This window comes from Ambystoma mexicanum, chromosome 7q (assembly GCF_040938575.1).
Source record: "Ambystoma mexicanum isolate Mex_15411 chromosome 7q, UKY_AmexF1_1, whole genome shotgun sequence".
Taxonomy (NCBI): Eukaryota; Metazoa; Chordata; class Amphibia; order Caudata; family Ambystomatidae; genus Ambystoma; species Ambystoma mexicanum.
Genome location: NC_090941.1, coordinates 881,882,457 through 881,954,545, shown reverse-complemented (window position 1 = coordinate 881,954,545; position 72,089 = coordinate 881,882,457).

The following is a 72,089-nucleotide window of genomic DNA, read 5'->3' as shown; positions in this document are numbered from 1 at the left end:
CCCCCGGAGAAGACACGCTTAGGAGGGGCCTTGAGGGGGGGTACTGTCATGATCACTGCTTCCAAGGAGCCAGGACCAGCCCAACGTCCTTGGAAGCAGGCCCCTAACCCTAATCCTAGGCACCAGCCGGTCCCCACTGGGACCTTTTGGACCTTGTCCTGGCGCCGGTGGCACCAGGCTCATCAAAACCATTGGTCCCGGCACTGGAAGCGCCGGGCTCATAATAGGTGTGAAGATGCTTGGGTGGACTTACCTGCAGCAGACCATGCTGCTTACTTACCAGCCACTTAGAAGCCATCTGAGAACAGGAACTACTTTCTTACCTGGGTGGGGCAGCTCCACTCCCTGGATACAGCACTGGAACTCTTCTGGAAACTGGAACTCTTTTCTTACCTAGGCGGGGCCGTGGAAGAAGATGCCTCATCACTCCAAGGCTATTTAAACCACACCCGATAGATGAAGCGTGCTTCGCGTTATTCTGCATCTGCAGCAGAACGCTCACCGAGTCTGCTCCGGCCTTTCTTCTTCCGATCCTGAACCTGCAAGAATCCTACTTACCATTTCTGTATCCAGACAACATCAGCACCTGCAAAGAACAGAAACAACAGGTTAGCAAGACGAACTTTACACGCAGTGCTTACTTACCTGATCCATCGGCTGCGGCCGTTTCTTCACGCCGCATCTCCACCTGCAAAGACAAAAGCATTGCCATACTTACCGGCACGCTGTGAATTCCGGATTTCTTCGTTCTGCATCGCCGCCTGTGAAGACAAAGTATCGTTAAAAAACTTACTGGCATTCCGCGGACTCCGGCGCTGCAAACCAGCATCTGAAAGACAAAAGAAAAGACATTAAGCAGGTATTTACTTACGTCCATCACGCTCGTCGCAATAAAACGCCTGCGAATACTCCGGCGTCTCTTTAACACGAACTAAGCTGCAAGGAAAGAGACAGTTAGAGCGCTTACCATACTTACGAACTTCCAGGCGCTTCACTTCATCTTCCATCTCAAGAGCCCTGCAATACATAAGGGAAAAGCATTATACAGAGTCTTCAATATTAACGTGCCACGCATTTAAAGACTATAAAGACAAAAGGTGTCCAGAAACTCACCGCTCGTGCAGATAACGACGGTAACCATCCTCTGAATTCAAGAGGCCTATGTTTCACCAGTGAAGGAACTGGCAACGGCACCCTGCACCAGACGCAGATGGAGAGCCCAGCATTCACCTATATAAGGTGAGCACGTTGACCTGGGGGCTCTACGAAAAAGCTGGGAAGAGAGAGAGAGAGAGAGGGACATTCAACAACCCAGACCATTAACCCCCATATTCTTTCACCTGCAGAAACCTCACTCTTCGAGTCCGACACACAGTGCAAAGAGGTTCGACCCCAGAAGCCAATCGAGTCCTGCACATCACTTTTCGAGTCACAGACAGCTTCCTGCCAAGACCCGCGCCTCCGTGGGAATCAGGTGAGCGTTACACAAATGCAACAGCAAGTCGTCTTCTTCCAGCTGGGCGTCGAGGATCAGCAGTTCCAGTTACTCTTCAAGTGTAGACACAGCTTCTTAACAATTTCCAGTGGTGAGAGGTCCCCAGATATACTATTCTGTCTCTCATCCACACCGCTGGCTCACTCTCAGCAGCCAATCATACAGAAGGGCATTCATGCAGTCAATCAGGCATACAGTGCATTCAGGCCATCCTCCTCCATCTCAGACACTCACAACAAGGAATGTGGATTGGGACAAGTACCTAGCCATTCAACACTACACACTGCATTCAGGCCAGTTTTGGGCAGGGCTGTCTCAGTCTTTGTCTCTCATACCAGAAACCAGACAGCCACAACAAGAAGTGCATATTGGTCACACACTCCATTCATCCAGGTCCCACCCACAGGGTGTACCCACAACATACAGTCACTGGGAAGGCTCCAGCCAGTCTGGACTGGACTTCACAACAACGCCATATATGGAACTTCCACCCAACAGCCAGTCAGGGGGAAGGGACAGAGTCAGGGCTTCCCAGGACTTTGGGAAAACAAGGTAACAAGCAATAGAAAGCAAGAGGCCACAGGGGCCATCTTGTTTTCCATCAGGAATCAACTGATTCCAATGGCAGGGCCTGGGTATCCCAAAATGGAGGATACTCAGAGCACCTGTCAATTCAGCATGGAGCTGCCACCAGCCCATACCCTGCTCTGCGGGCCACCCACAGGTGCCTAAAAATATACAATAGGGGCACAGGGTTGTACCCCCACCCATGAGTGCCATAAGGGTATCCCATGGGTCTGTACACCAAACCAAAAACAGGAAGAGCTGCGCTGCCAGGAGTCCCACATGAACTCCTGGGCAGAAAACAATACAGAACACAATGAAAAAGGACTACAGGACAAAGACAGGGAGGCACTGTCCCTCCAATGCATTTCCAGCATCACAACCGTACATGCTAGAAACGAAATTTAAATGTCAGATTGATTGAAGCTAACATCTTCAGCTTTCAAACGAATCCAAAACCGCATTGCAATTCCTCATAGTTTTCCCGCAATCGCGTTTCTCGCACGCTGAAATGTTTGCTGAGAATCTGCATTTGGCTCAATTTCAACACATGTAAAACAGCTATTCTTCGTATCTAACCTCAGAATTCAGTTTCCAATCTGCTAGTTATTCAATCATCATTGCTAGTGTTTACCCAAAACTATCCAAAGCGGCTCCCAATAGTTTTGAATCCAATTTAGAGAATTAAATCCATTTTCAGTGCTTTTCCCATTCATTACAAGCAACATTTAAAAGCATTCGACCTGTTTTGAAATCATTCCTGTTTCTCTCTATGCTTGCTGGGGGGAACTGGGATTGAAACTGTATTGGTTGAGATTGTGTATTCCTGAAACCTGCTTTCTCTCCTTCAATCTCCATATTGCATATTAGGGGGGATTGAGTACTATCAGGGGGAAAGAGTGATTACATTGCATTTGATTGAACACACAAAAGTATTATGTCTGTGCTGCATTAATTTCCTATCATTGCATTTGACTGAACCCACACAAAGTTTTATTCTATGCTACATTATTCTTCTCATCCATACTCCTACTGATTAAAGAGATTGTTGATTGTAATATCACCCATTGGTGATCATTGTATAAATATTAATAGTGTGATATCTAGATATTGTTCAAATTCATAAAAGTGTGATATATATCTTCTTCAAATCCATAAACAAATCTTTTAACTTTGCAAAACAACCTTCTTCTTGGTTCAGTGAGACCGGGGGGATTCAAAGAGAGGCGTGATATAAGGGTACATCATTCAGAAATAAAATAATTTATAGACACAAATATATAATTAAGGGTTCCAGTTGTGCATCACACGCTAGCCATTGACTTAGGTGGATTGCTGGGTTGAAATCACTTACATTAACATCTTCTTTGTGGGAACAATAGAGGGATCTATGGTCTACAAAGAGGTTAGCAGAAGAAAGAATGGCCAACGTGTGTGGGGGTATGATGTGTTTCCCAGGGCTGTATCCTAGATGTTCATCTCTATCCCCAGAGGGGGAGTCCCTCCCCCTGAGATCCTCCTGCTGTGCACCACCCCGAGGGGGACTATTAGGTAGCGGCCTGACCTCCCTGGCCTACGGGAAAGGACTCCCCTCTTCGGAGAAGTGATGACATCTAGGGATTCGTCACACCTGATAAAGCAAAATTCTACAGCAGATTGGTCCAATGGAAAGTCTGTTGTCAGGGGTCCAATCCAGGCTGTTGAAACAAGTGCCTTGTGTCTTCTAATGTCATACTGTTGTCTAATGTCAGGCCCTCTGCCTTGTCTGTAGGAAGTCGGTATGATCAGGAAGTTTTAGGGAGCCCTAGCAAAATACCAGATGGTGGAATCCAGTTCTTGAGCTGAATCTATCCTCATTGTACTCCACACCTTTCGCACAACTGTCTACTTCAAACTGACTCCAGTGATCAGCACCCAGGTATGAAAGTTATGTCAGGACTGTCTTTGAAGCACCCTTTCCCTGGGGATCTCTCGGGCACTGAAGGAGTTGCCTTCCTCATGGGGATCAAAAGACAAGCTGCCTCGGGAAGAGTACCACATGATTGTTGTGCAGACAACCAGACAGACAGCTAGTATACAGTAGCGCTATCAGTGAGTAAGGGGCATTTTTTGCTTTATGGGGTTACATCGACAGCAGCCATGAAAGATGGTTAGAACGATGTATACGGCTAGGACTAGAGGAATTGTAAAACATGGTGCTGCTATCTGCGGCTACATGAACCAGAAGGCTACTCAATATGAAGAAAATGCCTTTTTGAAAAAGCTGTTGCCTTACCATTGTCTGCCTTGGAGTTAGCTGCCCACAATGAGTTGGGCTTGAGTTATATCGTGGATGAGAAAGCAAGAGAAGCAATCTCATTGTGGCTCAGGGTCTGGCCATATCCTAATATTTTGCTATCTCAGCATTTAATAAGAAACATTGTAAGGCATAATGGTGCGAAACACATTAAATGGCTCTTTTATATAAAACAAACGTTACAGAATCTATATCTGGAGGGGCATCTTGATGAGCCATGGCGATGAGCCAAGAAATGGAAAAGAGATTGACAGCTTGGATTTATGACAAAAGGGAAACTTTAGAGATAGCAAAAACTTTGAATAGACGTTTCATGCTACTATCAATAAATGAAATCAAAGACTATTTGGTTTGGTCTCATAAGAAATCCCAAAGAAGTCACATTACTAGAGCCTGTTTCAATTGCTTACCATTGGGGGAAGTAATAGCAAATAGAACGGGAATGAATTCATATAATTCATATAATTCAAATAAAATGGGAATTCATGCTGATTGTCCTGTATGTAGTGCAGGTTTGGAGGGTCTGGCACATTTCCTGTTGTTTTACCTCCGATACTGCGTTAAGGATGTGGTTGTAGTTCCTGTTGTCAGAGAAAAATACTTTACCAAGTACGGCCGAGCTCTTCTCTTCCAGCTGAAGGCAGAAGCTCCTTTGACATCTTAGGCCTTGTTGACTTTTATAAGTAGGGCATTGAAAATGCGTCAGAAGATTAGACAGGAAAAAGATGCCTTTTAGTAGTGAACTTAAGTACCGTTTCTCACTAAGTACGTGGTTAGAGTACGGGGTCTCATGTTATTGTTCTACCTGAAGGGGTTGGTCGAGCTTTAAATGTGTTGATTTCATACAATTGTGTTTAATATTTTGTGATTGTTACTTTTATGGATATCTTAATCCGAATAACGTTTTATTAACTGACTAGCACTATCATGACTAGAGCACTGCTCACCAAGGTAACACTAAGATGGCATTCATGTCCTCAGAACATATTTAATGGCAGAAGAAGACAAGACGAGGACCACGAGAACTGGAACCCCCTCTTGACCTACTAAGTTCTGTCCTCTCCCCCCTACCACCTCTCTCCCCCCTCCTCCCCTTCACTCACCCCTAAAGCTGTATAAGTGAATGTATTTTACACCAATGAAATGCAATGATAATGTACTGTTTTGAGTAAAACATGAGCTTCCTATAATTTTATATGCCAGTATTAAATGAAGTTTTTTTTTAAAAAAGATGGCATTCATGTACTATCAGCTAAGGCACTATTGGTGACTCTGCTCTACCGCAGGTTAGCACTGTTTGGCTGCCCTCCCAATCCATTACGGAGGATTCAGGATTCATACAGGATTGTGAAATGGGTTGCACAAGCATTTGATGCACAGATGATCAAAACCTTTAGTTCCAATTAACAAATTTGCAAATTCTTAAAACAGTTCCCGTTTAGATTCAAATAACTCACCCTTGTTCTTGCAGCAGCATAGGTTGTAAAGTTTCACTATCCTGTGTCCTTAATAATTTCCCTTACTAGTGACAACTGACATGTTCTCCAACGTAATCACGGCCCCATCAGCAACAAAGCTATACACATTAAGTCAATAATAGGATTGCTCCAGGGCATTTTTTATTTATTTATTTGATTTTTAAAGCGCACAGAAAGGCCCTGGGGCATCGTGGTGCTGTTACAGAATACTTGCTTGGTACATTCTTACATGGAAAAATAATACAGAGCATAGTCGTGTTCCTACACTCAATTTTTGCCAGAGATTTTTTAAGGTGGCATTCCCACCAATGCATTATTTTGTTCCCTTTGCTGCTACAACCAGTGTGAGTTAACAACCACAAATCCACAACATTTGCTGCCAATCCCACACGCCAGGCCTACATCGAAAGGCCGTTTTCTCTAGACCAATTGTGCATTTTAAATAACCATTTATGAGCATAACTGAATTAATTGTAAGTGAAAACATACATGCTGCGAATGTTGAATTCCAGGATGCCTCTCTGCCTGCATCAAAATAATGATGCTGGTGGCAGCACGCTTCTGCGTCCTTGCACAAAGCGGCGGAACGTGAACCACGCAGAGCAGAGATCTTGCCATACAGGGCACATGATCCAAAAGGGTCCAGATGTTTCCCGGCGTTTTCATGCATCCACACTATTTTACGCCTTAAGGACCATGATGTTGTAAGTGCTCCAGCAGATACTACAAGCATGCATTGCCTTTAAGACCAGCTGTGTCCAATTACATTTCCATAGCACATATTGACAAAGTAACGGTGTCAAAGCTCTGAGAGAAATCATATCCGGTGTCCGCCATGCTTTAAATGTTAGGAAAGATTTCAAAGGTCTTCAAAAATCATAGGAGGCTCCATTCCACACACTGCTTCTGGAAGCCTTGCTTCTGATGCTTGCACTTGAAAAGAGCGGTCAAACATTGGTTCTTTTTGCAAAAGGGTCTGAAAGGAAAATATGTCCTGCTAGACCGTAGCAGACTCCTGGGTTGTGTCTTCTTATGAAACTTGTCAGAGTGTGAATGTGATGAGACTTTGGATTGGCAGCCAGGCAGTCTATGCAGAACTGGCAGCATATCGAGCACTATGAGTAATGGGCGACAACTCTTGCAATCGTATTTTATAGGGCATGGAGTCTAGAGATGTTGCCCTTCTTGGCCAAAAAAAACAGGACATTGCAAGAATATAGTTCAGCGCCAATAATGCCAGTGCAAATGGCATCATTTACAAAGCAGTCACTGCGCATGTTCTCGCCGCCCTAGCCTGCACGCTCACCATCTGCGGCGTTCAGTGCTCCCCAATAAGCCACGCCCTGGCCAGATTAGAGCTGCAAAAAAGAACCATCCAGGAAACAGGCATTCTCGATATGCGCCTCATTTGGATTTGCACCAACTCCCATGCACTTCAGAAAGGAGATCTAAACGCTCTTCAATGAGCTGATTCTCCATGCACCTTAGACACCCCTCGCCCCACTGCTCCTGCTGCTTAATTGTAACTGCCCTGTTGTCACTCGTGCCGCCTTACATGTATTTGTAGTAAAAAAAAAAATGAAAATTGTTCTGCTGTTTCTTGAAGTTATTGAACACTTAAGAAGTACCCCAATAACATTCAAATAAACTAAATATTCCTGAAAGAGCATTGTCAGAAAGCAAAATCTCTCTATAAAGAACTGAATATAGTGGCAAGGTGTATGCGACTCTGGTTTGGATAAACAGCTTCGTTTTAGCTCTATCTGACTGAAAACATTGGACCTTTTCCTATTCGACCACATTTTTTTGGTCGAAAATTACTGGGGGGGACACCGCCCGCACCAGAGGCGTTGCGAGGGGAGGCTGAGGTGTCTATAGCCCTGGGTCTTTTGGTTGTAGCCCTGGATAGAAGCTCACAGACTACAACCAAAAGGCTGTAGCTAGCCCCGAATCGCGCCAGTCCCGACATTAGCTTAGCCCCTGATCTTTTCCAGGCCTAGCAACACCCCTGGCACGCACCCCCCACCACACTTCCCCCGACCTTAACCTACTCCCTTACTCCACCCCATATATATTTCTTTTATTTTGACCGAATTTCAACCAAAAAACGATCAAAATAATGCGATCAAATAGAAAAGGTCAATTTGACTTTCGATCAAGTATGCTAATACCCCAGCTTCTACACTCCATAATGCTGTGGTGATTTATCAAATATTTGTTTTTTTTATTAAAACACATATTGATTGTTTTATAAACTTGTTGAGAAATAGCGATTCATTTTCACAAAAAAAGGCCATATTTACACCTCAATCACGCAATTATCTGCGCCATCCACTCAACCTAACCGAGTCATTCCTCCTCCTAACAATCATGCACGTTCATTGCGTAGCCTGAGGGAAGCAAAGCACAATGTCAAAAGCTGAATTTGGGCCACAGCGCAATGCCAACTTTAACTTTGTTTCTCACTGTTAGCAGATCGATCTTCACGGGTGTTTCTCTTCACTCCCCCAAATTGGGCATTGTATGAGGCTTATAGAAGGATCAAATGACTGTTGGTGTAGCTTTTGGATGTAACAAATGTAAGATAATTAAAGTGTACTCCGTTTTTAGTTTGGGCTTGCGACACGTTTAAGCCAAAACTATTGCACTTGTGTACGGATAGGAAGGAACCAGGATGGATTGGAAACCAAAATAGGCCCTGCGCAGAATGACATATGAGGAGAGACACATAGTAAGCAGATGTTGTTTGGTAATGTGCCCACCCGTTGGCTGTGCATGGCCATGCTAATCCCTATGGGCATTCCCACCCATTCCTGCCTCTGCCCGCCCAAAACACCTCTTCATGGGAACTCTTTGAGCTCGCTTTAATCAAGCCCTTACATCACACTTTACATTAACAGTGCCTGCCAATGTTTGTTCAAAACAATCTTCTGAGAGTTAATGACTTAATTGTAGTTGTAAACATGCTGTCTTACCAGGCCTGCCTTTGGCCACTTGATTTATAAGCACTCTGCCTGTCCTTCACTAAAATCCTGTTAAAAACAAGCATTAGCAAAGCCACAGAAGGCCTGTTTAAAACAAGCATTGTACATACGCTTTTGTCAGTCACTACCATATACCATGCAGGAAACTGGCAGCACGTCATAAATGTAGTGTAAAAAGGCATAATGGTTTATGTTTAAGCAAAGCTATTTAGCACAACTTTCACATCTGCTACTTGGCAGTAGCTTCTTAAGGAGACAATAGAGGGTGTTTATTAACTTATGGGGCGTGTACTAGTAGCTTTGGATGCGCTGCAGCAACATGCAGGTCAATGTTAAACTATCACTTTGAACAGTGGGATTTTATGATATGTTACTGGGGCTTGCTATGGTGCAGCGTTTGACATTTACATGGCATCTTTGGTGGAAAATGTAGGGCACAGATTTCTATTTTAAAGAGATGAGCCTCCCTAGGACCAAAGGCTGGAGTGAGAACCTGTGGAGCTGAGCACCCCAATGTACACTCCTGCTGGGTTGCACTTGCTTGGTTATATCTGGCTCATGTTTGTTTTGCGCTGAAATTGTCATCTGCACATATGCACAACAAAGGCAAACCCCACACTGCCCACAACCAGCTTTTCAATATTTGCCTGATCTCAAGAAAACAAAAACTAAGTCAAATAGGTGAACGGTTCAAAGAGGTATATTTCATTTGTATGACAACTTTTTGTTTGACTGCTGTGGAAATGCAGATTTAGTCTAATCAGGAATAACAGTAAGGTGCGTCCTAAGGATTAAGAATGATTAAAAACAGGGGCTACCCTGCAGGCCTGTTTTCAGTACCTTTACTTCTTTTAGGTAGTAACCAGTTTGTGGAGATCTGAAGTTGCTTTTTTTCATGTTTAAGGTGTTCAGCCAGCTTTGTTTATAAAGTTTGCAACACTTTGCATTATGGTACTTATACTCCTATAAAAGAAAACTAACACCACAAGTAGATTATTACTTCATAACAGAATAGAAACATGTTCTACTGCAAATCAAGTAAGTTCATCGCTACAGCTGAGTACACACCTATGTCCTAAAAGAGACTGGTATTATGATGCTGTGTGGTTGTGTCCTCCCATGTAACTTCCAGTGTAATTATACAGTACTTATACGAATTATTTGCCCCACTTATTTGTGAGCAGTGATGATTGGAACACAATTGACCGAGTGTTAATTAACACACAAAAAACCCCACCAAAAATGAATGGGATTCCAGTGCCGTGGATTGCATATGCCGACAATATCATATTATTTGATCAGATGCCCATAGGGCAATTTGAGTGAGGGGGCAGTCTATGTGATGGAAGTCTGTGGTCCATCAAGGCTCAAATGTACCCAGGTGTAATGAATGTGGTGTGTGTAATGCACAGGCACCCCAAAAAAATAATAGATGTGTACCCAAGACCAGGATAGCTTCTGGAAAATGAAAAAAGTGGTATGCGATACGCAGTGGCACCCAGCAACACAGAAAATGTGTACGCGAACCCCGGGAAAGCTACCCGAAAGGAAAGAATAGAGGTACGTGATACAGAGGGGCACCCAGAGTTGACAAAATGCATATGCAACTCACTGTTAGCCTTGCAAAAATCAAAAGTAGATGCGCGTATGCGCAGAGGCAAATCCCCCACCAAAATAAGAAGTTTGTACGGTCCCTGAAGTGAACGGATTGCGTGGAACCCCAAAATATGCAGTACTCCACTTGTCTGTCTCCTCCCCATTGCACTGATGTTGAAAGTTGCATCTACACGTACTAATGTATCCCCAAATATGGTGTGCTGAATGCCTGCGGCAGCGTGTGTCACATAAGTGACACACTGATGGCCTTTTCTCAGATTTCATGTGTCCACGCGTTCTGCATTTTTTACATGCAGAGTCATTCTATTCACGTCTGCTAGCATTGATATACACAGAAGACCCACACTTCTGCCTCCGTGCCATTTTACATGCCTCCACCTGCCCTGTGCTACCTCCAACCTTTCCATCTGCTGCTGTCTGTCTAGTGTATGTACCTCCTGCCCACCTGCACTGCATTTGGAGTGCCTGCTGTCCAGCCATTACCTATGCTTCTGTCTTTGGCCCTGGGACCACCTCAGCTGCTACATTGGACTCCCACCATCCCATTACACCACTCCACAGCCCAGCTCCAGGTCACCCTTGCCCACCCACACCTGCCCCGAGGGTTGCCGTGTCTGCACCATCATCATCAGACCAGAGCTGCAACCCCTTAGCAGCGAGGCAGAGGGCTGTCAGCTCCAACGCCAGGGAAGTTCACATCCTGGTGGCGAAGGCCCTGGAGCCTTAAAATGCCCTCTGCGACCCTGCGACCCTGTGATGCAATGCGGCAAGGAAGGAAGACAGCAGATCGGGCCCGGGATCAGGGATGCCATCAACGTGGAGGGGATTGCAGTCCGCTCCTTCAAGACCGTGCACAAGCGCTGGGAGGATCTTAAATGCAGGACACACAGTAAGGCACTGCGATTCACCCAGGCCGCTGCTACCGCAGAGGTGCACCGTGTGCGCAGGTGCCGGATGTCGGGGAACAACATGCAGGCCCTGGAGAGGATTTACCTGGCACTGCACACCTAGGTCTGTGAATTACGGGGACGTCTGGAGTCGACTGTTGAGTAGCCATGGGTGCACTGCTGTATGGTGCATGTGTGTTGTGCATATGCCAGTATGTTAGCAGTGACCCCCTTAGGCTTGCAGCAAGTGTGCTTGTGAGACAGATGTCTACATGCATGCCGCTCTCCATGTGCGCATTGAGACATGTCTTGAATTCAAATGTGCTCTTACTTGCGTTGTGTGTTGTAGTGCTGTCTTGCAAGCCATGCACATGCAATGTTACTTGTGTCTGCAACTTTCCAGGATGGCAAGTGTGCCAGTTGAGGTAATATTGCCCATGTCATATGCATGCATGATGCTCATGTATATGTGCAATTGATGCATGTGTGTGTGGCATACGCAATCAATTGGTTGTGACAGTGGCATGTAGTTTGATGTGATTGTGTGGAGTGATGGCCAGGCAGGTGTCTGCATGGATGTGGATTGGATGTCCTTGTGTATGGGTGTGGAGGTTTATGGTTGTTCCCTTGACAAGTCATGTTCCTGTGAATGTTGATGATGCCACGCTGGCTTTGGTGCAGTACACTGATGTTGCTGTTCTGTGTCTCCTTTTCCACAGTTACATATGATGAAGAGGGTGGAAGCATGCAGTGGAGCAGGGATGCATGGATGCCTCTACCAGGCAGAGGCGCATACCACAGCCACGCACTGTGACAGCTCATCTTTGGTGACATTGGGCATGGCTGCTGGGATTAACTCAAAGAAGGTGAAGGTGGGAGTGGACTCTTCAGCAGAGGTGGGGCCAGGTGATGCCACACAGGGGCCATCCATGGCTGAAGACGCCCCAGAGTCATCCAGGTTGGTGGAGGGGGAGGTGGAGGAGGTGGCCGTTGAACCACAGCCCATGGGGTCAGGTGGCGGTGTTGATATGGGTGTGCGTACTGCAGTCCTGGCCCATGGGAATGAGGCTGTCCAAGCCACTGTGAAGGTGCCTGTGCAAAAGCCGGTCCCTGGGCCATTGACTGCAGCAGTGTGCGTGTGCCAGGATGCCTCCACCCAGACCCATCACCCGTGTTCTTCTGGTGTGCCCACCCAGTAACACCCCATTACCATGTGATGTGTACATCCGGGATTATGTGCTACCCCTGCTGGCCGGATTGATGAGGTGGACCGGTGTCATTCGTGATGATCTGCAGGCTACCCGTAGTCTACTTGCACATCATTACAGTGAGCTAGACTGCCTCGTGTCATGGCTCGCAACATGCCTGCTCTGTGGTGTACTCCGTGGGATGTTCCCTGATGCGACCACCTCCTCAACTTCCTCCTTGCGCACCAGTCATCCTCCAAGGTGCCTTCCAGCCCAGGGACCAGCAGGACCCCCTGTACACCAGTCCTACCCCCACCACCCCACCTGGTGGAGATCACATCCCTGCCCAGGTTGGGAGTCGAAGGCACAGCAGCTAAGGTGGCCACCATGGCTACCGAGGCACCGACAACGGAACAGGCAAAGAGGGATAGCAGGCACCCATGAGCAGTGCAGGTGCAGTACGCCATTGTGTGTCGTCATCAGCTCAGTGGACATACCTACATAGCAGGCACCGGACAATAGAGCAGCAGCAGGAAATAAGGAGGAGGTGATTTTGCACAGGGCAGACCACCAAAAGGAGGCAGATGGCAAGAATGAGGTAGTGGGAACGCCTCAGGCACAGATTGTATTCTGTGTTCAGACGTTATGACAGGCAGATCGTGACAGATAGGCAGTGGGAACAGGATGCAGGAGTGGTGATGGCCAGGGCTGGGTTTGCATTTCGTCTTGCAAGGAGGCGGGCTGCCATCCTGGAGGCAACTTGCAAGCCAGTGGAGGTGATAGAGACACGGATGCTGGATGACCTGCAAGCCCCCCTGGCAAGAACGGAGACCCGCCTGAGGGGGGAGGGGGTTTTCGTGGCATAGGACCCAGCCCTGAGGGAAAGGATTATTAAGTTCTGGAAGGAGGACTAGCCCCCTGCCTTTGTAAATAGTTATTTAGATGTAGGTTTCCCGGACTTGCCAGACTTTCCGTCCCAGTTTCTCATGTATATAGTTAGTTAGATGTAGGGTTATTGCTTATTTTCCTTTTTTCCCCTGGACTGCTTTCAACTTCCTTCCCCATTTTTATTGTATATATTTCCATGCAATACATATTTGATTTGGTTACATTCCACGCTTCATACAGTTCATTTGTGTGTGTGCAACTTTGATACTTCCCTTTTCAGCCAGTGCATCTTGCCATAACAAGTCATGTGTCTTGTGACATGCGTGCATGCATGTGTGTTGTTGTTGCTGTGATGGTTGCGGCTGAAAGGATGCATGTGTGCCTGACATGTGGGAGTGGGTCCATCAGACAGCTGTGTCTGCACTGTATGTTTTTATTTGATTTTAGCTGTGCAGCATCACTGTGTGTTTGCCATCAGTGTGTTTGGGGTGCAGGTAGGTGGGCTCACTGGGGAGGTGTTCCATGGTCCCGTTAATGGCACGTTTGTTTGCCATTGCTGGGTTAAACCCATGTCATGCAGACATGCCCACCAGCATGTGCAGTCAAACACTGCCTTCTCTCATGTGATGTTCCACCTTGGACACTGGAATGCAGTAGTGAGCCCATGTTTGCTCTTTCGTAGTGGCATCATGATTATCCGGTCTCTGTGACTCATGCACTCTCTAACTGCCCTCCCATCACCCATGCATGCACCTGTCATTTTATTGTTCCCTGTCTGGTAATTCGATGCACCTTCCACCCAGGTCACAGATACGCAGGCAATGATGCACATCGACATTGTTTTTGTATTTTTCATTTCTATTAGTATGTTTACTTCTGTCGTGGGCACACATTCAGTTAGTGTGCTTTGATGCCTTGGCAATGTGCCATGGCCAACATGCACATGCCACTTTCCATTGCATTCACTTGTCACATGTGTATGGGGTGGGCTGGTTGAAGTCTGGAGGGTTGTTTCAGCAGATGGTCCAGACCTGTATGGATCTCTGGTGCTTCCAGTTGATCATGTTTGCAGCTGACATATTGATGTTACACTTCATGTAGCTGGCATACCACAGAGGTTCAGGTAAGCAGCAGACATGCATTGTACTGGTATTGTGAAAGACTCTCAGGGGGCTGCCTGGGAGGTGTCCAGTCTGGAGGGGGCTGCTTGGGGGATGTCCAGTCTGGAGTGGGATGCCTGGAGGGGGTGTCCATTCTGGAAGGGGTGTCCAGTCTGAAGTGGGATGCCTGAGGGGGTGTCCAGTTTGGAGTGGGAGGCCTAGGGGGGTGCCCAGTCTGGAGGGGGATGCCTGGGGGTCCAGTCTGGAGGGGGCTGCGTAGGGGGATGTCCAGTCTGTAGGCAGTGACCAGTCTTGAGTGGAATGTCTGGGGGGGTCCAGTCTGGCGTGGGATGCCTGGGGCAGTGTCCAGTCTGGAGGGGGTGTCCAGTCTGGAGTGGAATGCCTGGAGGGTATCAGGTCTGGAGAGGGCTGCCTGGAGGGGTGTCCAGTCTGGAGGGGGCTGCCTGTGGGGGTATTCCAGTCTGGTGGGAAGTGTCCAGTCTGGAGTGGTAATCCTGGGGGATGTCCAGTTTGGAGGGGGTGTCCAGTCTTTAGTGGGATGCCTGGGGGCTGGTCTATTCTGGAGTGGGATTCCTGGGGGGTGTCCAGTTTGGAGGGGGTGACTGGGGGGTGTCCAGTCTGGAGGGGACTGCCTAGGGGGATTCCAGTCTGGATGGGGTGTCTGGTCTAAACTGGGATGCCTGGGCAGTGTCCAGTCTAGAGGGGATGTCTGGGGGGTGCAGTCTGGAGGGGGCTGCCTGGGCGGTGTCCAGTCTGCAGTGGGATGCCTGGGGGATGTCTAGTCTGGAGGGATCTGCCTGGGGGGTGTCCAGTCTGGAGTGGGATGCCAGGGGGGGTCCAATCTGATGGAAGTGGCCCGTTTTGAATGGGATGCCTGGGGGTCTCCAATCTGGAGTGGGCTGCCTGGGGGATGTCCAGTCTAGAGGGGGTGGCCAGTCTTGAGTGGGATCCCTCGGGGGTCATCCAGTCTGCAGGGGGCTGCCTGGGGGGGGGGTGTCCAGTCTGGAGTGGGATGCCGGGGGGAGTGTCCACTCTGGAGGGAGTGTCCAGTTTTGAGTGGGATGCCTGATGGGGGGTCCAATCTGGAGGGGGCTGCCTGGGGGATGTCCAGTCTAGAGGGGGTGGCCAGTCTTGAGTGTGATCCCTCGGGGGTCATCCAGTCTGCAGGGGGCTGCCTGGGGGGGTGTCCAGTCTGGAGTGGGATGCCGGGGGGAGTGTCCACTCTGGAGGGAGTGTCCAGTTTTGAGTGGGATGCCTGATGGGGGGTCCAATCTGGAGGGGGCTGCCTGGGGGGTGTCCAGTCTAGAGGGGGTGACCAGTCTTGAGTGGGATGCCTGGGGGGTCATCCAGTCTGGAGTGGGATGCCTGAGGGGGTGTCCAGTCTGGAGGGGGCTGCCTGGCCTTGCGAGGGAGGCCCATGTTTTTCTCTGGGATTTGGCCTGGGCTTGCGAGTGGAGGCATGCAATTTCACTGGGGTGCAGCCTGGCCTTGCGAGGGAGGGCACGTGTTTTCTCTGGGGTGCAACCTGGCATTGCGAGGGAGGGCATGTGTTTTCTTTCTTGCAAGGTGAGACGCGTATTCTCACAGAGGCACTGGATGGTGGGCCAGGGGTGGCACGGATGCTTGTGCCTGTTAGTCCTTTTGCTTGCTTTTTGCTGTGCTTGGAGGCGTGTTGTGCGTGTTATTCGCGTAGCATGTTATTCCTTTCACAACAAGCAGTAATCCGTGCAATATTGTTTCTGTGCCACGGCTCATGCAGGGTCCTTCTCAGCACATGGACCTTGCACCATTTCTGCTTCCCATTCCAAGAATCGGGCCATAGTGAATTTTCATACCAGGGTTTCATTGTTAGCCAACCACTTAGCTGTTTTACAAAGCTCTGTACCCCGGAACTCAAACACTTCATATTGCAGCTGAGTTTAAGCATGTTTCCTACAATGGCGTTCTTGGCCAGATGGAAAAAAAATCAAGAATCAGATTGCTATTGCCGACTTTGTCACTTAGAGGTTGAGACCAGGCGACAAATATTGAGGTATTATATAACTGTTTTTAAAAACACTACAATATCAGTTAAGTATTTTATAAAGGAAAGGTACAGGTTTACCTTTTTATTATTTTCATGTATGTGTGGTTTTATATTGTGTGTATTTTGTATTTTGATGTGCTGAAAGTTTGTAATTAACTATTGCACAATAAATAAAAATGTTTTTAAAAAGATTGGAACACGTGTCTGGGGAAGCTGATGGTACTCTTGTTCAGAGGAGAATTGCCTAGCTTTTAGGTGCTGGACTGCCCTTGTGGTGGGACAAAGACTGATATGCAAATGGCTATTTCTCCTCTGTGAAGGGTGCAGTGAGCAAAATCGTGGTTGTAGACCCTCTTGAGTGGAAGAAATTGCATAGAACAGGGTATTTGACCCATGTTTGTTCTTAGTTGTTCTCAGTAGAGCAGGTCTCACACTCCTTTTCAGCAGTGAGGATTGGACCCCTTACAGAAGTCTAGACGGGAACTAATCCTATGTAGAAGATTGCATTTTAAGTGGGTGAGACCACCTCCCCTTTTGAATATCTTTGGACATCTGAACTAGGATTACATCTGTAACTTTCTTGGGAATACATTCTGCTCTAAAGTTCTCTTCAAAAACAGCAAAGATAGAGCCCTACAAAAACAGGGAAAGTATTTTCCCACCACCATCCCAGAACACAAGGCGTACAGTAGCTGTGGCCACTGGTACCCAGGAACCAGCTCACTCGAGGTGACGGGACCCTTTAAGTGCTCTATCCAAACCTTCCTGGCTGCGAAGAGCATAACAAATAATTTACTTTCCTTCCCTCTTGATCCCCTCGACAGGGTTGTCCAGCACCCAGAAGTTAAGCAACAGCTCTGAAGTTATTTTCTGGCTTCTATCAATTTTTGAATGGTTGTTGGCTTCAAAACACTTTTTGGTCCACTATCAAACCGGACAGCGACTGTCTATACAGCATCTTCGAGCCAATTGCTATTGAAGAACCGCATTGCACTGTTGAACTTCTTTGAGCTGACTTGATGTTCGAACACCCACAATCCAGTGGGACCAACTGACTCAAAACATCTCAACATTGACTCAACCAATTTGAAGTGCCTAGGAACCAGGCCTGATGCTATTGTGCCCGAAACCAAGCCTTAAAAGCTATTTGAAGTTGTCCTGCCCCCTGAACTGTGTTGAAGGACTCTACAGACTAGTAAGATCACATTTGCTATCTTTATGAAAGACATCTTCAGTAAATGATAATTCTGCTGAAATGATTACCTGTGCACCCCTGTGTTCAGACCCAGAGTGTCTATTTTATTTACAAAGTCTGCATAATCTGTGTATTCTTTTACAGGCGTGAGCTAGAGTGTTTTTGGATTAGTGTGTTTGTACTTTTAGTTCAATTAAAGAATACATTTTGTATAGGACTTTGGTTAGGCATTCTTTTATTATGTATACTTTTTCTGCCTACTTCTGTATGTTTTTCACTTTTCTCCATAGGTTCCCTTCATCATTGTTCTGTTACTTAGCCCTCGCTCTGCCTGGTTGTTCCCGTTTGTGTTCCTTCTTCTGTTTTCACTCTTCTCCTTAAGTTCCCTTGATCATTGTTCTGTTACTTATCCCTGGCTCTGCCTGGTTGTTCCCGGTTGTGTTCCTTCGTATGTGTTTCACTCTTCTCCGTAGCTTCCCTTGATCATTGTTCTGTTACTTAGCCCTTGCTCTGCCTGGTTGCTCCCTGTTGCATTTCTTTTTCTTTTAGGTTTCCTCGTTCTTACTCTGTTAACTGGTTTGTTCACATCTACTTGACTGCTCTTATTTGTCTCAATCAAGTCCATTGTGTTTTTTATGAATTTGTTCTTGTCTCGTTCTTGTCTGGTCTACTTGCACCCCTCCTCTTGTCTCTCCTCCCCCCTTTGCTTTGTTCCCCCTCCCGCTCTTTTCTCCCCTCTCCCTGCCATCTGCATCCTCTATGGTGATCTCTGTATCTCCTATCTTCTCTAAATGCTTCTCTATTGACTATCCTGTCCTTCTTACTAGGTCTGATAGGAAGAATTTCAAAAGGGATATCCTGGTCTCCAACCCAGGCCTCCCTATCGCTGATCCTACACCAGCGCTGCCTCCAGACAGACCCTTACCCAAAATCTTCCTTGTTGTTCCTTCTCCAGACCTCCACATATTAGCCCTCATTACGGTGTCCAGCGGTAACTGTGCCAGTAAAACTGGCAGGTAGCCGCAAGACCCATAGGGGGTAATTCATAGAATTAAGCGCACAAGTGGCGCACGCGGCTGGCGCACAATGTGCGCGTGCGAATCCCTGCGCCAGCCGCGTGCGCCAAAACCCATTTCCGCGCACAGCGTATTCATGGATTCCAGCCACCAAAACCAGCCGTGGCGCACAGTGGCGCAGCGACCTTCCAGCAGCGCCAGTTACGCCCCCAAGAACGCCTTCCGCGCAGGGAAAAGCCATCAAAATCCCCAATCCAGCGCAAAGGGCTGCGCTAACCCTGTACCAGCACGGCAAGCGGGCTACGTGTATTTCAGGGGTTCACGTGAAGTTCCTCACGCGATCGGGCCTGGGGGAGCGTGCTACGTGTATTTCAGGGGTGCGCGTGAAGTTTTACACGCGAATAGCCTGGGCGCGTGTATTTCAGGGGTGCGCGTGAAGTTTTACACGCAAATAGCCTGGGCGCGTGTATTTCAGGGGTGCGCGTGAAGTTTTACACGCGAATAGCCCGATCGCGTGTAAAACATCCCGCGCACCCCTGAAAGACACGCGCCCAGGCTATTCGCGTGTAAAACTTCACGCGCACCCCTGAAATACACGCGCCCAGGCTATTCGCGTGTGGAACTTCCCGCGCACCCCTGAAATACACGCGCCCAGGCTATTCGCGTGTGGAACTTCCCGCGCACCCCTGAAATACACGCGCCCAGGCTATTCGCGTGTGGAACTTCCCGCGCACCCCTGAAATACACGTAGCACGCTCCCCCAGGCCCGATCGCGTGAATAAGTTCACGCGAACCCCCGAAATACACGTGCCCCGCTCGCACAATTGCTGTATGTTGCCACTTTTGTAATGCGCAGGGACTCTACCGCCTGCCTTCGTGTGGCGGACGTGTATCGGCTTGTGCGTGTCTTTCGCTGTGCGTGGCTTTGCCCTATTCGGTTCCATGAATACGTGTGGTTCGGGTGCGTGTGGGCGTTCCCTCTGCTTCCCTGCAGTACATCCCCAGTTACGCCCTTGTTTTCGCAAGTTGTTCCCCATTCCGCGCGTTACGCCCCGTGTTCCGCCCACTTTCTAGTGTATGCGCAGAGGTTGTGCGCTTTCACTGTGCGCGCCGCGCACGTCTTTCGGGATGTTGCAGTGACGTGTGCGCCATGCACGGGTTTGGCGCACATCCCGAGGAAGACACGCGCAGGGACTTCCATGAATCGCACGCGTGCGCCTCTTTTTTTCCGCTTGCGCCTGCTTGCGCCGGCTTGCGCGAAGATTTTCGGCGCACGTTTGTTCCATGAATCGGCCCCATAATGATTTCCCGGTGCCTGACTTGCCGGAAACACCGGCACATTACAACCCCGGCGATCCGGTAAGTCAGGCGCTGATAAAATGTTGATCCCCATTCCCATAGAGTCCCAGTGGACTCTATGGGAGTGGGGACCACAGAAGCACCAGCACTGTTAATAACAGTGACATTTCTTCTGTGAAAGTCTGTGGGCGGGTCCCGTTCCGCCCGCCAGGTCCGACCTTGGCGGGCGGAACGGCACCCGCCTGCAGACTCGTAGTTTGCCGGTCTAGGAACAAAGCTTATCGGCACCATTGTTTCCGGACCGGCAAACTTGTGATGAGGGCCATAGTCTCTGTGCTCTCTCCTTTTTCCTCCTCTCCCATTAATAGTGGCATCCGATGGTAGACCCTCATAGCCCCTGCCACTCCTATAAGACCATCATTAATGTTTATCTAAATGGCACCGTCTTGGTCCAAGGCCCTCCGGCCAACCTCCTTGATCGATGCTTCCCGCACCTCATCAACTTCATTTCTTCTCCTGATGTTCCTTCTTTTCCTTCTCTGGCTCTCTTGCCTCCCTCCTCTGCCACTTCTCTGGTGCTTTCATCCTCCTCCTTGGCTACCTTGCCCTATCATTCTTCCTCTTCAGCCCACCCTCGGTCTCCTTCTACACTTCCGCAGGGTGTACCTCTGACCTGTACTACTCCACGGAGGTCTTTCAAGGGTGGCAACCTTCTCCACATTGCCACTCTCAACTCCCGCTCAACTGGCAAATACTGCTCTGACATGGCGTCTCCTGGAAGAACTCAACCTTGATGTTCTTGGTCTTACCGAGACATGGTTCCAGGACAGAACTGTCACAGGTTTGGACACTCTCCTCCCTGATGGCTACAAGATCCTCTCCATGCCCAGAGCCAACCGTCCCGGTGGGGGTGTAGCCTTGATCTTTCCAGAGTGGATACCTGCCTCTATCATTCCTATGCAGGTCTACTCCTCCTTTGAATGCCTGGTCTGCAGGCTCTCTCACTCTCTCTCCTGGTTGCTCTCTCACTGTGGCTACTATCTACCGGCCACCTGGTCAAGTAAGCTCCTTCCTCTCCAAGTGGGCGGACCTCTCCTCCTCCCTCCTGGCCTTGACCACTCAACTCCTCCTCCTCGGAGACCTCAACATCCACTTGGATGCTTCCTGTCCCTCCTCTGGACTCTTTTGCAACCTCTGCGATTCTCTTTCTCACTCTATTCTTTCCTCTGGCCCGACTCACTTAGCAGAGCACTTCTTGAATGTTCTGATCTCCTCAGACCTCCCCCTCTCTAACCCTCTCACCACTCCTCTCTCCTAGAGTGACCACTTTCTCCTCTCCTCTCATCTCATTCTCTCTCTACCCCTTAGTCTGAGCCAACCCCTGCACTGCCACCCACCTTCTCATTCATCTGACCCATGAAGCGTGTGTAAGGCTTTCACTGCCACTTTGTCTCCCCCTCCTGCACCTCTGGCTGACTCACATCCTGACACAGTCCTTTCTAACCTCCATTCTTATATCTCTGACACTCTTAAAGTACTTGCCCCTGTCATGAGGATCCGCTTGAAGCCCAAAGCCAAGTGCAACTCTTGGTACGACTCAGACCTCGGCACCCTTAAACACTAGTGTAGGGTGGCTGAGAGGAATTGGTGGGAATCTTGTGCACCCTCTGACAAACTCACCTGCCTTCTTCCAAGGCAGTACCCACTATCTGTCCACACAAAGAAGAGAGCTCACATCCAAGCCTGCATCTCTGCGGCATCTACGAACTCGGCCGAACTCTTTAAAATCTGCAAGGAGCTGGCCAACACTGCTGCAGTATCTACCTCTCCTGGCTTCACATTTTATCTCAAAAACGCAGGCCATCCCGTGCAGTCTCTCATCCCCCCTCCTTCTTCCCCTACGTTTTCCTCTACCTCTGGCCTTCCTGTGGCCACCTCACATCCTCCCTTCTCTTCCTTTACTTTGTTCACTCCTGACAGGTTTTCTAGACAAGTCTGATCTATAAAGGTCTCGTCAAAACAGGTACTTCCCTGTTCATCCAAAACCATCAAAGACCACATTGAAACCCCCACTCCAGCCTTGGCTGACTTTTGCGACCACTCGTTCGCCACTGGAACCTTCCCTTCCCCGCTGAAGCACTCTCTTGTGCACCCTCTTCTTAAGAAACCCTCTGCCGACCCCTCCTGTCCGGCTAACTTTCACCTAATCTCCACTACTCCTTTTCTGGGAAAACTCTTGGAAAAGCTGGCCATCTCCCAGCTTAACCTTCACACTGAATCTGTTGGTTGTCTCCACAACAAAGAGTCTGGCTTCAGAGTGGCCAGAAGCACAGAAACTGCTCTCCTGAACATCCGTGAAGACCTGCTCTCAAACCTGTACACTAACCCCTTCAGTCCTCATCCTACTCGATCTCTCTTCTGCTTTTATTACTGTCAACAATGGCATCCTGCTCAAACGGCTCTGTGATAACCTGGGTATCACTGATCAGGCGCTGGCCTGGCTGACCTCCTTTCTCTCTGGCCGACCCTACCAGGTCCAACTCGGGTCCTTCTTCTCCTCTATCTCTCTCCCTGGTTGTTCAACCAATACCTGGCACCTCTTGCACTCTGAATAGCTGCTCTCTGCTCCAACTTTCGGTGCTATGCGGATGACACTCAGCTCACTTTCAGGCTCCCCTCAACTGCCTCTTCTCCCTCTCTCATCCCTGATTGTCTGTCTGCAATCCAGGAGTGGTGTGCCCCCAATTATCTCTGCCTTAATGGGGGGGCGTGGCTTACTGGCTATGGTATAGGACGTGCTGCGCGAGGAGCTCCTGATGATCCGACTCTATTTTTGCCAAAGTTACCTGTTGAAACTGCAACGAGCGCCTAGAACTTTGGGGATCAGGCGTCGGAAGCCGCACACCAAGTGAAGTTCGCTGGAGAAGTTCATAGTCCCCGGGAATCGTGAGATATACATTTTTTTTTGGTGCGACTGTGTGGCCGCTTCGGCACCAAGATGGCGGCTAACAAAGGAGAGGCCTCCGAGAAGAAACGAAACTGATTCCCTGGAACTGCGGGACATGGCTGCGGTAAATTGCCTGGAGGAATAGTACAATAGGGAGATATGGCGGAGGGTTCGAACTAGCACCATGAGAGCGCCCGGCCTGGCATACGCTAATGGAGCCTCGGCGATCTGACCGCAGGAGGAGATAACATTGGATGCTTGGGCGACGAGGCCTACCGAAGTTGAATGGGGAGTGCGAGGCCATAGCCCATCCGTAAGACAATTCGAAGTGCCATCTCGAATGCGAATCAGAAGACCTGGGAGCCAGACCATTGTCGGACCGAGGACAGCGCAACAGCTGCACTAAGGCGGAGGCGTACAGGAGTGTAGGGAGAGCCATATCGGCGAAAGGGTTGAGAGCCAAGACTAAGCAACCCACAATGGAGACTTTCACGAAAATGCAACGGACCCCCTCAACATCGGTGCAGAGCATGGTCCTGACCCCTGCGGAAGACGTCCCCCAGGGGACAAGCACCAGATCCTGGAGGCTATAACGGGACTGAGTGCTAAATGGGACTTGGCAATGGCGGACCTACGCACAGCTCTAGAGAATAAGATGGATGCTGTAGGTACGGAACTCACCCTGCTACGTCAAGATGTTAGGGCACTTGCAGAAAGGACCAGCGGTCTTGAAAGTGAGGTGAAGATTAATACCGATGTTAGCACGAGCAATGCGAAGGAGATTCATGTCTTAAAACAACAGGTCACCAACCTGGAAAATCGTGTGGAAGAGGCGGAATGAAGGGCGAGGAGGAACAACATTCGTGTGGTTGGCCTTCCAGAGGGGGAAGAAGGCCAAGACCCCACAAACTATGTTGAAAACATGATCCTACAAGGGATCGGAGCTGGGAATCTTTTGCAGGGATTTACGGTGGAGAGGGCGCACCGCGCCCTAATGAGGAAACCCCGGCCGGGGGCCCCGCCAAGACTGATCATCGGGAGGATCCTGAATTACAGGGACAGAGAAAACATCCTCGAATATTTTCGCAAGGGCGGCACGATGGAGAGAGCATCCACCAACATCATAGCATACCCAGACTACACGATACTGGTGCAAAGGCAGAGGTATAGTTACGCCGCCGTCAAAAAGAAGGCTGAGGGCGGCGGGAGTCAAATATATGCTGCTGTATCCGGCACGATTGAAAGTGCTACATAAGAACAAAGCGCTATTTTTTGACACCCCTGAGGATGTTGTCACATGGCTGGACTTGCAGGGCTGCCCGGAACAAGAAGCGGATCGTGACCGGCAGGATCAAACCGAATGAAGACTTTGTGAGGAGGAGGACCCTGATGGTATAAAGAAACTGTAACTAACTGAACTTTGTACACAATCTGAGCCTGGTGCTCGATTTGGAATGGAGTATAGTGAGTGTAACTGTAATTGGTAACGGTTTGGCAACTGTAATGTTTTTTTTAAAGGAGCAACAGAACGTGGACGACCTACCCCAATAGATTATTAGTTTCAGCGGCCATTAGGGCGGCTTTACCCTACTGAGCCCTGAGCAGAAGCTTGTGCTAGGCAGGGCTAGATGTGGGGGTGCCTGAGATCCAGGAATGGAGCTGGGCAACGGTTGGGGAGGGTATTGTTGGGGAGGGGTGGGTAGGAAGAAGGTGGGGGGATGGGAAGTTGAGTGTGTGTGTGGTTATGGGGAGTTTAAGTTTTGTTTTGAGCCTATTTGGAGGAATCAGCATGTTGTACTTGCGGTGCATGAAGGGGCGTAATCGGCGGAGGATCGGGCGGGTGTTTATTAACCACCTATGGGGGACCTCAGGATAATAACGTGGAACGTCAGGGGCCTTAACAGCTATCTGAAAAGAAATAAAATCATGATGTATCTGAAAAGGCAGAAAATAGATATCGCATTACTACAGGAGACGTACTTGACGCGAGAGAAGTTGGACCTGGTTAAGAGAAAGTGGAGAGGGACCGTAGTGGGCTCGCCATGCTCCGCATATGCCCGGGGGGTGTTAATCTGGGTGGCACCGCATGTCCCGTTCAAATCGATACAAGAGGTAGTTGAAACTGATGGAAGGATGGCTATATTGCGAGGGCTTGTGGAGAGCAGGGAGGTATGCATAGTAAACACGTATGCCCCCAACCAAAACACAGCAGCATATTTCAGAGCCCTGTGTACCAATCTTAGTACGTGTATAGGGAGTGCGGTGATCTGGGGTGGGGACTTTAATTGTGTGTTGGATCCTGTGGTGGACAGATCTGATGGCAGGGTGGGTAAGCCTAGCCCAGCGGCGAGAGCGTTGCAGGCGCTGCTAACTGATTTTGGCTTTACAGATGCGTGGAGGATGAAACACCCCGCGGAGAGGCAATACTCGCACTATTCAGCCCCGCACCATCTGCATACAAGGCTCGATTACGTCTTCGCTACAGCAGATGTGATATCTGAGATTACTCAAATTGAATATAAGGCCAGGGTCCTCTCGGATCATTCGCCCCTGATCCTCGGATGGCAATATTGCCCCCCAAGGGCGAAGATCCCTACATGGCGCCTCCGAGCGGAGGCGCTCAAAGATCCAGTCTTTAGAGAAGATATAAGGGAAGACATTACTAACTTCTTTGAAGAGAATACTGGGGGTGTTGATTCTGCTGGCACATTATGTGAAGCTTTTATGGTGGTGATGCGGGCGGCGGCCATTGCTAAGTCAAGAGGGTTACAGGGTGGGGTCTTGGCTGACCTGCAGAGGGCGGAAACTGAGCTAGAAACAGTATTGAAGAGCGGTGACGTAGACACGGAGCTGGTGCTTCAACTACAGCAACAATGTGCAGGGCATTGGGAAAGACTTTGCAACCTCAATTATAGGAAATATGTTGAGAGGCAGCACGCGGGGGGAGACAAGACAGGCCACCTTTTGGCCTGGCTATACAAAAACGAGACCCCTAGGCCTCCGATTAGGACCATTATCAGGGAGGACGGAGATGAGGTGGCCACGCAAGAGGGGGTTAACAAAGAATTTGTGGAATATTACACAATCTGAGCCTGAGTGCTGTACGGAGATGATGAGAGGGGTGACCAGCGCAAGATAATCGAAACGTTAGAAGACATAGGGCTGCCCAAGATAAGTGAAGAAGAGAGGGAGGAGTTAGATGAGCCAATCACGTTGGAGGAGTTAGAAGAGGTCACGAAGCAGTTGCCTACCTGTAAGACCCCAGTAGCAGATGGGTTCCCCAGCGAATTCTATAAAGTATACAGAGAGGAAATCCTCCCCCCAATGCTGGACATGCTTAATGAAGCGTTTGAGATAGGACGGTTGCCTGAGTCACTCAGAGAGGCGATCATAATACCGCTGCCCAAGCCCAATAAACCGGAGCATAGATATGGTTCCTACAGGCCTCTGTCGGTGCTAAATCAGGACAGCAAGATTCTCACGGCTGTCCTAGCAAATCGATTACAGAAAGTGATTGGTAGACTCATACATCCTAATCAAACGGGTTATGTCCCGAGCAGAAACATAACACATAACCATAGGCGACTTCACCGGGTGGTCGAATGGGGTAGCAAGAATGAGGGTGAGATGGCGATAGTGTCTCTAGATGCAGTTAAATCTTTTGAAACGGTCAAGTGGTCATGGCTATTGGCTGCTTTGGAAGGGTATGGAATGGGGCCGGGCTATATCAGGTGGGCCAAGATGTTGTATAGTGAGCCGCTTGCCAGGTGTCAGGGATGGCACTCTATTCAGAGTGGCACAGGACACCCAGAAAGGGTTTGGGTGGTTGTGCCAAATAAAGTGGACAGATAAGAACACACACAGCGGAAAGGAAAGAGAACGAAGAGTAGGCAAGAGTAGCAAGGGAAAAGATACAGAATGAATACCCTCTTGGGGTGTATGCAGATATAGGAAAAGAGTATTCCACGAACCTTGGAAATACTCTAGCCTTCTGCACAGTTTGCTATAACAGAGGCCCACGCTGTTTGCTCATGACTTGGAACAGCAGCTATGGGTGTCTGTAATGTAGAAACGAGACAAGGGAAGGGGCAGAGGTTGACTGATGGGAACCAACAGACAAGCTCTGTACAAAAGGGTCTACAAACAGTACAAGAGGAGATACTATAGACAAATCCAGGAAAGGAGGTGATAGCAAACTAGCAGAAGGAAATGAAGGGAAAGTCGTGTAACAGGATAGGATAGCAGAGGACAGTAAGGAACAAGGTTGAGAGCTCAGAGGAGCAGGAAAGCAATGAGTAAGCCCACAGGAGTAGGACTGTAAGGTAGAAAGCCCAGAGGAAAAGGGCTTAGGGCAGCAGAGTAAAGCAGACTGCACGGCAAGGATCCCATAAGGGCCGGGCAATAAGGAGTGAACCCTGAGGGACAGGGCCGCTGAACGTAGAAGGTAGCAGAGGACTGTAGAGGGCTGCTAGGCCGAGAACCCAGCGGAAAAGGTAGATAGTAGGCAGCGGAGCGTGATAAGCTGCAAAGTAGGAAGGCCCAGAGGACAAGGGCTGTAGGTAGCCAGAGTGAGGTAGGCTGCAGAGCAGGGAGTCCAGAAGACAAGGGCTGAAGGCAGCCGGAGTGAGGCAGGCTGCAGAGCAGGGAGCCCAGAGGACAAGGGCTGAGGCTGGAAAGCAGCAGAGCGTGATCGGCTGCACTGTGGAGAGCCCGGCAGGGCAAGGGCGGAGGCTGGAAGGCAGCAGAGCGTGATCGGCTGCAATGTGGAGAGCCCGGCAGGGCAAGGGCGGAGGCTGGAAGGCAGCAGAGCGTGATCGGCTGCAATGTGGAGAGCCCGGCAGGGCAAGGGCGGAGGCTGGAAGGCAGCAGAGCGTGATCGGCTGCAATGTGGAGAGCCCGGCAGGGCAAGGGCGGAGGCTGGAAGGCAGCAGAGCGTGATCAGCTGCAGTGTGGAGAGCCCGGCAGGGCAAGGGCGGAGGCTGGAAGGCAGCAGAGCGTGATCAGCTGCAGTGTGGAGAGCCCAGAGGAGCAGGGCTGTGAGGCAGGGAGCCTGGAAGGCTATGGCTGGAGGCAGCAGGGTGGAGCAAGCAACAAGGCAGGGTCCAAGCAGGAGTGAAGGTAAACAGCATACAAGATCCGTAGGAAGACGCGAAAAGGTGGAGGAAGGACTCTCAGATGCAAGAGGCTGAGCCACTGCAGGCAGCAGCCTCTTATACTGCCTAGCCCAGCACAGAGGCAGGCTAATTGGTTGCACCTGGCTAAGCACACCTGCAGGCAATCGGCCACCTCCCTTTCTGTTCCTGGGCTGGTGGAAGCAGAGCAAATCCCTAGGCCTTCTGGGGGGGTGTAGTTCCTTTGATGACCAATAGGAACAGCCAGGAATCGATGCTTGTAGCCAAGTGCATTGTGGTATGCGTAGTTTGTTGGAAAAAATAATAAAGCACCAAAGTCTCGCAAATGGGAAATAAAGTCCCCAAAGTAAATATAGATTGATCCAAGAGTCTGTTGTAAATAAATGATAAACAAATAGTCCATATTGAGCGCAAATGGATGCGCCCATGGCGCAGGCATGACAGTATGCCCCTCTCCAGGCCCCTCTCCAGGCTCCCTGAAGACCGACCTACAAGAAGAATGTCTGTCACACCGTACAAGAGTCTTAATCCAAAAAGGCACATCATGAAGCACCAGAAACGGGTTGCAAGGTGAGAGTCTTGAATGACGGAGATAGTACCAATATTCTGAACCTTTGATGTAGAAATCAGAATAGACGAAGTCTTTGGAACACAGACCCCAACTGTGTGTGCATGAAGAGAGGAACTGCGAAAAACTGCTGCAGGCTCCATGATAGATTTTGCTTTGACGGGCAACAGTATGGTGCTGGAAAGTGGAGCCATAGGTACAACAGAGTTGGTAGCTTTGGGAAGGTTTTCCAAGACATCCGGAGCAGCAATGACAACGTTAGGGTTAGCCTCAGAGAGTTCAGGAGTCACAGCGGCGGTTTTCCCATGATTAGTAGACAGTTCAAAGGTTACAGCAGCAGTGAGATCTTGAATGGCTGTAGAGAGTATCAAGGCTGTAGCAACTGGGTGTGTGGGTGTCATGAGAGAACCAGCGAGCTGGAACGCACCTGAGACTGGTAGAGTAGAGTCTGGCAGTCTTAGTGCTATAGATACACCAGCAGGAACAACTGGAGCAGTAGTCTTAACAGGGAAACCCTTCGCTGACTTTGCAACAGTTAGCATGGCGGATGTAGGATCAGGAAGAGAAGGTGCTGAGGGATCAGGTTGTGTAGCAGAGGATTCTGCTGCAGCGAGCACAGCTGCGAAGGAAGTAGAAATCTGGGCATCGGGAGCATCAGAATTAGCAGTAGCTTCAGGAATCACAGTAGCTATAGCAACTTCAAGATTTGCAGCAGGGACTTGAGGAGTCTCAAATGTGGCAGGGAGTTTAGGAACCACAGCAGCAGGAAGATCATGAATTACAGTTGGAAGGTCGGGTGCTGTAGCAGCTACAGACAGTTCAGGTGTTGCAACTACTGGTAGATCGGGTACCACAACCACTGGCGATTCAGGGGGTATCGAAGAAACTGAAGATGTTGATTGCTCAAGAGTGTTGTCTGATAGCACAGCCACACTTTGGCAAGCCCCGCTTGCCAACTCAGCATGCTCGCTGTGAATGGCGCCAGTCTCTTCAGCTGCCGTTGTCATTTCAGAAGAGGTTGTAAGTGTGAGTACTGGACAATAGGCAAGGTTGAGGGCGGAACCATCCTTTGACTCAGAGGGATTTCCAATCAGAAGACCACCCTTGTTTTGTGGTGTAATGGCTGTGTGAGTGATTTGACCCACCGGAGGAGTTAATTCTTTTCTGTCAGTACAACAACCTGAGTTTCTGTGGCTGGAAGGTGAAAGAGCTGTGTCAGTCTTTAGAAGGGATACATATGCTATATTTAGGTCTTCCATCTGCTTGGTATAAGTCTGTATACTTTTCTGCATGGCAATTCCAGGCCTTATCATGTCGATCTCTAAAGATAAGATGTCAGGTGTTGGACATAGTGTCAGATGGTCTGGTGACTTGTGTCCCTTTATAAGATTCTTATAATGCAAATAAACAAAGTCATCATAGAGGTCTTCGGTCTTTCTTTTAAGGCGTAGGAGTTGTTCGTGTAGCAGGTAAGTATCATTAGCTTGATCTAAAGCTTCAGAAGCTGGTGTGGCATAAAATTCGGTTGTAGCAATGGGAAGACTGACCTTAGGGTTATTGTGGTTAGTAGATACTGTGGAAGCATTAAGACAACCGATGGTTAGTATAGGGCTTTTGTACCCAGGACCAGATGCGCAAACCTCAGGATAATGACTGCCTTGTCCTGTCAAATAAGGGTTTCCAGCATTCTGGGGAGCTTGCCAAGCTGATCTTGCGCATATCACTCTGGCAACAGCGTATTCTGGTTTAGAGTCTCCCACAATGAGTGCTATATCCTTGTCTGTTGCGGTGTTTGAAGGCTTGTCAGAAGACGCTGGAGTGTTTTTCACTGTTTGGTTTAACAAGATCCGTAAGAATTCATTATCTTGCTGTAGCTCTGCAACAGATAAGGACTGCGGGTCATAGTCGCAAATGTCATAATAATTATACATGGAAGAAGGGTCAGCTAGCCAGTGAGTATAGTACCGTGCTTGTAAATCTTTGTTTACTAAGGCGAGACTGTCCTTTAGACTAAGGTTCTTGTTTGCTGTCTTTAGGGAAACCATAGGTTTATGCAAAGGTTTCTTAACCCGAAAGGAAAGCATCTTTGTTCTGTGTGTGCCTTTCCGGCCTATGGAATAAGACATTTTTAGCTCTTGCATTCTGCCAGGGATGGCACTCTATTCAGAGTGGCACAGGACACCCAGAAAGGGTTTGGGTGGTTGTGCCAAATAAAGTGGACAGATAAGAACACACACAGCGGAAAGGAAAGAGAACGAAGAGTAGGCAAGAGTAGCAAGGGAAAAGATACAGAATGAATACCCTCTTGGGGTGTATGCAGATATAGGAAAAGAGTATTCCACGAACCTTGGAAATACTCTAGCCTTCTGCACAGTTTGCTATAACAGAGGCCCACGCTGTTTGCTCATGACTTGGAACAGCAGCTATGGGTGTCTGTAATGTAGAAACGAGACAAGGGAAGGGGCAGAGGTTGACTGATGGGAACCAACAGACAAGCTCTGTACAAAAGGGTCTACAAACAGTACAAGAGAAGATACTACAGACAAATCCAGGAAAGGAGGTGATAGCAAACTAGCAGAAGGAAATGAAGGGAAAGTCGTGTAACAGGATAGGATAGCAGAGGACAGTAAGGAACAAGGTTGAGAGCTCAGAGGAGCAGGAAAGCAATGAGTAAGCCCACAGGAGTAGGACTGTAAGGTAGAAAGCCCAGAGGAAAAGGGCTTATGGCAGCAGAGTAAAGCAGACTGCACGGCAAGGATCCCATAAGGGCCGGGCAGTAAGGAGTGAACCCTGAGGGACAGGGCCGCTGAACGTAGAAGGTAGCAGAGGACTGTAGAGGGCTGCTAGGCCGAGAACCCAGCGGAAAACGTAGGTAGTAGGCAGCGAAGCGTGATAAGCTGCAAAGTAGGAAGGCCCAGAGGACAAGGGCTGTAGGTAGCCAGAGTGAGGTAGGCTGCAGAGCAGGGAACCCAGAAGACAAGGGCTGAGGCTGGAAAGCAGCAGAGCGTGATCGGCTGCACTGTGGAGAGCCCGGCAGGGCAAGGGCGGAGGCTGGAAGGCAGCAGAGCGTGATCGGCTGCAATGTGGAGAGCCCGGCAGGGCAAGGGCGGAGGCTGGAAGGCAGCAGAGCGTGATCGGCTGCAATGTGGAGAGCCCGGCAGGGCAAGGGCGGAGGCTGGAAGGCAGCAGAGCGTGATCGGCTGCAATGTGGAGAGCCCGGCAGGGCAAGGGCGGAGGCTGGAAGGCAGCAGAGCGTGATCAGCTGCAGTGTGGAGAGCCCGGCAGGGCAAGGGCGGAGGCTGGAAGGCAGCAGAGCGTGATCAGCTGCAGTGTGGAGAGCCCAGAGGAGCAGGGCTGTGAGGCAGGGAGCCTGGAAGGCTATGGCTGGAGGCAGCAGTGTGGAGCAAGCAACAAGGCAGGGTCCAAGCAGGAGTGAAGGTAAACAGCATACAAGATCCGTAGGAAGACGCGAAAGGTGGAGGAAGGACTCTCAGATGCAAGAGGCTGAGCCACTGCAGGCAGCAGCCTCTTATACTGCCTAGCCCAGCACAGCACAGAGGCAGGCTAATTGGTTGCACCTGGCTAAGCACACCTGCAGGCAATCGGCCACCTCCCTTTCTGTTCCTGGGCTGGTGGAAGCAGAGCAAATCCCTAGGGCTTCTGGGGGGTGTAGTTCCTTTGATGACCAATAGGAACAGCCAGGAATCGATGCTTGTAGCCAAGTGCATTGTGGTATGCGTAGTTTGTTGGAAAAAATAATAAAGCACCAAAGTCTCGCAAATGGGAAATAAAGTCCCCAAAGTAAATATAGATTGATCCAAGAGTCTGTTGTAAATAAATGATAAACAAATAGTCCATATTGAGCGCAAATGGATGCGCCCATGGCGCAGGCATGACACCAGGGTCCGAACTGGAGCGGTGATATCCGAAAGATGGCAACTTGGCAGAGGCACCAGACAAGGGTGCCCCTGGTCCCCGATGATTTACATCTTGGCCCTGGAGCCTCTGGCAATATGCCTTAGGGCACAGTATGATGCGATTGGCATTGAGGTAGGAGGGGAACGACACTTGATATCCTTGTACGCGGACGATTTGTTACTGTACTTGCAATACCCAGAAGAAAATCTCTTATACATACTTGAAGTGATGGAAAGGTATGCAGAGTTGTCGGGCATCTCGGTGAACCCCCAAAAGTCTGTCATATTCCCGCTAGGTAGCTATAAAGGGATCCCTGTAGAAGGACTACCGGTGCTACAGGTACCATGGGCAACTAGCTCTTTTCGCTCTTTGGGCGTAGATGTATATCACACGGTGCAAGAAGAACATAGACACAATACGGAAGTAGCCGTCGAGAAAATTAGGAACAGCATGCAGTTCTGGGCTAGATTGCCCTTGGCGATGATGGGGCGGGGGGCCATGCTTAAGATGGTAGTTCTGCCCAGGCTCCTGCATTACTTTAGTAATATCCCATACATAATACCCAAGAAGTTTTTCAGTAAATTGAACAGCATGTGTAGGGATTTCCTGTGGCACGGTACCCGAAATAGAGTGGCGTTTTGGAAACTGCAGAACTTTTATGGAAAAGGAGGTATCAGACTGCCTCATTTTGAGGTTTATTATTTGGCGGGACAGTTACAGTATGTGGCCAAGTGGCTTTCTGATGAAGTGACCCCTGAGCACAGGGTGCTTGGACAGGACTGCGCCCCGTTTTATTTGAAAGAAATTATTTGGCTGTCCGAAAACTGAAATGAGGGGGTGTCCTGCGATGTTGAGGCTTGGATGGAAAATTTGGCGTAGGGCTTGTCGTTTGATGGAAGTCCCATACCCGTGCCTCCCGCAGATACCGCTGGTTGCTTTGACAGGAGGGGATGATCAGCTGAGGGCGATTGCTAGGACCTACTGGGAATCAGTGGGGCTGGCAATGCTAGGCGATGTTTGGCAAGAGGGATCCATTAAGGAGTTTTTAGAACTCAACGAAGAGGTGGGGCTACACACGGGCCAATATGTCACGTACATTAGATTGGTGCGGATGATTAAGAACACCTGGCCAGAGATAGTTTTGATAGAAGAACCAGATGCAGTTTTGGAAACAATATATGATATATCCGAAGGAGGTCATGAGATCTCGAGACTGTATGAGATGGTGATGGCTAAGGCGGGGAAAGATTTGACACATCTGAGACTGGACTGGGAGGAGGAAGTGGGGGCCCCGATGGAGGACGTGGTATGGGAGCGTGCCCTGGGTTACCACAAAAAAGTGTCTAGAAATATCAGATTAAAACAAATACAGCTGTATGTAACGCATAGGGCATACATGACCCCCTTGAGGATATCCAAGTTCCGAAACGCTGGAATACAAGTGTGTCCTAAATGTAACCTGGAAAACGCTGACATGACACATATGTTTTGGTCGTGCCCGATTATTAGGTGCTACTGGGGAGAAGTGGCGCAGAAACTGGCTGATAAAGGGGTTACTCTTGTCACAGACACGGCCTGGGCCTGCTTACTGGGCGGGTTCCCTAGGCCACGGAAACTCAAGCATATTGAGAAACTGAGAAATCTGGCGTATGTGCTTGCGAAACGTAGGATCGCCATGGGGTGGAAGAAATGCCACAAACCTAAGGTGGATGTATGGTGGAAGGACTTGCAGAAATGGCCGGAGGCTGAAACGGTGGCATGGCAAGAAGCGAGTAGCCGGGCTGATGAAGGGGAGGCGGGCACCCTGTTGGCTTGGAAAACACTAATAACAGAATTGTTTGGAGTAATATCGGATCTAACAGACTCAGAAGAGAACGAAACCCGGCCGTATGTGCCAAACATTGAAAGGGATTGACAAATAGGCTCACGGGGGGAGGGAGGGATAATGGGAGCAGTGATTACGATAACTTGATGTGTAATTGAACTATTATGATTATGCTGCTTGTTTGGTTTTTGTTGTTTTGTTTGCATAAAATTAATAAAAGAAATTTTAAAAAATAAATAAAATCTCTGCCTTAATGCCAGTAAGACAGAGATCCTTCTCATCGGCTTACCAGTACCTTCCCTTCCTGTCACTCTCTGGCCACCCACTCTGGGACCGCTTCCTACTCCCACCTGTGAGGCTTAGAACCTCGGGGTCATCTTTGACTCCACGCTCTCCTTCTCTCCTCACATCTATGACGTCTCTAAGAAGTCCAACTATCATGTGCACCTCCTCAGAAGTATTCATCCTTTCGTCACTTCCCCCAGAATCTCACTGTCTCTAGAGCTCTGGTTCTCTCTAGGCTGGACTACTACAACAGCCTCTTTCTAAATCTACCTGCTTCTACTCTCAGTCATCTACAACTCATCCAGAACAGGACTGTGAGACTTGTCCTTGGCCTCGAGCCCAGGGATTGTATCTCTCCAGCTCTGAAATCTCTCCTTTGGCTCCTAGCGGCAGCAAGGTTGGAGTTCAAGACCCTCTGCATTGTCCACAAGGCATCCTGGGGCCTGGGATCACAATACCTCCAACTCTCTCTACAGAAATATCTTCCTCCTCAAGCTCTTCACTCCTCCACCTCCAACTCATTGAGGGTCAGTCGCTTCTCCAAGCAACGAGTTAGGGGCAGATCTCTTTTTCAGCTGGTGCCTCCCTCTGGAACAGCCTCCTTGCCTCTCTGAAACTTTAGCAGAACCATCTCTGGTTCCTGAAGCGCCTCAAGGCCTTCCTCTTTGCTTCTGCATTCTCTCTTCCTCTCCCCTGCTAATCTCCTGTCTGACACTTGCACTGGTCACTTGGCTACCCTCACAATTAGGGCCCAGGTCTCTGCCCGTCCAGCTGCATACCCGCACTGCCTACTGGCACCCCATGCACTTGTGGTCTGTATCTGTAACCCTACAGTCCCCTTCCTGCTCTCCTTAGACACCTGTTGTCTGCACTTCTAACTTCTAACAATCACACTTGCCACCTGTTGGCTGCACTACTTGTTATGTTGATTCCTTGTCCTGCACTTATCCATCCTTACACCTCCCCTCCACTGGCACTTCTCCCCTCTCCTCTACACTAGCGCGATCTCAATATCACTAGGCCTAGTAAGATCGGTGTTTTTTGTCCTCACTCTGTTCCCCTCCCTTGCCTTTTCGCACCTTGGAACTCTTGTGTATAGGCGCGTTATAAATGTCATTTCATGTCATATCATATCATGGTAGTATGGTTCTCTTGTTGTTTAGTCTGCTTTTCTGCTTGGCCACAGCCCTCCTGAAGAGTATAGTCTGCCCTCAGCTCAGGCTATTTTAATGAGGGCAAGAAGGTATAAGTGTCGAGATGTGCTTGTTTCACCTTTATGATTGGGATTACTGCTGGTTTACTATTAATGTGGGGCAGAGTAGGAGTTAATTCACTACTAATCCCTGTACGCCTGCAGATTAGTAGTCATTTCATCACATCTTCCTCTTCCAAAGAATTAATCCAAATGGATTTGCATGGCCCTTGCGAGGATGATTGGTTGAACGAACCGGGCCTCCGCATTCCCCTGTCCTCTTCCTGAGGGCTCCCCTTGCTGCTCCAGCCCCAGAAAGCACCTTCCTTACAGCCCTGTTAGGCAAGCACTGACAGTGATTGTAAGATAGTACCATCATGCACAGTGACTGTAACACCTTTGAGCTGCAGCACACCCAGTCCAGCATTTCCAACATCCCTGGCCCTCTTCCTCAGTACTCTTCCACATCTCTAACCTCCATCCTGCTTCAGCCAGCCTGCAGACAACCAGGCACACACTAGTATTGACCACCTGTTATTAGAACTTTGGGTGTTTTCCTTTATAACCCTCCCTACCTCAAAATCTCCCAGAAGGCCATTACCCTTCTGTGTGACCCCTCCTTTAGTGCCAAGGTAGTGTCCTCCTTTCAAATGTCACCAGAGATCATCATCCCAAAGCTTCCTACTGATGTCTCTCAGGAAGAGAGGAGGTATCACTGGCTAACTAAAACATTGCAGAAAAAATATTGGGCTATCCCAAGGGCTCACGAAACATCAGGGATGAACGTAAACTAGCACAAAAATAAAGAAAATACCTGAATAAAATTGAAAACCATATAAACTTAAATTAATTCCATGCAACAAATAGTTAATACTCCAATCAAAACTTGAATAACACTCAGCCTTATCATAGTGAGTGTGCCTTTAGTCAGCCGCTGATGGGTAGGGTTTGGGCTTTGTAACATTTGCCTGTTACCCCAAAGGTAATGAAGATCTTCTTAATTGTGTCATCCCCTCCACACGTGTAGGTAAGGCCTGGCTAAATACTATGTTGACACAAAAACAAAGACCTTTGTCAAGTTAATTTGAAAAAATGTAATTAATTCACTGCTACAGGTAATTAATACTCTAATCAGGTAAGAAACATAACACACTCCTACACATCAAAAACAAGAAATTAAGACAAATATAAAACAAAATAATACTGAAATAACCGGACTAATTAATGAAGTCACTATTGAAATTGGAATTTCATAGGTGCATAATTTGTTTATATTTAAATCGATTCTATTGTTTCTATTTGTATTAATAAAACAACCTTTTGTGCAACCCTGTGTATCTCTTGTCCCAAAAGGGGCGGGAGGTTGTCGAGAGTCAATATTGTTAAATTGGGGGTATCAGGTTCATAAAAATAACTTTATTAAAAAATAAAAATTGTGCAATACTGCTTTGGAGTGGGTGGAAAATGAATTGTGAATTAATTAATTAATGTGAAGCTTTTTCAATTGGCAATCGCATCCCTCTGTTTCAGGAGAAGAACCAAAGGTTTTCTTCTTTTTCAGCTTTCAGAAATTGACAACATATTGCGGATATAGCAACACAATTGAAAAAGCTTCACATGACCTTTTGAATTACCTGCCCCTAACAAGGCAGGATTGAACTCTGCATCTATATACAGTTGCAAACCACAAGATGAAACTCTTAACGCACAGCAATAAATATATTCACAACAAAAAAGACACAAGGACAAAACAGAGTCTAATGACCAGCAAAAAAAACAGAACACTGAGCCCTTGTAAACAAAAGGACAAAGAGGACACAAGGGCACAGAGAACAACAAGATAGGGTCCCAAACCCTTGGAAATATAAGCTTAAATAAACAAGCTTTAACCAACCTGTACTAATCATCATCTTTTGGATAACTTCTATTCACAAATAAATGTAAAAACATTCGGTCTCATTAAGCATTTTCTTTTCTCAGGTGCTATGTAAACCAAGAGATTGTGATATTATGACTTACTTTTACTTCTGGGCAAGCACACAAGGTAGTCTCTTTATAAGCGACGAGACCCCCTAATTCATTAACGAGAGCGCCTAGACTAAGAGTGAATGTTTGCAAAGTACATTTGATACGATCAGATGCATTCAAACCTTGAGTGAGGATTCTAAACTTCTAGAGACCAGAACTATGCCATACACCCTTTGTGTTATGAAAGGTGCATAGACCTCGGGAGGGGTCATTAACATGGGATAATGACCAGCCATAATTTGGGGAAGGGTCATTACACCAAGCGGTAATGACCTCTCCCGAGGTCTATAAGGCTATAAGCATGTGGTGGTAGAAATACAGGTTTTGGTGGAGAAGTAAAAAATGTAACATTAATAGTCAGACAAACAATGAGACAAACTGAGTAAGTAAATTAAATGTGGCTTTGTTTTGTAGGGGCGGGTAACAGACCTTCTACCTGACAGCACCATGCGCATTAGGTATAAAAGGCTGCAGAGTGGGATACTAGAGTGTCAAAAGAAGAGGAAACAGTGATGAAAACAGTATGATCCACATGAGGTTGAAGACCACACCTTTCGACCTTCCACCTGTTAGTAAAGTCCTCCTTGCCTGAACTCACTGGGGACTGGAAACAGGACTGGTATGTAAGTCCATAGGACAGAGAACCTGTTCCCCAAGAAAAGGGGGAAAAAGTGAAACAAAAATATGAGGAACCTGGCACATCGGCATGAGGACGATACTAACCCAGGAGAGAGGGAAACAAACCGAGTAAGGAAAACAATCCCCAAGAGAAAGTGGCCAGGAGCTCTTAGGAACAAGGGTAAAAGAGCAGAGGACTACCTCCACAAGTTGCCAAAGTCAAAGCAGAAGAAAGGAAACCTTCTCAGGAGACAATGTTTCAGGATCCATGTGAAGAAATACAAGCCCCAAAAACAAAATCAGAAGACTAGAAGCAAATCCAAGGTCAAAGGGTAGTTCAGTACCAAAGTAATCCACAAATGGATACAGGCGTCTTAGGCAAAATCATCAGGCAGAACAGCAGAGTCTAGGTTACAGAAAGCAGGACAAGGACAAAGATTCCAAGAGGAGATCCAGGCGTCAGTATCCAAATCGGCAGGTGGAAAACAGTCCCAACAACAGGAATACAGCAGTCAAGAAACCTATGAGAATAACACCGAAAATCGCTGCTCAGCTCAGCAGTGTTGGGAAGCAGCGTGCTGATAAGGGGACAGAAATGTATCTCTGTTGCCGTCAACACACACCGTTCCATGATCCTGTGCTACAACGTCACCGCTCAGTGATCTGGGTAATGCAGTTTCCCAGGGGGCGATGGTCACAGACCCGCCGTGGCAGTTTCAATGACCCCATTGGATCCCTAATAATAACAAGGTTATCTTCATAAGTTAAGCATTTTAATTGCAAAAATGTTAAAGTTGGAGTAGGTTTAACATGAGCATACAATAAGTACAATAAGTCTCATGTAAAAGTACATGCCTTCTCTATAAGAAAGTTAAGGCAGTTTCCCATAGTGAGGCTTCTCTTTGGTATGTTAAATAGGATGTTGCAGCAAAAAAGGTACTGTTGAATAAGGAAGCTTCTAGTTGAAATGCCATATTGCCTGCAAATTGCATGGTTGCTTCCTTTCTGCTTCTGAAGACAGAATGTTCAGGATGCAGTCAAAGCCACTAGATATTGACTGCACTCTAAACATTCTGATTTGCTGAGAGGCCATTAAGAATCTCCATATGTTAATATAGCCATATAGACCTCAACAGGGGTCATTATCGTTGCATAATAACCCACTCCTGAGTTAAGGATCATTATCCCAAGCAGTAATGGCCCTTCCCCGGGGCTATCAGACTATTAGTACATAGTGTTAGTTTAATAATGATTAAAGTAAATAAAACGTGTTAGTAAATTAAATGTTTTTTTTTCATTTTATAATGTTTACATAACTAAGTTGTTTTTTTAATAAGGTGATCATTTTAATTGTAAATTTGGTTGAACTGGAACAATTCTAGTATGAGCTTGTTTTATGTGCATTGGTGTATCCTGTTGAAAGAAATGTTGCTGGAAAATGGCATTGCTGTTTCCTGTGTGCAGACACATTATTTCTCTTGTTTCCCTGGCTGCTTCAGAAGGCAGTGTGTCTGGAATACAGTCAATACCAGCAGTTATTGACTGCTTTCCTAACACCGTGGTTGGGGGAGAGGTCAATAATGAGTTCTTGTGCCAATATCGAGTCTGACGTTTTCTTGTATTTGGAGTAGGTCTTTGTGAGGGAACCTCTGGGCCTGTAAATTCAGCTAACAAGGAGCGGTTCATGACAGGGAGATTCTGCTACAGCAAGGTACAGTGGCCCTGATTTCCACCTGCTAGTCTCGTGCACACATGCTGAAACAGCTGAGCACACACTCGGGTACAGGTTCGGGCAGCTGAGGACATGCAGGGTCATGTTGGGAGACTCGCCTGCACAACTTGCTAGGAGGGCGGTTAGAAGAGCTCACGCTGCCGAGAAAGCCTCCGTGTATACCTTGCAGGGTAAGCGAAGACTTGGAAAATCTTGAAGGTCACTTTTCAGATGTGACCATTTTGTGTCAATTCATGTTTTATGGGGAAGTAGCCCCCGTAGGATATGTGGTGTAATGATTATGTTATAATGCGCCGACTCGCCACCGGTTTAAGAAACGTTTTGTGATTCTCTTTACCACACATTGTGAACGTGTATTTGCGCCGAAAAAAACGGGATTTGTGCAGATCCCGTTTTTTTCGCCGCAAATAATCCATGAATCAGGGCCGTGGTGTACATTGCGCCGCTTGCAGGTTGTCTTCCATTCACTTACCGCTCTCTGTAGGTAGGCACAGAAAGCTGTACGGTCCGCGTAGTGATAGAGCCTCATCATCCCATTTAATAAATATGACCAACGTTATCACTGATCAATAGAGGACACTATTTGTAATAACAAATACCTATTGGAAGTAACGTGGTTTCGTTGCTGTGGAAACGACGGGCATCTTCAGTAGCTTGTGTTGTGTCCCCACCTTGCTCCATAGTGTGGGTAGGTACTTGCGATTTTACTTCTGGGGCTTCTGAAGGAGTGGGCGCTCACATATTTACCTCTTCTCCCGAAACGGCGACGCTGTAGTCTCGTTTAACCCCTTACGTGCCAGGCTCTTATGCAAGTCTAGGCAAAAACGACGAGCATGCTTGTCCTTGGCACTTATTAAGAGCGAACGAAGGCATTTGAAGAGCAACACTAGAAACTGATCTCGGGCCCTTCATGGCTGAAGAGAATACTCTAGATATTTTCAAGCACTTTATAATACTGTTGTGTTTAAGATAGTTCTTAGCACTCCCGATTTTGTAAGACACCATCATCCAAAAGAACAGACTGTTATGTTTCCAAGGTCCCTCGTGTAGGTAAAGTGGGGGCAGCTGGGATTTGAACACGTTATTCTTGGCGGTAGCCTCTACCACTTTGCTTCGAAAAAAAAAACCGTCCTTAATAATTTCAAAAAAACGAGTAAAGAAAAGAACATACGGTTTAGGCCGCACTTTAGAAACGAACATTGCTGGGCAGCTAAAGCAACCAGTCAGCTGTTTTGTATCCATTATGTTCTGAACATTATACATGGTATTGGGTTCACGGACATATGGGCGAGCAAAGATTCAGATGAAATGGTTATAGCAATCAAGAAACGTGTTTGCAAAAGCAGTGCCTATTTTCCAAAAGACAGATGTGTGCTGGCTGCTCGCTCAGAAGAGTGGCGACTTAACAGCGACGTTGGAGTACCATTTCCTCCCCTCTGACTGCTCTGACCACACATGTATCAATTGTCCAGGCAACATACTGTGTACACAAACTTTCTAGCACCGACCGATATCGTTTCTGTGGCAACTCGGTGCAGTGGCCAAAACAACCTGTTTCTTCTACTGTCCCCACTGGTCAAACCATAGCATGCTAAACTGGTTGGGCCGGACCAAGGGTATCCGGTCATTGCATCGACAACCAAAGCATCGACAGCCATACCATCTAAAAAAAGCATCTAAAAAAAGCAACTAATGCATTTTTTTAGATGGTAAAGGGTTTAGTTTAATAGAAATGGGGTTTAAATGTTAAAAAAGGGGGGTTGGGAGGGGTAGAGGACTCCCTCATTAAAAAATAAAATGAAAAAATCTGCATTGGATGCTTTTTTTTAGATGGTATGGCATTAGATGCTTTGGCTGTCAATGGAATGACTATAAACCGGACCAACAGATCTGGACAAAAACATGGATGTTACAAGATGTGGGGTTATAGATAACGAGTGGCTTTTTTAGTTCTGTTTGAAAGGGGGAAAGCACTTTGGTGCCCAAAATACTGCAACAGGCGAGGTTTCTCTATTTGTGTAAGGAGCACTTCTGCCTGCTCTACCCTTCTTTGAGAGAATGACATCTGTGAGGGTAGAAGAGCCCGAGTTTCTTGTGTGTGTTTTAGTGATAAAAATGATGTGGGCAGATCTGTGCTTAAAAGTGAGGTCTGCAATCTGGCATCCCTTTCATAATGCTCCATGCTGAAGAGAATAGTGCAAGCATGTAAAGCATGTAACTCCGATGGGCCTATCTACCAACAACTCTCAGCCGGTGCCTTGTACTATGGCAATATGACAGAAGAAAGTGACATGTATATTCCTGCCAACAGACTGATGGAGCACAAAACTCCATTAGCCAGAATCTGCCTTTAACCATGGGAAATCCTGGATCTTAAATCGATTATATAATTGTAAGCTCCTGGAACCTGGTAGCAGTTGATTAATAACTAAATATAAGCCATGTCTGGCACTGACATGGTGGTCTCTGGGTAGTCACAATTATACTGTACAAAAACCTTTGTTGTCCTTTTATTGTCATCTTATTTTAAAGTAACCTTTCTCTCAAACACTCCTGTCTATTCACTGTCTGGGACTATGTTTCACCCAGAGCAAACCAAGTGGCCTCTTCCCCAACAAAAGCCCGTGTCTTCTCTGAGAAGCAGTTGTCACTTCCCAGTAAGACCGTAACTAACCCCAGTGGGCAGGGAGAGGCTCAGTGCTTCAAATGACATACTCTGCATTTCCAAAGGAAATCCCACCAGGATGGTAATTAACAGAAACGTTTTGATGTAGGCAAAGAGGGGAAGTGGGCTGTCAAGTTCCACAGCTCCAAGGCACAGGAGTGGCACGAACCAACCACCCCTGCTATGGTTTTGGGACCTGCAAGTCAAGGCTTACACATGGCTCTAAAACCACTGCACGGAAGGAGGGTTAGGGTAACGTTGAATGGATAGGTTTGGGGGTTGTAGGAAAACCGGAAAGAGGGTTAGGAAGAAGTTAGGAATAGGAAAGGGAAATTTAGGAAAACAGATCCCTACGCACGTTTCAGTGTCCCTTGGTTTTCACTCTCATTCACAAACACTACATTCACTGCTTCCTCCACCCCATCTAGCAACCTTTTAGCAACCTTTTGTTAAGAAGAAATTAAGAGCACAAGAAACATGAAACAATACCACTACTGTGGTCGTATGAGGAAACTGTGCACCACTTATCTTAAGCATGTAGTCCCTATGGAGTGTCTCCCTGTTGTCTCCGGCGGGCAGTCAAGAAGTCCTGTGATACTGGGTGGTACAGGAACAGTTCAAATGCTGTAAAAGAGAAATCATATTAGTGCGTTGCTAAACACTACGCCGCACGTGGCAAGTCCACACATGGGTCTGCTTATGCACTCACTAATAGTCTGTGACATGCGCTGCTGCACCTGGCATGGCTAAGTATGTGAGGAAAGGCGAGTTCTGACACATGCATTGAGGAAGTCGCACGTGGCTATGAACATACACTAAACGTGCCAGATTCGGCCCGAGAGCTATCCGACAACATGCAGAGCTTCGTCTGGACTGTAGTCCAAGGCGATCTGACTTCCGGTACTGCGCAGACATGTTTTAAGCATGCAATCAAGTAAATCCTTAGAGCGCTACTGTTTTGAGGGACAGCGTTAAAGTAAGCAATCAGGTAAGTAATCCGGGCGCGAATGCTGTGAGGAATAACTTAGCTTTGGTTCGGGTGCAAGGACTATTGGGTTGGGGCTGAGCCCCCTGCATGACCCCCCCTCTCCCGGTAGGTGGGCACAGTTAGAGTAGCTAGGACAAAAGCATCAGTCAACAGAAGGGTTCTTGGATTCTCTCAAGGCTCCCAAACATTTGTACCCCCACCCCAATTTTCTACAGACAAAGCATTCTGAATATGGCATCACCAGTCATAAGATTCTGGAACAGCAGTGAGGATTGGACTCCTTACAAAAAGATAGAAGGGAGCCAATCCTTTTCGGAAATGTTGCCTGTTTAAATGGATGCTATGACCCGCCACACAGCTTTGAATCTGCTTTTGACATCTGGAGAAGGCTTGCATCAAGACCTTTGTTGGGAGTACAGTATGTGCCAAAGTCTTCTTCCATGGAGGTGACGATAGAGACCTCCAAAATCAGGGTAAGTCTTTTTCCTCAACCATCACGGAAAGCAAGGCCTACTTCAGCTGAGGCCACTTGTACCCAGGAACCTACTCACTGGAGGCGATAGAACCCCGCAGGCGCTCTCTCCAAACCTTCCTGGCTAGGTAGAGCACAACAAAGAATTTACCTTGCCCCTTGAGACCCTGGACAGGGTCTCCCAGCATCCAGAAGTCAAGCAACATCTCTGAACACTGTTTTCCAGCTTTGATCCCTTTTTGAGTGGCTTGACTCCTTCAAGATGCTTTTCAATCTGCTGCAAACAGCCGGAGTAGCAGGGACGTAATTTCACCAAATTGCCAGGTGTAGCGGAAGTGACATCACATGACTCTTGACTTCTGATGACATCACAGGACGTTATGCCTTTAGAACCCACCCCACAGTGACATCACAGGAAGTGATGGACCACAACCTTTCACCCCTTAACAAAACAGGAAGTGGCATCACATAGTGTTGTTCCTAAGTACACTATGATTACGATATCACTGTAATGTGATGTACATTTCATACAAGAATGAATCATCATATGTATCTTTAATATCAGTGTGCATAGGCCCATGATACCAAATTACTGTGAATGTAAGCAGATGTCCAAGGCCAAATGATAATGATGTGTTATTATATAGCACTTACACTTGAGCGCTTTACATAGAACAAATATACATACAATATCACCCAAACTGTGTTGGTTCTCATTTATAGACCTCAGAAGGATGAAAGGATGAGTTGGCATTGCCGGGATTCGAACTTGTAACCTGCAGATCACACACACATATTGCAGCAGTGAGTGCTCAACTCACTGAGATATCTTACCAGGTATAGCAATCTTACCGGCTATAATAAAATGAGCAATTACATGTCTGAATGTTCTCAAAGTCAGAAAGCAAATTACACTCTGTAGTGGATACCAATAAACTGGTAACAAATTTAAAAGCAGGCCAGTTCATCTGCAGGTCTGGTGCAAAGTTGGCCACATGTTAGGCCTGCATGGATCTACTTTTCAGGCTTCAGAGGTTGGCAAAATACATACCATTGGGAGCGTTCATAACTGTGAATTAAACACATGAGTAGCTAAGGGAAAGCAGCGCACCCACACAGCATCCCATACTCTTGGCACCCGTTACCTCATAAATGCAAACAAACATCCTGAACAGCATGCCATGGAGATAGGAAAGATAGACACATTACAACAAGGCATTCATTGTGGCACAATGAAATCAAGGGCCACTTGATGTGTTATGGTCAAACATTTCTACGCTGTACATAAGCTGTTAGGCACGGGGGTTTTATCAAGTGCCCGAGGACACCGAGATGGAATGTCTTGAGATGATTGTAACAGAGATAACGGCAGAAGAAAACATGCTATGGCTGCAACTTGCGAAAAGGAAAATACATATAGTTTTTGTCTGCATTGTGAATTTGAGGTGTTTAAGAACAGACTAAATCAGACTAAATCAGTGAATCACACCCTGAAGTGTACCTAAAATAAACCTTTAATGAGTTTAGCAATTATTATAAAGAATTCCAGAAAGAATATTTGTTATTCCTATTCGTTCTTATTTAGGGTCACTGCTCAAAGTGTTATATTTGTGGAACCCCCTGTTTTTTTAAGAGGCCTGAACAAGAAAGCCAGCCCCTCTAGAAACAAACAGCCAAATGGCTCTGGTCACAGCCCAGGAGCTTCCATTTATAATAATAATATATATTTTTTAAAAACATGATCTTTTCTTTTCTTTAGGGGTAGCAAGGGAGACCACATGGGTAGCAAGGGAGACCCGCGAATTACGCACCTGCAGAGTAGCCTTGACACTTGCCGCTTTTCGATCTGCAGTCGAACCATCATGCCAGCTTTTTTGAGCCAATCACCATTTCAGAAACATGTCACATGGTTGGACCTCTTTGAGCTAGATCAAATCTCTCAAAACCTGTGATCCATTGGGAACAACGGACTCAAAACATCTCAATTCTGACTCAACCAATTTAAAGTACCTATAAGCCTCCAAGAACAAGCAGATGTTTGATGCGGTTTTGTCCACCTGGATTGCTTTAAAGGGCTCTAGAAACTAGTAAGATACCACTGGCTAACTTTATGAAAGACATGCTTAGTAAATGAAAAAGTCTGTTGAAAGTATTGCCTGTGCACATCAGGGAGGCTGGTGAATTCTTTCAGTGGACGGGCATGGATATTTCCAATATTTGTGGAGAGTATGGTCCAGTTAAGGAGATTTCAAAGACTCTACATTACCTTTTGGGCATTAGGAAAGTGTCACAAAGCTCAAACTCTATCGATCAGCTGTTGGCTAGAGAAAAGATTTGGAATAATGGGTTAAAATGGTGCTTTTTACAGAATTGTTTAAAGAAAAAAATGGGTAAAAAGTCTATTGAATTTGTAGGGTAACTCATGAAAAAATCCATTAAACGCAAATCACCAACAGTGCACAGGAGCTGTTCCCAATGTATTTTCATGATGCCTTTGCACACAATATATGCCAGTATAGAAACATGTTCACTGCTGGCTGCACCAATATATGCCAGTATTCTCATATTAGAACATGCTCATATTTGCTTTGCACATCATGCCACTAATGAAATTATAAGAATGCATGTCCATGCTGGTTCTGCCGATATATGCCAGTATCCCCACGTAAATTCATACTCCTGTTGGCTTTGCCATTAAAAATGACATGACCCAATATGAAAAGATGGCCAAACTAGCTGTGCAAAAAATGCCAGTGTAGCCCCTTAATAACGATTATCATGCTTGCTTTATCAAAGATGCCAAGGAAAACATATCATGGCACAGTAAAGAATGACTAGAATGTTTGTACCAAAATGTCAGTCAAGCCAGGTAATAACATTTATGCTTGTTTTGACTTTCTTTTACTGGGAGTCTTTGATAAAGAAATTTGCTTTTTCAAAGATTCCCAGTACAAAATGCCATACCATAGCAATGGCTAGACTGGCTGCACTAAAATGCCAGTCTAGCCACATAATAATACTTATTATGCTTGCTTTTTCAACAATGCCCAGTACAATATGCCCAGTGGACGTCAATGACGAAGCAAAGCAAGCATGGTTCGCCCAGCGAAACAATTCTGAACCTTCCATCGCCCCCTTCCCTCCCTCCACCAAAATCAGTGACCTGGCTGGCTGGCCCAGCAAACACAAGCACACACATACACATTCATACAAGATTCACTCGCTCATTCACATGCACAGCCTTACACCATGCACTCACTCATTCACACGAGCACCCATCATCATACACTCACTCGTTACACAAACATACACGCTTACATACGCAAAGAAAATTTCAATTAATTCTTATCTTCTGCCCCGGTCCTGATGTTCTCACCACAGTGCCTCCCTGAAAACACTCCAGCTTCTGAAGCATGAACAGGAATGAGAAGCAAAGAGGTCTTCCTGGTTCCAGGCCATGTAAGCAAGCACCGGAGCGCTTTTGACTCAGCAGCCCGATGTATTCGAATGTGCGGTGAAGGCACAGGAGCTCCCCCTCAAACCTTCAAAAGTGCAGTTAGCCAGCCTGCATTCCCAATAGTACTTGCAAGGCTGGGGAGCCAAACCACCCTCAGCCTTTTATCATCCCTTGGGCATGTGTGCTGGGGAAACCACGTTTCCCTTTGACAGTTTAAGCACGTCTCCTCCACAACAGGTGGGGTTTCTGGCGGCTTGCATCCCTTTGCCCATTTTGGATTAATCTCCCTGTGTGCAACCCTGTCTTCAGACCGAGTGTGCCCCCTTTCTTTATAAAGTCTTCATATTTTGTATATTCTTCTACAGGGATGGGCTAGAGTGTTTATTTAAATTACCCTTTTTTAATAGAACTTTGATTGTACATTCTTTTGTTTTGGTACCTGTGGCAAGTCAGAAGAAGGACACAGACTCTTATTAGATATTTCTTTATGTTGGTTTATTAAAGAAAAAGGGTAACGCCTATCTTTCCCTACTTCTATGGGGAATTCCTTACCGAACAAACTAAGATGCTCGTCAGTCGTCAGTTTATGTCTTAAAAGAATTTGTTCACTGCCCGAAACTAACCCTATTGACCCTCCCATTATTTTAACAACTATGGACAAGATAATTACTCCCTTCTCCTGGGTTCTTGCTCCTTGCAAAGTTGTATTTAATGAGTAATCTTCAAATAGTTTTTTGTGACTTCTTTAATTAGCTCACACAGTTCTTTTAGCATTTCATTACTCTTTTTTGTTCTTCTCATCATGTGGCTTCCTTGGTTTGGTACTGATATCTTTTGTCTTGCCATTGCCTTTTATCTGTTGTTTCGATTCTTCCTTAATTCGATTTCCAATATTTCTTCTTCCCTTTTCACAGGGTAGGATTATCCAAGCTTTCTGTGATTCTCTGTTGATGTTTCTTTCTCTTTTATTAGATTCATAGTGTCTAGCTTCTGTAGGGTATATATCCTTTAAGATATACGTTTCTTTATCCATTCTTGCTCTCAGGACTTTCACATGTTCTTTCCCTTGAATGATGATGCTTTTCTTACTTTGAATGCACTGAGTATAGTTACTCTTATAATGATTATCCTCCAATTCTTTGTTTCTTTGGATTATACTCCCAATGTCTTTACTGAGATGAGTAGAGACACATTCATAACAATTCCCCCTTTTCTTGTTCTTACTATTGTGTTCTTGTTATCTCGACTGTGACCAGTATGAGTGCTCTGATAACAATCTTCCTTCTCTCCTCTTGTTCCCTAGATTATTTCTTGGTTGTCTTGACTTGGATGAATATGAATATTCTTATATTGATTCTCATTCACTTCTCTCACTGGTATAGTCTCATTATATTGATTGGGATGAGTATGAATGTTCATATAATAATTTCCATTCACGTCTCTTCTTCTCACAAGTATGAATGTTCATTTAATGATTTTCCATCTCCTTCCTGGGTCTCCCGTTTACCCCGCTACCTGGTTCTCTTGGGAATAACTTCACTGGGTTTCCGTTTCATTTCGCTTGGCTCTTCTCTTTTACTCAACTGAGTCCTTTTCCTCTTCTGACCTCTCGCTCTCGGTAGCTTCCTCCTAGATGGATTTTCGGTATCCCAGGTACCAGTTTGTTGCACAGTCTCATCCACATAGCAGTCTTGGTATGATTGCTCAGACCTCTGGTCCACCACTGGCTCTCTGTGGCCACGCCACTGCTTACTGCTCCTAAACCGCCCAGTTGACAGGATGCTGTGTATCCACAACCTCGACTCTGGCTTGACAGCCATATTTGTGGGCTTCTTGGAGTTCCCAGTCCCCTCCCCTGACAGAGGTGATGTAGACTTGAACCTTCCCCAGAGTACATTTGTCTCTTTTGTTCTCTCTCTCGACCTCTTGGAGCTCCACGGCTTCGTCATTGTTCATCTTAGCCTCAGTTAAATACAATTCTTCCTTTAAATGGATAGTCACATTTTCTGTCTCACAATAACACATAGTCCTTGTTGGAAATGACTAAATAGGTAAAATTAGAAGACGGTTTATGGAGTTCCTCACAAGAACGGGAGTCCTTGTCCCAATAGGATAAATCTCTCCTGGTGAGGTCCCGCTTGCCTCTACCCCTAGTGAGGGTATTGTGGAGCGGGCTCATCTCCCTAGCCTCTCAGGGTTTGGGGGAGTGCTCCTCCTTGGGAATAAGGGACAAATGTCTGTGATTCATCACATACCACAGTTATATATATTTCTTTCAGATTGTTTCTGTGCTACTTCAGATCCTTTCTGAAGGTTATAGTCCGCCATTGGCCCAAGCTACCTTGACGAGAGAACATAAGTGTACCTGTCGAGGCTGTGGTTGTTTCACCTGCATTTTTTAAATTTATTGTTAGTTTATAGATGGTAATCTAATGCAACCTTATACACGCTAGTTCAACATCAACACGTTTTTCAATTATTTCATCATTCATTAAAAAGGAAAGAAAGATAATAGGAAAATAATAAAGGAGACATGGGATTACAAATTGTTTATAATATTAAACAGTTCCTGTCTCTAATCTATTTTATATACCTCCCCATTTGGATCAAATTGTTCATAGCTGCCATTTGCAATACGCGGGCAACCACTCCATGCTGCTTATTATGTTATTTAGTTTTCTCAAAGGCAATTTCCAGATATTTCCAAAATGTAACAATTGTTCAAATTAAATTAAACTAGTCTGTCTAGCGCACTTGGATTTGTTCCAGAACAAATCTATCGTTCCCCGGAGGTAATCCCTTACAAATCTACCAAAGAAGTGCTTTTCTGCCTTCACTGTTTAAGTGCAGCTAAGAAAAAGATGTTTCAGTTTTTCTTGGTTGTCGCCCCTGTGGCAAAGGTGACAGGAGTTTTCTTTTCTTAATAGTCCCATACTGGTCCCCACAACCTGCAATGTTTCTAATTGATTAAATCTGAATTTCAGGTATGTTTTCCATATGTGTTTATCTGGAGAAAAGTGTAGGTATTGTGGCAAACTGTGGAAGTATGGGATGTGTTTTAAATAATCCCTACCGAGTTTTAACGCTTGAAGGTGCGTGTTGTTTTTACTGCAATTCCATAATCTGGCTCTTTGTTTGATCTTTCGCAATTTTGTTTCCATGGGATCTACATGCATTGAAGCATAGTCAATTTGTTCTAAAAATTATCTGTTTAAATTCATGTATTTTTTTGTTTCTATATTGTTTTCTCTCTTAATCGTTTCTTTTGAAGTACTTCCATGAGACTGCGTTCCTTGTATTCAACTACTCTCATAATGAATGCTGCTCTTGGAATCTTTAATTCCGTATTTAGGATTTGTAGGACCCACCTCGCATCTGAAAATTTTAAATGGGGTTGCTTTTGCTACCCCTAGACAACTTTTTGAGAAGCGGGTCTACAACCAGTTCTGGGTTGGTTCAGAGTCATTTGGTATTTATTTATTTATCTATTTATTTATTTATTTTAGCATTTGTAGAGCGCACTACAGCCCACAGGCAAAGAGGCGCTATAAGGGCATTTTTAAGAAGGCTTGCTTGAGGGTTACAGTAAGCGGCCCCAAAAGGTATGTTTAAATACATTCGCTTATGCGCATTTGCATGGTTACAGACGATACACATTGATCGTTACAGTTGGTTACTAATATTCTTGTCTAGGTATATAGTCTCCTATACATGGTGAATACAGTAATAATGCATTCCTAGATTGACAGGCTCTTTAGATGAAGAGCTTGGTTTTTAAGGCCTTGCGGAAGGCCGTGTGTGAGTCGATTCATCTAATCTGAGCTGGGAGGTTGTTCCATAGGGTAGCCGCCATAGTGGGGAAGCTGGTGCCACCTGCACGCACTCTCCTTGTGTGTGGAACAGTTACGCGGTTGGCATAGGCTGCCCTTGAGGGTCTGGCAACTGTTTGTCTAGTTATCCTCTGTGTCAGATAGGGAGAGGCTTGATCGTGAAGACACTTATGTGTAAGGGCCAAGGTTTTGAAGACCACCCTTTCCTTGATGGGAAGCCAGTGTACCTGCCTTCTGATCCCTGAGATGTGTTCCTTGCGAGAGGTGCCAGTAGCAGCTCTCAAGGCATTATTTTGGGCAATCTGATTTTGTATAATTTTAAGTCTGTAAAGAACCCTGGGGACAAACCTTTGAGTACAAACCATCCTTAAGGGGACTTATGAAAAGCCTCAGAGTCTTTTAACTGTTGCCCTCATTGCTGCCCCTAGGGCTTTCCTTCTTTGGTCTCTCGTGTCACACATATCTTTACTGGAGCGCTTATGGCTTAGGTCTAGCTCTAAGTAGCACAAATCTGTTACCACCTCTAGTTTAACAAAATTGAGATGCCGTCAGAATTTTCTAGGAGGCTTTTTGATATTGAAAATTATGATTTCCGTTATGTTTTCATTTATTGCTAAATCGTTTCTGGTAGCAAAATCATTCAGGGCGTTTAAAGCTGCTAGAAGACCTTTCTCAATGTGGTGGTCCAGAACTAAGCCGTCTGCGTACGACGTCCAACCCACCTGGATGTTTGCCAGCTACAGGGGGAAAGACCTAGTGTTATCTGATGCTCCTTTTAGATCACTGAGTGACACATTGCATAAAAAGGGAGCCAGGGTGCAACGTTGCTTCCGACCTGTTTTAACTGTGATTTCATGTATACAATTTCCTGTTCCGTACAGTTTTACTCTGACTGTAGCATCGCTATACATCGTTATGCTTTCTACCCACATCTTGTCCAAACCAACTCTTTTCAATTTGTTTCATAGGCAATTTTCAACAGATTGTATTGAATGCTTCTGTAAGATGAACAAGTCCCACATATAGCGCCAATAGACCACGTTAGTGGCAGCAGTGCGAGGTTCAAGACCAAATAACATAACATAATATATATGGGAAGGTTGATTTTTTGACAGAGCTGTTGGGCCAGCATGTTAAAAATTAATAAATTGTGGGTTTTAGCCAATTATTTTTAAATCCAATTAGGTTAATTGAAACAGGTTACTTTCCCATGCCCACATTTTTGATCTATTTAGTATTATAGTAGCAAATATTTTTCTTAGGTTATCTAGAAGTGCTATCCATCTGTAATGATTTGGGTCCGATCTCTCGCCTCTTTGTAAATTGTAATTAGAATTGTTGTTCTACAAGAATCGGGAATACATCTGTCTAAAATACAGTTGTTGGAAAGAGGGGTAAGGATTTCAGTATAACTTCCGATTGGCTTTTATTATCCCATTGGGTAAGCCATTGGGTCCTGGTGCTTTTGATTTTTTCAAGGAATGAATTATGCCCTGGACTTCCTCACAGCCAGGCAATTCTGGGAGCTTCATTCTCAAAGTTTTGGCACTCTCTGATTTTATACATGCATACTCCTTCATCTGAAAGTGAGTTTGTATGTACGAACTCCATGTTGTTATACTGATGGGGCTTAACTCTGCCATATTAGTTTTCTTAGTGGAATTATTAATTAGTTCCCAAAAACAACTTGAATCATTTGCCAATATTGTGGCTATTGTTTTTCCCTTCTCTTCAGCTGATTTCTTATTTTATGGTTTATCAATCAATTTCCGAAAGTACATATTATATGTCTTATTTTGAGTTATGTATTCTTCCTTGTTATGACTAGTTGACTGTGCCCACCAAGAGATGCTTCTTCAAAATCTTCATTCTATTATTTATCGCCCCATCCCACTTTTCATTTGATTTCTTTACCGCTCCCTCTTGTGCCATCAAGGGCTCAAACTCTTTACCTCACTGCCAAGTATCCAATAGCTTTTGAGATTCACTTATTTGTCTTTCAATATTTTTTTACTCACTACCTTTAGGAACTGCTGTCTTGACTGCATAAAAAGTTCAAAGTGTCTTTGTTTTCTGAAGGACCACCAGATACTATCCTATTGGTAGTTTATGGGAATTTCAAGATTGCGCTTTGATGGATTGCATGCTCTTTTTTTTGTTGATGCTATTTTCTTTTATTAGTTGTCAATGCCAGTCATGTTTAGTGCCACAGAGATCCTCCCTTTCTTCCCTGGGCGGAGTGCAAAAGCAGAGTGTGGTCTGATGTGGAGGCTGTGCTGCTGAACCTGGGAAGTCTGTTCTTTCTGTCCTTTGAATGCAAATATAACTACACACTCCCTGTGATCAGTGCGAAAACAGAGTGTGGTCTGCTGTGGTCAGGGGTGGGAGATTGGCAACAGGCTCCTCGTGAAAACTATTTTTATTCTCTTTGGCATGAACAACGGATCGGGCGGCGGTCACCCACGTTGCTTCCGTTGCTCCTGCATTGTTTAATTCATTACAAAGTATGAAGCACTTAGCGGGATAGAGCGAGGAGAACCTGCTCTTGAGCCATCATGAATGAGGGGTCAGCTGTGCCTACAGAGTGATGGTCCCATCTTGCAGCACACAAGCACAGCACTACCAATCTGAGAATGTCATGTAGTGCAGTGCCTCGGATGGCGGCGATCGAGGGAGACCTCAAGATCCCCAAAAAGACCTTCCCTAATTCTAAAAATGCTAAGCAGTCAGACTTTTTCATCAAACCCCTTAATGAATTTCCACCTGAGATGCATACAGCTGTTGGCAACAGCTTGTTTCTCGAGAACACACCAGGCGAGAAAGTTGGATTGTTCAACCCTGCCACCTCCAACAGTAGCGCAAACTCTTTGCTCATAGCTTGATAATGCCGTCCCTATTGGAGTGCAGAGGGACAAGCACATTGCAATGACATCAGAGCAGGATCACTGTACTCATGATGGGGGCCTGGGAGATAAGCCGAGAGATCTGAGGTCACAGAACCTATTCCCCTTCCCCCAATGTCATAATACAGATCCTGATTTGGACATGGCGGCTGACTCAATGCAGAGTCAAGGTATAACCGGGTCAACAATGCCAAATGTGGGGTTAGCTAAACAGACAAATGTTTGGCATAAGGCTAGTTTAGCGACCCCAAGAATGTTTGAGTGATGATTTAATAGTTGATTCTAACAGGGCCCAGCTAAGACCACAGCCTAATAGGCTTCCCACAAGGCCATCTGAACCATTGTTCAAGCAGCGGTTTTTTAAAAAGGGGGCAAGGCATAATGTGGCAAAAGTCCACCTTTGATAAAAATGACAGACACTTCAACTGACCCCGGATAACTCAGTCCCTATCTTTTACAGACACCCACTATGACCCTAAAGTGTATCCCTTGAAGACTGCGATAAGAAGGAGGCGACTATGAGTAATGCACCCTTCTAGTCAGTTTAAACATTGTGTTACTGAGACGAGGAAGATTCCTATGAAAGATCAGGCATGTTCAGGTAATTGGTGTAATGAGAGTCAGGCAAACTACTCACACCTGCAACCTATTGGGAGTCTACAAGTGCTCAAAAACAGACCCAAGTAGCAGAGAATGGAGAACCTGCCTGGAGAGAAGGTGGCAGACGTGTGGCGAGCAGCAGGCTGGAGCAGGACTGGCAGAGAGGACGCTGTGTGTTCCCTGGAGAGGAGAGAGGTGCTGTGATCAGAGCGGGCCGTGAGAGGACCGAATCCCCTGAAGTTGCTTGCGTTACTTATTCTCATCTGGAGCCGGGAAACATGGAGAAAGCGAGTTTTGCTCACTGGACCTCCCGACACCTGTCCGGGAGTAGAGAGCAGAAGTAGACAGCACGAGGACGCCCCTGCAATGCAGAGCAGCCCTGATGAGTGCAAGACAGTGAATACTTGTAATGGGGTGCTTTGGGAAAAATGTAAGACATTTACTGTTTGCGAACAAGCAACACGCTGATAAAAAGGGGGTTTGTAACCCAGATGAAGAAATAAGAAATTGTGAATAAGTTACCAAGTGTTTTAGAGAAATACGATGAAGGAATAATGAATCATGGAAAAGATGCCAAGTATTGGGGAAACTACAACCGCAAATATTGAATACCGAATAAAAGAGAAGATATGGAAATCATGTAAAATTGTAGCACAAGCGGAAAACGAATAACGTGCCATGTTGAAAGTTGTAACATTTGCTAAAAGCATCAAGAAGCAAAGTGAAAGCTGTCATGAACATTTAAGAACTGAATGAAAAGCAAGTCATGTTGAATCCAGAGGGGCAAGGTGAATGCAAGGTGGTGGAAAAAGAAATACACCACAGAACAAGGTGAATGCAAGTTGTGGCAAAGATAAACGACTGCCAATATACAAATGGTGATTAAGTCCCAAAGCTGCTAGAGAGAAAGCACTGCAGATGTTATATGTTAACACAGCTACTAAGTGGAAAACCAGTGTTAATCAAGAAGAACCAAGAGCATCACAAAGTGCCAACGGTTATCAGTTGCGTGACCTGTAATGAGTATTGTAATCACAATATCATGAGTGTGATGAAGCAGGGAGATAAAAGCATTCTCTCTTATTTGTTCCTTATGATATAATTCTTCCGGTGAAGGGACAGATATAGGTATGGGCTTAGCAGAATATGGGGTATTGAGCAATTTGTCTAGGAAACAAAATAAACTGAATAGGAAAACACTCAGCAGTAGTAGAAATGACAAAACCTTGGGTTTGGAGCGATACCAAGATCTGGATTCAGGAGTAGGTGTGTCATAGATACTGTTTGGCATTATGAGAGAGTTTCTTAAAGGAAATACTCTAACAGGCTGAGGCAAGACAAGGGTTATAGGAGTATCAGGAGTGTTCATATGCCTCACCCCGAAGACAGTTTGTTAAAGATGCCGGTATTCACTGCCCTGGACAATCCGCAGAGAAGGCAGCAAAGTCAATTCAAGAAAAGAAGCAAGCGTCAATCAGCACAGTTACTTTAGTTTTCGTGGCCTGAGGTTATATCGTGGTCCCTCTGTCACTCCTGTGATGTCTTTGGGAGGCACATTACCTGGGGAAACATTGCACAGAGGTAGTATTTGGGAATTATCAGTCCCTTGCGGCACAGATTCTTCCCATGGTAACTCTGTATACGTATTCCCAGCCAGAAATGGAGGAGCCCGCTTCACGTGGCTGGCATGTATCCAGTTACGATGTCCTTCGCACTTGACAGCAGTCTGGGTGGCTAGTAGGACCTGAACTGGGCCCTTCCACCGTGGTTGTAGACTGGATGATCGCTGAAAGTTCTTGGTAAAAATCCAGTCGCCAGGCTGTATGGAGTGGCCGGATCCTTCAAGAGGCTTTGGCAAAAAGTTTTTCACCTGTTTATGAATAATAGACAACCTCTTAGTAAGCTCCAAACAGTAATCGCTCAACAAAGGATAAGGGGCATTTGACAGTTTTCTTGGACTTGGGATTCCCCATATATTTGCTGGTTGTCCCATTACAACTTCAAATGGTGACAAACCTACTCCTGAATGTGGGACAGTACGTATGGACATTAAGGCAAGGGGCAAAGCATCTACCCACTTGAGCGGGCTACTGGCACAGATTTTTGCCAATTTGCCCTTCAGGGTGGAATTGAAACGTTCACATAAACCAGCTGCGGCCCGATGAAAAATTGAATGGAAATTTTGTCGTATTCCCAAAGCCTGACACACTAGGTTCATTGTCTTATTAACAAAGTGAACATCATTGTCACTCCAAATTGTATGAGGCAGTCCGTATCTTGGAAAATACTCTTTTACCAAAGCCTATTATCCACCATAGGGAATGCTTCTGTCCATTTACTGAACATACATACTACAACTAGTACATATTTAAATCTCTGACATAGAGGCATTTCTATGAAATCCATTTGAAGGCATTCGAATTGTCAATCTGGAAAAATGAATACCCTTCATTTGAATGATAGACGTAACTTGATGGCCGTGGGCCAACCGTCTTATGCACCGAATTATAGAAATATAAACTGCTATGCTTGACCAACGAGCGGCCATTTTAAATGTAGCAAGAATCGCCATTTTGCTTGTTAACCATTGCTCATTGCTTTCTGTCTAAAAACTGCTTTGCAGCTTGCAATTCTTGCGGATTCTGCTTACTCTGCTCAACTGTTAACATTGTTGTCTGAATATGAAAGGACAAGGTCGCGGTACAGAAGAGTTTGTTGAAACTCCTCATGAGTAGCCCAGAGAGGAATGCCCACGCTCCCTCTCTGTAGCCTTGGGAGAGAGCTGCATGGCATTTAATCACTTCACAGCTGCAAGCCAGTCTCGTACGATGGTAGAATATGTTAGAATAATACAGCTAAAGGCTTGAATTATGCTTTTCTTACGACCCCCTTCGCAAAACCCTTTAGATCGTGTCGGCTCCCAGGACACGAATAGTACCTCATAGATAGCAAAGCTTGGAATGTGGCTCTTCCCCCGTGTGCAGCTTGCTTCCAAGAACAGAACCACCGTGTTCTGTTCAACAACTAAAAGATGCCTCCGCACTTTCTAATTGCACATTGTTACTAGAATAGACATCGAAAATGTCATAATCGTCATACTCGTCGGATATGTCCATCGTCATCCCGAGTTCAAAGGAACTTAATGAAGAGGGGTGTTGAACATGACTTTGCTGATTGTATGATATGCATTTTGTATATATGTAACTGATGTACGTAATTCGCTCTCTTGCGTCCCTCGAGGTCTAGGAAACTCATGTCGCGGGGCGTGAGATCAGAATTGGCCAATTGATACTATCTTTTGCTTGCAATAAACCCTAGCATTGGGAATTAGATCCTCGTGTCTGGCGCATCTTTTCGTGTATGGTTATTGCCTTGTTTCCATAGCACGAGGGACCCCTAGGGGCCCCTTTCAAGATGGCACCCGAATAGGGACCCTCCCCCACTTGCCCCATCGTATACGTTGTAACGGAGTAAAGGCGGAAGAACGGCGAGGACGGGATGGTCGAGCCGGGATCAAGAAGTGTACGGGGCACCCTGTAGAAGTGAGGAGAGATTCCTTCCGCAGATCTGCACACATCTGATCCCTGATCGACGTACCGGGCCAGAGGGCAAAGGAGGTGAGGGCCCTGAGACGAGGCAGAAGCCAGAGAAGCGCAGACACGACGTTGGGAGAGGTTGCATTAGAACAGGCGACTTGTTTTATCAGGTGAGTCATTCCCCGATTCAAAGAGAAACCTGATTTTTGGTAGAGTGTTGATTTTGCAAACTCAAACGTCCAGGTAAAAGTGGCTAACCAAAGGGGAAGGTTAAAGAAACATGCCTGGAGTACTGCCCACTTTAGCTGGGCTTTTCAGCTGCGTTAGACAGTCCTTGGAATATGGCCAAAGTGCACCGCCTGGGGGAAGGCCGGCTTATGATATGTATGCAAAATATGGTGTAGGTGCGATAATATTTTGTGAAATTTGGCATAGGCAAACTAGAAAGCAACCCGACCATCAGTGGCCGATTAATGGTAGTTTTGAGATTGGAAGGATAGATAACCTAGAGAGGGTGCTAATTAGAAAGAAAGCGCGACCTGCAGCTTTTGAGACTGTCAAAGATTGGAGGAGGGAAGCAATGCTCCGATTTAGGAGTAGAGAGAAGCATGCGTGTAGGAACAAAACGAAGCTTGAGGTAGCAGAAGAGAAGGAAGAGGAGGAGTGGACTGCAAGTCTAAGACGGGAAGGGAGACGTGACCAGATGAACATAGATAGAATATACCCGCAGTGGGAACTACACATAGCAGACGAATTAATGGAACATTTGTTAACTAACATGGGTCGAGGCCCAAAACCAGAATCGAAACCAAACACGCCAGCAGTGACTGCGCAGGCCCAACCAGTAGCTCTCGTACCCCCTCCCGCAGCCCAAGCACTTCCCCTCACGCAAGCGTTAACCCAAGCCCCGCCCACAGTGCGAGCACTCCCACAAGTGCAGACCGCAGACACACAATTTCCCAGCACCCAGCAAGGCCCTTCACAGGGCCTTGCTGGGTGCCACCTGTGTCACTTGTCCCATCCGCACCTCCCGCTCTAGAGACAGATTCAGCACCATCCGCCCCTCCAGAAGTCGAAATTGAGACCGGGGAGGCGAGAGGCAGGGCTGAAGGAACAGGATTTGGATGGGTAACTCGAAGCGCGATCAGCAAAGAAAGAAATATTGAATTACGGCAAGAGGCAGAAACGTACATAGGAGGAAATGATGAGACAGCAGCATTGGCCTCATTGTATGGGTACCGAAGAACAGACGAGAGACAGGTAGTGTTGGAATGCATGGGGGAAATTTTGGTGGGAGAATGGAAAAAGATACTTGGGAATTTACCGCCACAGCGATTGTTAGATTTGAATAAGTTAGCACGCAGTGAGCAAAGAGATGAGGATGTAAGAAAACATGTGCACAAACTGATTGAAGTAAAAAATGAAATGGAAGACAGATATGCTGAAATGTTTGCTACACCTGAGTATAGTAGAGAGTTTATTAAGAAAGGTAGGAAGGAGGCGTCAAGGTTGAATATGAAAAAATCATGCCCGAGAGTTTTTCCAGGTGGTACAAAGCATTTGCCGGTACCGGGACAAATAGGCGATAAACAAAGATTGCAGGTATGGGTAGGGGAAACAATGCGATGGATGTCGAACAAAAGAACGTCAGTAAAGGAAGTAAGTGAGATATGCAATGGGTACCCATTGGAGATGAGAAAAGAAGCGATGCAAACGATAGTAGGGGTGTTACTGCAGCAGGTCATTGGATACAATAGAGGTAGAGGAAACACACAAGGCAGGGGAAATTTGAATAATATGCATGGGGTGTCATTGGGATTAAATCAATGTGCGTATTGTAAGGAGGAAGGACACTGGCGAGCGCAATGCCCGCACCTACATAATAGGGGTGGGTTTGGTCAGAGAAGGCCTCATAGAGGAAATCAGGGGTCAAACGGCCCAAGCAGAAATAACATGCAGCAGCAGCAGGGATATACCAATGGAGGTAATCAAAACCAATCCTATGGTCAAAACCAAGCTCAACAGAACCAGGCATTGAACCAAAGTGTTCCGAACCAAAATCAGGGCGGGCAGGGCCAACAGAGAAACGATCAGAGTGGAGGACATCGAGGGGGAAATGGGAATATTTTTGATACACAACCAAACACGTATTATAGCAGTAGTGGTGACTACACATCGGACGATGTGTTATTTTCGCGATAGGGCAGCCCACGACAGGGGTCGGAACCAGTGTCTATTCCTGTGAATCAGAGAGGACCCTACGTAGAAATGAGAGTCGGGAATAAGGAGCACTGTTTCCTTGTAGCTACAGGGGCACAGAAGTGCTCGATAGAACACCACTTGGTTCCGGAGATACCACTGTCGGGGCAGAAGAATGTTTCTGTAGGGTTCGCAGGTACACCAGTAATTAACCCCATGTCCGAAGCTGTCCCAATTACAATAGGACCATTTACGGAACAGTGTCCATTTCTTTTGACAGAAAATTGTGGAGAGAACTTGCTAGGATTAAATTTGTTGAGAAAATTGGGGGCAGTCATACATTGTACAGCAGACAGGGTGTTCCTCACGATGTGGCCTCACGATGCACCGGTGACGGAATTTATGTCAAAAGAATTGCCAGAAGAGCTACGTAGAGTACCAACCTGTCTGTGGGCAATGCATGATAATGATGTAGGATGCTTGAAAATAGAGCCAGCAAAAATAACTTTGAAAGAAGGTGTCACACTACCACGAATTCCCCAGTATAAAATTTCTGTTGAAGGTGAGAAGGGATTGAAAAGCATTGTTACTGACCTGGTGAGATTGGGGGTGATTGAGGAAATTGCAGGTAGCACGTGCAACAGCCCGATTCTTCCAGTTTACAAGAAAGGAGGCAATGAGGTACCCTATCGTTTCATAATTGATCTGCGCGCATTAAACAAAGTGGTAGACCCACAATTCCCTTTGGTCCCAGATGTCACAACAATACTGACAATGATACCGGCCACTGCAGAATACTTTAGTGTAGTTGATCTGAAGAACGCGTTCTTTAGCATTCCAGTGGATAAAAGCAGTAGATATCTGTTCGCGTTCACTCTAGGCGGTCGATCATTCACATTCACACGCATTCCACAAGGATACACAGAAAGCCCGAGCATTTACAGCAGAGCGCTAAAAGAGCAGCTAGACATGCTAGAATTACCCGAAGGCTGCGTACTCTCGCAGTACATAGATGACTTATTACTAGTTGCTGACACAAAAGAGATCTGCAAAGAAAGTACTATATTACTATTGACACACCTAGCGACCCATGGTCACAAGGCGAGTTTGAAGAAATTCCAGTATAATCAGAAGGAGGTGTCTTATTTGGGTTACCTACTTTCGAAAGAAGGGAGAAGATTAACACCAGAACACATAGAAAGTATTTCTAGTATGCCTATTCCAAAAACTCAAAAAGGAGCGAGAGCTGTAATAGGCATGGCCTCTTATTGTCGGCAGTGGATCAGTAATTTTGCGTTGATTGTGCAGCCGATGATAAAATTGACAAAAAAGGATGCAGAGATACCTTTACAGTGGGATGAGGAATGTCAGAAAGCGTTTGAGCAATTGAAAGCTGCATTGTGTGTTGCGCCAGTTTTAGGCACTCCTAACTATAAAAATATCTTCAGACTATTTGTGAGTGAGAGTGAAGGATGTGCATTGGCGGTTTTGACGCAGGAACAAGATGGAAGAAATAGGTTGTGCGGCTATTTTTCTTGCGCGTTGGACCATGTAGCGTGCACACTGCCACGATGTTTGCGATCCGTCGCAGCGGCTGCTGCATCAGTGAAACAACGGAAGGAATGGTATTGGGGCACACTTTAATTCTGATGGTGCCACATGCTATAGACGTTCTATTAAATAGGACGCAGACGCAACACCTCACCTCAGCTAGACTGACAAGATATGAGCTCATCTTGTTTGCACCCCACATCCAAATTATGAGGTGTAGCGCATTGAATCCTGCAGAATTAATGCCACTGCCCATAGCAGAAATTGGTGACAATGAATCACCACCCCATGATTGTTTAATGATCCTGAAGAAGAAACAAGGGGAAGGATTGATTTGAGCGATATCCCACAAAAAGAGCCAGATGGGGGGTTATTTTGTGATGGCTCTTGTTTTAAATTACCTGATGGCATATCAACGGCCGCATATGCAATTACTACCCTAAAGAGTGTTGTAGAAAGCAGAAGAATCCCCTACAATTCGGCGCAAGCCGCAGAAATAATAGCACTGACCCGAGCCTGTGAACTCTCTGAGAATTTGAACGTGAATATTTATACTGACAGCCAGTACGCCTTTGGCGTGGTTCACAACTTTGGCCGACTTTGGGCTGAGAGGGGTTTCTTGACATCACATGGGGCCAGGATTCAAATTGGCCCTTTGATTGTGCGATTTTTGTCTGCACTCACGTTTCCAAAGCGCCTAGCTATAGTGAAGTGCGAGGCGCATAAGAAAGTAACATGTAGAGTGGGAGAGGGAAACACATTTGCAGACAGGATTGCGAAGCAAACAGCCACAGATTTGGGGAATAAAATGATGACAATTCAGACTGAGGAAGTACCTTGTATGATAGAGAATGGAGTTGCCACAGTCAAAGAAATGCAGGCTGCGGCCACGACCGAAGAGATTCAGGGGTGGGCTGAGGGCTCTGCTGAGTTAGATTTGGAAGGATGTTGGGTGGACAAGGAAACAAAGAACTGGATGTTGCCAAATTGTTATGTAACTGCAATGGTTATAATGGCGCATAGCCCTACCCACATTTGCGGGAAGAAGATGGTACAGCATTTATCCACAGTATGGAAGAATGAGCACATAAAAAAGAATGCAGAAAGACTAGTGCAAAATTGTATTACGTGCCTGCAACACAATATAGGGAAGGAAACCGTGACTCCAACAGGAAGTTTCGGCCCACCCTCTATGCCATTTGAGGTGGTCCATTTTGATTTCATAGAAATGGAAAGGTGCCAGAACTACAAATATGTGTTAGTGGTAATTTGTGCATTCAGCAAGTGGGTGGAGGCATATCCTTTAAAAGACTGTACTGCCATGTCCACAGCAAAAGTAATGCTAAAGGAGTATTTCTCCCGGTTTGGGTTGCCCCGTGTCCTGTGGTCAGACAACGGCCCCCACTTTGTGGGCGCAGTAGTGCTACAGATCTGTGCAGGTCTGCAAATAGAGAAGAGATTTCACAGTTCCAGGCATCCCAGTTCTGCCGGGCTTGTGGAGAGACATAACGCAATCTTGAAGTCAAAGATAGCAAAAAGTTGCGCTGGGAGCAAGTTGAGTTGGGTGGATGCATTATCCCTAGCGCTGTTGTGTATGCGCACGTCTGTGCAGGCTAAGACTGGGCACTCCCCCTATGAGATTATAATGGGGATACCAGCAAATGTATGGTGCGCACCGCAGCCCAAAAGATTATGTGAGGTCGAGCATTCTATGTTAAGCACTTATTGTGGGCTTTTAATACAGAGTTGCGTTTGATTCATCAGCAGGTGCAGGAGGCGTTACCAGTGCGATATACCGGACCGGGGCACTCGTTGGAGCCTGGAAGCTGGGTGTTAATTAAAAACTTTGAACGGAAGACAGCATTAGCACCCAAGTGGCGCGGCCCCTATCAAGTACTTTTGGCAATGCAGACGGCCATCCGAGTAGACGGACGGAAGGCATGGATCCACGCGACACATGCCAAAAGATTCCCAGGACTGCTGACAACTTCCGACGACCAGAGAAAGGAAACAGTCTCGGAAACGAAAGAAACTGTTGCCAGTCCAGTGCCACAGCATCAGCCTGAGCGAGAAGTGAAAGTTGAAACAAAGCGCAAACGAGAAGTGAAACTCGAAACAGAGCCTGAGGAGGCTGCCAGTAAGGGGAAAGGGCGAAAAATGCCCCAACGTTGCTCAGCGGAAACAACATCACTGCCGAGCGACACAAACCCTGCATTGCAAACACGAGCAGAAACAACGCGTGTACCCCTTTGGCGCCCACCAGTTCCTGCGAATGCACCAAAGCCAAAGAAAGAAACTACATCATTGCCACGACGCTCATCGCTACCCATCATTGTGCCACAGGCTGACACTGAGCCTGATACTGGAAATGCAACGGCACTATTCACGGATCATACAATACCAGGAGTGAATCGGTATAATTTGCGGCCTCGACAGGCAAAGTGATCCACAGATCTTTGGTGCTTTTCTTTTAGCCTTTGGTTCCACTCACGGACGGAGTAGGAACCAGGGGCGTAGAGGAGAGAAGTGTGAGAATTGTGCAAGTCGGACAATTCAAGACTCACGGCTCCTCGGTGCGCTTATAAAAGTATATGTGTCAGGAGCCAGAGCAGGACAAGCTGGACGCACATAAGTACTAAGGCTGATAGAGTACATGTGTCCTAAGCCAGAGCGAGACAAGCTGGATGCACATAGTACTCTATCAATAAAGAACTGTCCGGAAATTGTCTGAGCAGTGGGAGAAAGAACAACTAATCTTGCTCGGAGTGGATAAATGATCCAGGCTGTGAAAAGGCTGGCAGAATTGAACTGTGACATTTCTGTTGAACTTTTCTGGCATCAAGAACGAGAGACATTCGCGACGAACTTTGCCAGCAAGAAGAAGGACGATGAAGAACAAGTCATGACCGGTTTCAGCTTCCTCCTGCACCCCTGCTGAAAAGATAATAGATTTAGAGATTGTAAATTTAGGGAAAAAGCATGGTAAAAGGAATAAGGTACTGATTTGGACATTGGTCCTATGTTTTTTAAGTATGATAGTACCAACAATAACAGCTATTACACTATGGTTCCTGGAGTACACCCATTAGAAACACTTTTGCCAAAAGCAGCTACTGAAAGCCCGGTTCATGTAATCACTGGTACTTTGCCCCCAATGGAAGAGAGACATAGAGAAGGATACGGCAACAATACATTGTTGCTCATCATGAACATGACCCATGCGGTTTTAAAGAAAAAAGATTGCTGGGTTTGCGTCCTTTTACCACAGCACAGTAGGAAAGGGATAGGCTGGTATGTACAACCGTTGCCATTGATTTATTCATGTGAAGTAACATTAAGTCCAATGTTCTTTGGGAAATGGAACAAGAGTAATACGGGTCAGCTAGATGAGACCAATATGAATGAATTTGAGGAAGTGATCATGAGACCTGTGGGTTGTTCCATATTCCAAAAAGCTTGCATGTTTGCACTAGAACCCATGAGAAAGAATACACAAAAAATAACAAGACTAGATAGATTACATAGGCAGAATAGACCAACCCCGCCAGCAGAAAGAACATCAGTAATGACATTTCGGATGAGGGATGAATGGAACAAAGATGCTGTGCCCCCTGCCTATACAGTGGATCACAGCCCCAAAACTGCTCCCCTATGTCTACAGAAAAAGGATTCCTATAAAGTAGGAACGTTTAGCAACTGCCTGAACACAGTGGTTTTAAAACACGAAATAGAACCCGTGTACGTAGGAGACCCTGTTTACTTTATATGTGGAGAAAAAGTATATACATGGTTACCTAGAAACTGGGGAAGTACATGCTACCTAGGTCTACTGTTTCCAGAAGTAGCCAAACGAACAAAAGGTAGAACTCAAAGGAGTAGCGAGGATGGAATGATAGCAATGGATATAGCCAAATCATTTATACCGTTCTTGTCCCAAATAGAAAATTCTTACAATATAAGAAAACTGTCTGGAATATTACAAAAAACAATAGATTCCACAACGGATATTTTATTGAATATGACGTTAGAAGAAAAAGGAATAAGACTAATGGCACTTCAAAACAGGATGGCTCTCGATATAATATTAGTTGATCGTGGGGGAGTTTGCAAGCTCGTAAAAACTGCATGCTGTGTGTATATAGATGACTACTCCCCCACGATATTTAAAGCGATCCGGAAATTACATGTCATAAGTTGCACACTCTCTACTGAAGAAGGGGGTTGGGGGATAGGATCCTGGTTTTGGGGATTATTGCGGTCTTGGGGATGGAAGTTAATTTCAATACTAATGATGGTACTCGGGATATTCATAACATGCTGCTGTTGCATACAATGCTTACCAATAGTGTGCACTGAAATAACTGATGGATGTACTAAGGGATGTATGCACATGGTGTTGAGAGGAAAACAAACGCATGGCCGGAATAACAGAGACACTGAGGAAACAAAAACAGTAAAACAATTCATGGCGATAGACATTAATGATGAAGATGATTCAGACGTAGATACCCCAGACTTATCCTCATTAGAGGAGGATACAATGAATAAATAAGACGTTTGGCATACGGCCAAAAGGAGGGTTTGTCAATCTGGAAAAATGAATACCCTTCATTTGAATGATAGACGTAACTTGATGGCAGTGGGCCAACCGTCTTATGCACCGAATTATAGAAATATAAACTGCTATGCTTGACCAACGAGCGGCCATTTTAAATGTAGCAAGAATCGCCATTTTGCTTGTTAACCATTGCTCATTGCTTTCTGTCTAAAAACTGCTTTGCAGCTTGCAATTCTTGCGGATTCTGCTTACTCTGCTCAACTGTTAACATTGTTGTCTGAATATGAAAGGACAAGGTCGCAGGACAGAAGAGTTTGTTGAAACTCCTCATGAGTAGCCCAAAGAGGAATGCCCACGCTCCCTCTCTGTAGCCTTGGGAGAGAGCTGCAGGGCATTTAATCACTTCACAGCTGCCAGCCAGTCTCGTACGATGGTAGAATATGTTAGAATAATACAGCTAAAGGCTTGAATTATGCTTTTCTTACGGCCCCCCTTCGCAAAACCCTTTAGAACATGTCGGCTCCCAGGACACGAATAGTACCTCATAGATAGCAAAGCTTGGAATGTGGCTCTTCCCCCGTGTGCAGCTTGCTTCCAAGAACAGAACCACCGTGTTCTGTTCAACAACTAAAAGATGCCTCCGCACTTTCTAATTGCACATTGTTACTAGAATAGACAACGAACATGTCATAATCGTCATACTCATGGGATATGTCCATCGTCATCCCGAGTTCAAAGAAACTTAATGAAGAGGGGTGTTGAACATGACTTTGCTGATTGTATGATATGCATTTTGTATATATGTAACTGATGTACGTAATTCGCTCTCTTGCGTCCCTCGAGGTCTAGGAAACTCACGTTGCGGGGCGTGAGATCAGAATTGGCCAATTGATACTATCGTTTGCTTGCAATAAACCCTAGCATTGGGAATTTGATCCTCGTGTCTGGCGCATCTTTTCGTGTATGGTTATTGCCTTGTTTCCATAGCACGAGGGACCCCTAGGGGCCCCTTTCAGAATGGTAACTCTGGGGGTCTGAAATGACCTCTAGGGACAGGTGTACCCTTTCCTATGTTGTGTGTTAAGCTGATAATGCAATTTTTACATTTAGCTACAGCTGTTTTCCGAATGTTTGTGTTATACCATACTTCTCCTAGTAAGGCTACAATTGCAACTGCACATATATGGGAATGTCCATGTGCCATTGTGACCATTATAGACACATATTTGTCTGATAACATCCATAATCTCCTATCAGATTGGCATACATAACAACCATCATCAAGGGTGGCTTTGCTGTTCCATTTCTCAAGTTCCTCTTTGGATGCACCTGCTTGTATTTGTCTGACACATTCAAGAGAATTATCAAATTCAATATTTACTGGTGCATTTACTGATACTTAGGTTAAAGTGGCAGGTGCTTGGGCAGTCAATTTAGCTTCAATTTAGCTGTCCTATCAGCGAATGCATTACCTTTTCCCACATCATTTGTCACTTTCTTATGAGTGCTGCATTTAATAATTGCTAGCTTTCTAGGCGCTACTAGTGAATTCAACAATCTTGTGATCAGCATTCCATGCTGGATTTTGGTACCATGAGAAGTAAGAAAACCTCTCTCAGCCCATAATTTTCCAAAATTATGCGCCACACCGAAGGCGTACTGGCTGTCAGTGTATATATTCACTCTTAAATCAAGACTGAGCTCACATGCCCGAGTTAATGCAATGATTTCTGCTGCTTGGGCAGAGTGCTGTGGTATTTTGCAACTTTCAACCACTGTTTTCAATGTAGTAATAGCATAGGCAGCTGTGGAGCTACCGCACGACAATTTAAAACACGAGCCATCCACAAACAGTGTTCCATCAGGTTCACTTAAAGGTATATCAGTTAAATCTACCCTTCCCTTTGTCTCCTCCTCTGTTGTTAGGATACAGTCATGCAATACAGTGAGGTCATCAGAAGAGAGGGGTAGCATTGTGGCTGGGTTCAGAGAATTACACCTTTTTATCGTTATGTGTGGTGCAAGTAAAATCAGTTCATATCTGGTCAACCTAACATCAGTCATATGCTTAGTTTGTGTTTTGTTCATCAGTATATCAATAGCATGAGGCACCATCACTACCAATTGATGTCCTTGCAGGATACTTTCAGATTGTTTCACAGAAAGTGCAGCACCTGCAATTGCCCTTAGGCATCTAGGTAAATCCCTAGCCACTGTGTCTAAGGTTGAAGAAAAATAGGCACAAGGCCTGTTTTTATCTCCATGGAGTTGAGTTAATACAGATAACGAACATCCAGATCTTTCATGCACAAACAAGGAAAAACACTTTGCATAGTTAGGGTTCCTTAAAGCAGGTGAGTCGCATAAAGCCTGTTTTAGCATATCAAAGCTTGCTTGGTGTTCTGGTAACCATGGCATTGGAGTTGGTGTCTCTTTGGTAGTGAGATTAAGTAAGGGTTTTGCTAAGAGAGAAAAATTGGGAATCCATTGGCGGCAAAACAACGTCATTCCCAAAAATCCTCTCACTTCTTGCTGTGTGGTTGGAGATACTGTATTGAATACAGCTTGTATTCTCTGTGGATGTAATCTCCTTTCTCCCTTTGATAGGAGATGACCCAAATAAGTAACTTGTTTTTGGCAAAACTGTAACTTACTCTGAGAAGCTTTGTGACCCAATGGTGCTAAGAAATTCAATAATTGGACTGTACAGTTTATGCATTGTTCTTTGGTTTCAGCAGCTATAAGCAAATCATCTATATACTGTAAGAGGGCTGTGCCATCAGGAAGTGAAAAACAATCTAGCTGTGCTTTTAAAGCTTGACTGTAAATACTTGGACTCTCTGTATAACCTTGTGGAGCTCTACAGAATGTATAATTTGTTTGTTTGTTTGTTTGTTTATTTATAGGGCGCCAGAAAACCCTTGGGTAGCTGGGCGCGCAAAGTAACAAGAATACTTAGAACTTGGTTACAGATTACAGGTTGTTGGTAACATATGTTATATACAGTAATTACATTATATACATTCTTTACTTTTACATGTAGAAAAAGAGGGTAACATATTATAAACAGTAGATACATTATGTACATTTTACATGAGAGCGTGGAGGGGTGCGTATGGCATCAATACACAAAGCACATGGTTGCAGGTTTCAAAGTTCATTACGACGGAGCCAGGTGCGGGTATGATGCCTGAAGCTGTTGTAGGATTGGTCCCTTCTTAGTTCAACTGGTAGGGCGTTCCAGTACTGAGCTGCTTGCACGGGGAAACTATTGCTTCCTGTTTTTTTTAGTCGGAATCTTGGGGTTTGGAGGCAGAAAGAGTTGGCTGTTCTGGTTGGTCGTGCAGAGGTTTTTCTTATTATTCTGTCCCTGAGGTATGGGGGGGCAGCATTATTCAGGCATTTGAATGTTATTCTGACAATTTTGTAGGTGATCCTATCGCTAATTTTTAGCCAGTTGTGGTTTCTATGCGCATTTGAAATGTGCTCTCTGACTGGGAGGTTCAAGGCCGTTCTGAGTGCGTTATTTTGCAGGGTTTGGAGTTTATTGATGATGTATTTGTTAGCGCCTGCATAAAGTGCATTGCAGTAATCCAGTTTTGAAAGGATCAGTGCATTGGCCAGGATAATGCAGCTAGCTGGTGAGAGGAAGGGTCTACATGCTTTAATGAGTTTACCAGTATAGGGAGTGGATGAGGCCAGGGAGTTCACTTGTTTTCTTAATGACAGGGTAGATTCCAAGTAGAAACCCAGGGTCTTCACCTCTTTGGCGAAGGGGATTATATTGCCGTCAATATTGAAAGAGCTGTAGTTAGAGTTGAGTTTTTTTAGGTTGTTAGGTGAGCCTAGAATGAGGATCTCTGTTTTTCATCATTCAGGCAGAGGCCATGGGTTGCCATCTATGCCTGAATGAGGGTGTACATTTTATTTACTAAAGCTGTATCCGTATCGAAATTGCCCGAAAGGGGGATGAGGATCTGGGTGTCGTCTGCATAATTTGTGTAGGTGACACCCAGTCTGTCCAATTTGTCGAATAGAGGTTTAGTAAAGATATTGTACATTGTTGGCGAGACACATGAGCCCATGTTGTCTGGATAGGGTCTGGAGAGTCTAAGGTGGAAAGGACCCGCATACTTCTATTGTCGAGAAAGGATTGTACCCAGGCTATAGCTTCATTTGAGAAATGGGCGGCTGACGCTAGGTGTTTGCAAAGTACTGTGTGGTCCACTAGGTCGAAGGCCACCGACAGATCAAGGAGGAGTAGCATAGCTGTGTTTCCTTTGTCGTTGAGCTCGTCAATTTGGGCTTTGAGATCTATGAGTGCAGACTCAGTGGCGTGCTGAGGTCTGAAGCCAGATTGACGAGTGCCAAGGAGTTGGTTGATCTCCAGGTATTTTTGGTATTGTAGATAAGCCACTCTGTCAGTTGTCTTCAGGAGGAAAGGGACAGTGGTGATGGGTCTGTAGTTGGTGGGGATGGAGGGGTCCAGGGTTTGTTTTTTAGCAGTGGGAGAATCCAGGACTCTTTTAAGTTACTTGGGACTGTGCTAGATGAGAAGGAGGCGTTGATAAGTTTGGTGACGAACGGGGCTAGGTCTCTGGCGGCGTTCTTAATTATCTGGGCCGGGCAGTGATCACCTTTGCAGCTTGAGGGTGTCGGGGGGGAAATTCTGCCGGGGTCGGCCGGGCCGTCCGCAGACCTCCGGGCAGGGAGGCCCCAACTCCTCCCGTATATCCCAGATGAGATAGAGTATGAGACACACGCAAGAAGCAAGGTGACTCTGCTGTTTATTATACAAAAACGGCAGGGATGGGTCAAGGATCGTACGCGTCTGTCCTGACACACACACAATCGTGGGGCTCGCAGGCCCTTTTTACTGTATTATGACGCGTTACTTGCGTCACTTTAGAAAGTTAACAAAAAACCTATCGCCACTCTTAATTGGTTGCTCGAGTGGTAGGGTTAGTATAGCACACGTATAGAGAATAATATGATTGGTCGAGGGTTAGTCAGGTGATATATCTGGGTTGCC